The sequence below is a fragment of the Schistocerca gregaria genome, chromosome 2, assembly GCF_023897955.1.
Source record: "Schistocerca gregaria isolate iqSchGreg1 chromosome 2, iqSchGreg1.2, whole genome shotgun sequence".
Lineage (NCBI taxonomy): Eukaryota > Metazoa > Arthropoda > Insecta > Orthoptera > Acrididae > Schistocerca > Schistocerca gregaria.
The window spans coordinates 167,605,497-167,677,585 of NC_064921.1; the positions used below are offsets into that span (position 1 = coordinate 167,605,497).

At 41.0% G+C, this 72,089-nt stretch overlaps 8 non-coding genes across 8 annotated transcripts; all 8 read right to left on the bottom strand.

Annotated features, from left to right (window-relative positions):
• Positions 1-2,014: 2,014 nt before the first annotated feature.
• On the bottom strand, positions 2,015-2,086 carry Trnah-gug (transfer RNA histidin (anticodon GUG)). The gene has a single exon. It is a non-coding gene; the product is annotated as a tRNA-His (tRNA).
• A 5,017-nt stretch (positions 2,087-7,103) lies between these two features.
• On the bottom strand, positions 7,104-7,175 carry Trnah-gug (transfer RNA histidin (anticodon GUG)). Its single transcript has one exon. It is a non-coding gene; the product is annotated as a tRNA-His (tRNA).
• A 13,881-nt stretch (positions 7,176-21,056) lies between these two features.
• On the bottom strand, positions 21,057-21,128 carry Trnah-gug (transfer RNA histidin (anticodon GUG)). Its single transcript has one exon. It is a non-coding gene; the product is annotated as a tRNA-His (tRNA).
• A 14,904-nt stretch (positions 21,129-36,032) lies between these two features.
• Positions 36,033-36,104, bottom strand: Trnah-gug (transfer RNA histidin (anticodon GUG)). Its single transcript has one exon. It is a non-coding gene; the product is annotated as a tRNA-His (tRNA).
• Positions 36,105-39,895: 3,791 nt separating this feature from the next.
• Positions 39,896-39,967, bottom strand: Trnah-gug (transfer RNA histidin (anticodon GUG)). The gene has a single exon. It is a non-coding gene; the product is annotated as a tRNA-His (tRNA).
• An 18,957-nt stretch (positions 39,968-58,924) lies between these two features.
• Trnah-gug (transfer RNA histidin (anticodon GUG)) lies at positions 58,925-58,996 on the bottom strand. The gene has a single exon. It is a non-coding gene; the product is annotated as a tRNA-His (tRNA).
• A 3,790-nt stretch (positions 58,997-62,786) lies between these two features.
• On the bottom strand, positions 62,787-62,858 carry Trnah-gug (transfer RNA histidin (anticodon GUG)). Its single transcript has one exon. It is a non-coding gene; the product is annotated as a tRNA-His (tRNA).
• Positions 62,859-67,460: 4,602 nt separating this feature from the next.
• Trnah-gug (transfer RNA histidin (anticodon GUG)) lies at positions 67,461-67,532 on the bottom strand. Its single transcript has one exon. It is a non-coding gene; the product is annotated as a tRNA-His (tRNA).
• Between the last annotated feature and the right edge of the window lie 4,557 nt (positions 67,533-72,089).

Here is a 72,089-nt window from a genome sequence, read left to right on the forward strand (position 1 = left end):
CTATTCCGATTTACCGAGCGAGGTGGTGCAGTGGTTAGCACACTGGACTCGCATTCGAGAGGACGACGGTTCATACCCAAGTCCGGCCATTCTGATTTAGATTTTCCGTGGTTTTCCTAAATCACTTCCGGCAAATGCCGGGATGGTTCCTTTGACAGGGAACGGCCGACTTTTTTCCGTAACCCAATAAGACCGATGATGTCTCTGTTTGGTCTCTTCGCCCAAATCAATCCAATCCAATACTCTTCTGATTTCTGATACATCGCAATACAGTATGAGGTAGAAATTGACTAGCTACAGCGGTGACTCCAGTTTTCCTTAATAATTTTTTCCTCTCGCATCGGAGGTATTTTCTCGATAGTCCATGTGGCCAATAGCTCTTCTTGATAGTCCTTACTTGTACACTATAAATCGACAACAAGACATGTCAAATGTAGTCCCAGGATCTCAGATCTGTTTGTAATTAACTCCGTTTGCAAATGATAATTTCGCCGTATAAGACTGATCTGCACTTGTTGATGCCTATCTTCTATAGAAATATGGAAATATAGAAAGAAACGTATTGTACGCTCACATGCACTCGCTGCGTTGAAGCCAAAGACGTAAGACACTGGATGCTTTACAACTCTTTATGAATCTTTATTGAATAAAACGCCTGAAAAATTATATTACAATTCTTTACCTATAGCCATAATTAAAAAAATTCTCGAGATTGCTGGGAATGTTAGAAAAATAAAAATGCTTGCATGCCTGCAAAACAAGCCTTATGTGGTAATTTTTCTTTGGCAGTTCCTAAATAAGATGGGCCTGAAAAACGTAGAAAAAGTAAAAAAAGTACTTGTTTGTCATACACAAATTAATTAAAAAGTTTCCTACAAACATTCAAATGTATGGTACTAAAGTGCACAAGTTAATCGGTAAGGCTATTGTGTCCAAGAATCGTGAAATCAAAAACAGTTTGAAGTGTTAAGATTCGCAAACTTTAATTTCTGCTCTGAAGCTGTTCCGGAATCAAGTATTAGATTGCATTCGTGTTATGTGATATAAATTGATTAGTAAAATGAAATAAGATGAGTTCCAGAAAATTCTAAAGGATACTTCTAATCTTTAGTTTATCAGTTGACCTTCTTTTACGGTTACTTCCAAGCTATTGAAAATGTGTATTTCTGAAGTACAGATTCCACAATGAATGATTTGAACTGATAATACAAATTATTGTTGTTCTTGGTAACGATTTAGTGAATTGAGGGGTTGACTTCAAAATAGGGCGGTATTTCTTGCAATATATTTATTTGAAGTATAAATACAATGAGAAACAGCAGTGTTCCATCTAGTTACATGAAAAGAGTACTGCAAGGATTCCACGAATTCGCACCTCAATAATTTTTACACGCTTTTGGACTCAGTAATTTTAGTTTGTTTCTTATCAGTTACCCCATAATATGACACTGTATTAAAATACAGAATTAAACTATGCAAAGTATGCTTTTTTAGTGAACATAAGTGGCCGTGTTTCAGCTGCTTTGTTTGAACCTCTGTGCATTTTTTTTTCTTTCATCAAATATTACTCGCCAGAAATTAACGCTTATACCTCCATATTCTCATATTTTATACATATCTTCAGAGCTCTCTCGAAAAGTATATTATGTTTTCTGTTTATATTTGTATCATCTGTAGCTATTCACAATATCCAAATATTTCCACACCGCAGAATTTTTCTCGAATACAGTTACATCGTTGAGCGTCGACCATTTTCCAGCAGAAGAAAAGGCAAATGATTTGAGCAGTTTCAATTATTCCACTGCTGTCTTCACTATCTGCAAGCTATAGTTGAACATGTGATACTCAAGACTACTCCTTGTTTAGTAGAATTATGTTCATTGTTACTTGGTGACCAAGTTATATCCTATTTAAAATATGTAAAGAATATGAAATTTTTTTCATTATTACAATTAGTAGAAGCCTTTTGAATGCATTTGTAACTCTGTAATAGATGCAAAATAGAGCACTATGTTGCCGTGACCAGGATTCGAACCTGGGTTCTTGCGGCCACAACGCAATGTCCTAACCACTAGACTATCACGGCTACGCTCGCTCCGCTAAAATCACTCCTTCGGTAGGAGAAAACTGTCCTTTCCACTCCAATAGGCACAGTAACATCGCCAACAGATAGGTGGCGTCTCGATAGCAGAGCAACAGACTGCAACAGCAAGACGGAGGACGCAGACTGAGATCTCACATCTTTCTGTGTTGTTTCTTAAAACGTCACCGACAGTTAGCCGACAGCAAGTAATTCACCATAACTCAGTAAATGTAGAAGGGATTCAACAAAATGTGGGTTTTTTCCTGGTATAGGAAAATTTCGAATATTTCTCTGATATTCAGGTGGTTATCGACGTCTAAAAGACGCCTGGACGTCTGAAAATGGAAAGAAGTCGGCTTGCCCAAATATCGAGGCGTTTGCGCGACGCCACTCTGTTGAATTTCAGAGAAATATTCAAGAGACAAATACAAAAAATACATTCTGATCCAAGTGTTTAAAAGTCTACAATTCAGCATTAACATTCTCTCCTTTAAATCAATGCTTATCATCTCGCTTTCAAAGCCTATTATGGAATTCTGGAGCTTCACCGTTCCTCAACCCTAATCATTTCATGAAACGCTGCCAGTTTTCTTTACATCCCGTTCTGTACATTCGTTGAAGAAGCAAGCAGTTTCACATGAAACTTATCACCTACAAATATTTAAACAACCAGGAGCAACAATTAAGGAGCACTGATGATAATATACATAGGTAAAATCTCACTACAAAAGACGCGAAATATTAATGTCGTTAGAACGTAACACCTGTCTTTCCAACTTACTCTGTCATTTTTTTAGCGGTGTACACAATTCAACCCTATCACAAGGAATTTTTCCAACCAATATGCTCTAAAAATCTCTGAGTAAATAAGGTCAGAAAATGTTTTAAATATTATCACACAACTATTGAGTAACGAAGTCGGGATCACAATATTGCTTATTTTAGATGACTGGTTTCAGTCAGTATAAGTCATCTTCAGGTCTAGTTGCAGCAACTGTTTTCGAAACAACTTTAGCACATCTTGGGGAACAGAATCAGCGAAAATGGGTGAATCTTCGAAAATTTTGAGAGCTGAGCTGTCGAAGATATGAACTGGATGGAGCATACCAAGTTTCTTAAACACCTAAGTTCAATAAATTCTGCTCTTCACATAACAGCTTCTTTCCAAATTAAACGAATCAACATATTAATGTATCGGTTTTCCGTCATTTCCCTAAATCGCTGCAGGAAATTTCCGGGTTGATTCCTCTGAAAGGGCACAGCAGACTTCCTTCCCCATCCTTCCGTAACCCGATGGGACCGATGAACTCTGTCTTTGACACCCTCCACCGAGTCAACTATCTAGCCATACGTCAATGGAATTTGTCCCAACTTCATTGTTCATTACTGTAGTTATCAATGGCTCAGAACGGTATTCAGTATGCAGCAATAAAATCATTAGTAATTGTCCAAAAAGATAAATGATTTTGAGAGCAAGCCGATTTCAGTTACAAACAATAAATGTTCTCTATCTAGAGGGGCAGTTGAGTAGCTTGGAGGGTTCTGATGTTGGCCAATGAAGGCATTGCTATTGGTAAAGTGAAGCAGATGGAGGAGAGCCAACCTTTGTACATATCTGTGTAGAAAACACAGAGGTCGCTCCCAGAGAGGGATAGGAGATACTGAACTGAGTAAGTCCATCTACCAGCCGTTATCGTCTAGTGGCCACATCAATCCAAGTTCCAATCATGTTAACATGAAAGACTGACATTTTAATCAGGATATTCCCTTAATCAGTTCCTTTTTTTCACGAGCTTTGTTATTCAATAACTGCTTGTACTGCTTAGTCTCACAGTGCATCACTTAACGGACTCCTACACTCGTTAAAACATTTATGTTGCCGTATTCTTCTTTTCAACATGTTATTACGCTCCCTAGGACACAACTACTATACCATACATCCATACATCCTGCGTTTATAGTCAGTTCTTGTACACAATCGATCATTTTTAGCTCACAAACTTCCCTCCACTGCACTGATGTCTCAGGATTCTTTTTTTCGATCAAGTAATGCCCTAAATTTCTTCCCTTCCTTCCCACACCATGCGATCTGATTCAGTATATCTTAATTAGCATCTGATCCATATTCATTATGAGCACGTTAATAAAGTGTTTACACTATTACTCTTTGAAAATTTTCCGCTTACTTTTCACTTTCGTGCACGGCTACACTCCACACAAATACATTCTGAAAAGATTTCCTCATGCCGAAATTAATAAACTTCTCTTTTCCAGAAATGATATTTTCCTTGTTGCCAGTATGGATTTTTATTCTCTCTTCTTCGGTATTTTTCCTACCAACATAACAATAAAAACTCATCTAGAGCTTTTAGTGCCTCGTTTCCTATTCTAATTCCCTCAGTATCGTCTCATTTGATTCGAGTACATATGAAGATCCTTCCTTTCTTTTACTGATATTACTCACAACCTATTTTCAAGACACTACCTTGCAAGTCCTTTGCAGCTTCTGCCAGAATTACTAAGACATTGGCGAATTCCAGAGTTTTTTCTTTGTTCACCGTTGAATTTAATTTCCTTTACAAATGTCTCATAGGTTTCCTCTTCTGTTTGCTCATTGTACAGAGTGAACCACCTCGGGGATCAGCAACAAATCTATCTCACGTCATTCTCATCTACATCTTCCCTTTCATGTCCAACGGATGCTTTTAACTGCAACGTGGTCTCTGTACGAGCTATAGATATCGATTCGCCTTTTGTCTTTTATCCCTGCTGCCTTTAGAATTTCGAAATACACAGTATTTTCTGCAATGTCAGAAACTTAAAAAAAACTACTAGTGTTTTATATGTAAGTTTGCATTACTTCAGTGTATATTCAAATACACTAAAACTCCAATGAAACTGGTATGGACATGCATACTCAAATACAGAGATATGTAAAAAGACTGAATACGGCGCGGCAGTCAGCCACTCCTATATAAGACAACAAGAATTTGGCGCAGTTGTTAGGTCAGCTACTGCTGCTACAATGCCGTGTTATCAAGATTTAAGTGCTTTTGAACATGCTATTATAGTCGGCCCACGAGTAGTGGTACACAGCATCTCCCAGGTAGATTTTCCCGTACGACCATTTCATGAGAGTACCGTGAATATCAGGAATCCGGTAAAACATCAGATCTCCGTCATCGCTGCGGCCGGAAAAAAGATCCTGCAAGAACGGGACCAATGACGACTGAAGAGAATCGTTCAACGTGACAGAAGTGCAAATTGCTGCACATTTCAATGCTGGGCCATCAACAAGTGTCAGCGTGTGAACCATTCAGCGAAACATCATCGATATGGGCATTCGAAGGCCCACTCGTGGACCCTTGATGACTGCACGACACAAAGCTTTACGCTTCACCTGGGCCCGTCAACAGTTACACTGGACTGATGATGACTGCAAACATGTTGCCTGGTCGGACGAGTCTCGTTTCGAATTGTATCGAGAGGATGAACGTGTACGGGTATGGTGACAACCTCATGAATCCATGGACCCCACATGTCAGCAGAGGACTGTTAAAGGTACTGGGGGCTCTTTAATGGTGTGGGACGGGTGAAGTTAGAGTGATATGGAACACCTGATACGTCGAGGTACGACTCTGAGAGGCGACACGTATGCAAGCGTTCTGTCTCATCACCTGCATCCATTCATGTCCATTGTGCATTCCGAAGGACTAGGGGAATTCCAGCAGGACAACGCCACACACGTCCAAAATTGCTACATATTGGCTCCAGGAACACTCTTCTGAGTTTGAACGCTTCCGATGGCCACCTAACTCCCCAGACATGAACATTATTGAGCATATCTGGGATGCCTTTCAACGTGATGTTCAGAAGAGATCGCCACCCCATCTGACTCTTACAGATGGAGAGCCCTGCAGGATTCGTGGTGTCAGTTTCCTCCAGTACTACTTCAGACATTAGTCGAGTCCATGCCCCGTCGTGTTGCTTCACTTCTGCGTGCTCGCGGGGGCCCTGCACGATATTAGGCAGGTGTAATAGTTTCTTTGGCTCTTCAGTGTATAAGTCATAGGATAAAAATTGCATCCTGTTTTCCTATATTCCTCCGAAAGGTAAACTGATCTCCCTCGAAATCGACTTCTGTCAGTTGATCCATTATTCTGTAAATAATTCGTGTTAGTGTTTTGCATCCGTGATTTACGGAATTGATAGTTCTATAGTACTCACACCTCGCTTTGTAATTTGAATTATCACTCTTCTTGTAGTCTGAGGTAATTTTATCAATCTCATTTATCTGTGACCTGGCTGGTTCTCCCAAGCAACTCAGTAAGTCATAAGGAATGTCGATTGTCCTATATGACATGCTACAATTAAGGGCTTTCACTGGACACATTCATCTTGTTGTATCTTCTCGTCTCCTTTCCATAATATTGTCTTCAAGATTGTTTTGCTCTGTTCAGTCATTTATATATCCTTTCCCCTTTTAGCCTTCCCTTCTCTCCTTAGTACTGATTCGTCACCTCAGATCTTCAACTTGATAAAGTTACTTTTCATTTCTCCAGAGTTCTCTTTACTTTTCCTATAGCGACGTATATATTTTACAAGTCATGTGTGCTTCTACAACTTTGCATTTATTCTCTGGCCTTTCCTGCTTTGCTATAGTACACGTCCTGACGTTTTGAAAGAGCCCTAATTCATTTAAACAGGTCAGGAAAACTAAAAAGACTATCTTTGTTCCTTGTGGAACGGCAGATACAATTTCGGTTCCACTTCCTCCGTTCCCATCGATTAGTATATATCACGACCTTCGTAATAGGAATCTTAGTTCATAATTTAGAAAATATTCCACTTGTCCGTACTTGGATTACAAGTCGCTTGTGCGAAACGGTGTCCTTACCACTTCATAAATCTAGTAGTACAGGATTAATCTGAACAAAAGCAATAACTACTTTCCAACAAGACTAAAGTATCAATGAAGGGTAAGAGCAAGTGCGCCATTCTTCATTAAAATATTAACCTTTGCCGTGACCAGGATTCGAACCTGGGTTCTTGCGGCCACAACGCAATGTCCTAACCACTAGACTATCACGGCTGGTGAACTCAGCGTGAGTGTACTTCGCTCTTCTGTTAGTGGCCGCAGACTTGCTGACGTCACTCGGTACCGCTAGACCGCCGATTTAGCTTTCTCCAACTTTCAGCAGTAAAGAAAACTTGGATCACAATTCCGACAGTGTTTGACTAATTCAGTTAAAAAGGGTTGGGAACTTCTGACAACTTATAGTTGCGACAGTTATAAATCTATAGAAGCACAGCGTGCACTGTGCAACATAACATCGTTTCTGAGCCTATACAGAGCATGGTTTGCTGGAACAATGTACAGATTTGGATCTACAGACTAGCCTTTAGATCTGGGGTACCCAACCCAGGCCAGGATTTAGCGGGGGGGGGGGGGGGGGGGGGCGGAGGCAGGAGGGGGAATGAGGTGTCTGCACCCCGGGCTGCAATTTCAGGGCTCCAAATTCATATTCTCTTGAGGAAAAAACATCCGTGTTTTACAAAGTGCCTAGAATCCAGCATACGTTGATCTATCGATTACTCACATGGTTTTGAAACGCATCCCTGTTGGTTTTTGATCATTTTTGAACACTTGCTAAGTTGATTGCTGAACGAATCGTAGACCGATTTGTGAATGCGTGCATAGTGTATAAGATGTCTCTGCCAGTAGAATCCTCTTCGCATCAAGAGATGAAAAAACTTTCCCGCAGACAAAACGGGACATATCTATACGAGCTGAGCCGAATACACCCGAACGGGTGAATACTAACCGTTGTTTGTTTAAGTGGTTGATTGGGTGTGCCATTGATAAGCATTGTTATAGTTATTAGTGAGATTCAGACTACAGGTGTGGAAATACACGACTAACAGGAATGACAAGTAGGAAAGTTTACATATTATCTACTTGGTATACACAAGAAAATCAAATTTTGACAGAAAACTTTTGGCAGATCGCTGCATTACTAAGGGCCAGTTGTACAGACCTCGGTTAGCAGCCGCTTAAGTTCTATAGTTCTGTTCTCCGAATAGCGTGGAAACAGCGTAGTACGAATAAGCAATAACGCCTAACCGGCGAATAAACGCGGGATAACTAAACCGCTGATTCTGCCAGTATTAGTGAAGTTGACCGGAGAATAAGTTTTGATAATGGCAGGAATAGTTACAGAATTGTTGGTGACAAGAGAAGAAACTGGGTCATCACACAAATTATATGGAAGAATATGACGATTTCAAATTTGTATAATAATTTCGTACTACTACTACTTTTCGATCTGACGCTTGAGAAACTGGAGCATATGAATTCAACGTTAAACTATTTCCTAACATACAACTTTTTGCTTGTAATACTCCCAGTAGGGATTTGATATTGGTACTTCATGAATTATATTCTGTCGTGTTATTTATGTAAATGAGGTGGATAAAAATGACCATTTGTGACAAAACAGTCTCGCTCATTTTGCGTGTGTTACTATTGCTGAGGTATTAGAACGACCTATTTCATTTCATCTAGCAGACAGCGACAAAATAAACGTAATAATATCAAGAAATCACACCACTCTTTGATACTATTTGTATTAATAGCATTTTCAGTATTACTAAACGGTATTTTGACTTTTCATGTACCAAAACCTCGGCAAAACTGATGAGGTAATATATTCTTTCACAGAGCAGAAAGCACGCCGTAAAGGTGTAACTGGATTAGAAAGAAAAAAAAATCTGCGGCCTAAGGATTGAGGAAATATGCATGTGTTGCTTGTCTCTTGTCTTTAGGGTTTTATGTCCCCTATATTTAATTTCATGTCACAGGAAAGAGAAAGTTATTAGCTAATAGGCAATGAAGAGCGCAAACTTCCTGGAGTTCTTATTCTCCCGCTCACAAATAATCCAACCCAGTATTAATTGTGTTTTTCTTTTAAATAAAAAAGGGAGTTAGAATGTTAAATCGGCCAACTGGGAGTAGGAGAGGCTCCACAGGAGATATTGATTTCCGCTGTCTTCAGTATAGATTTGATAGCTTCCATTACAAAATACACACGCGCGAATTCCACAGAGCGAAATACAGTGACGTGCGATAGAATAATGCTGTGTGAAGGGGCGTGTGTCGAACGCTCGAGAGGTACGGGAGGGGTTGGGGGGGGGGGGGGGGGGGGGAGGGGCACACTATCAAGTTTTGCCTCCAGTTAGGAAATAGGAAATATCATAGTTCCGAGGCTGACACCATCGCTTTATACTTCATATTTGCTACATGCAGTTTAGTACATTTAGGGATCTACTGACATAGAAACCTCAAAGCACAACAATATCAAAATTAATCATTTCGACTACACAGAATGCCTAAAAGTTAATTATCTCTCCGCCAAACGTTGTAGACCTACTACTCAATTTTCAGGATATCCCACATATGAAATAATTAAGAAACACGCCATCGTAAATGATGAAAAAAGTTTTGCTTTGCATATCACTGGGAAGTTCATTGTAATCCCGCGAATAATTTGTCACAGCCAAACTTACCAGTCTGAAAGATGAGGATCAGTCACATTATTGCTCCACTTAAATTTCACCAAGTTCATCACTGGAAACACTGCCTCACATGGATAGGTTTATATATAAACAAAATAAAAAACAATGAAACATACTATGCCACTTCTACAACGTTTGGGTACGTTTTTATAGTCGTAATTTCCAAAGATCGTCTTCATTGTATTCTGACGTTAAGGAAATGTCGTTTGGAAATTGAATTGTTTCCTTTTCAGCTTCAGTCTCACTACAAGAAAAAAAGAGTACTCATTTTAATTCACATATCTTCCACACAAACGTTTTGGAAAATCAGAGCCCTGAAAGCTAGAATCGATTGCATTGACTTGAAATCTGAAAATCGGATTTCTAGCCCTGTTATCAGTGCACTCGGGTTGGCCGTACAATGTTTTGCAGCTTCTGATCCAGTGATGTTCGTTGACCCGGCAGTTCTGACTGCATCTGAGGAAAGTGTTTCACATTTAATTTCTATAACTGTGCTAAACAATGAATTACTTTATAGAGGAAATATGAGCTATGACGATTTGGTTTCTTCTTCAAGTATTATATTTAACTCAGCCGATTGAACTGTCATATCAGTTACAAATGTCAGATACAATGACAAGCGCAAATCAAACAGTTCTGCGTGATGTTTTTCTCTTTCCGTCACAAAAACTTATCGCTGGCTGAAATTCTCTACATCTCATATACTTAGACAACATATACTGTGGAGAGCAGCGGCTTGATGCCATACTTAAGTTAAAATACACTCCTGGAAATGGAAAAAAGAACACATTGACAATGGTGTGTCAGACCCACCATACTTGCTCCGGACACTGCGAGAGGGCTGTACAAGCAATGATCACACGCACGGCACAACGGACACACCAGGAACCGCGGTGTTGGCCGTCGAATGGCGCTAGCTGCGCAGCATTTGTGCACCGCCGCCGTCAGGCAGTTTGCCGTGGCATACGGAGCTCCATCGCAGTCTTTAACACTGGTAGCATGCCCCGACAGCGTGGACGTGAACCGTATGTGCAGTTGACGGACTTTGAGCGAGGGCGTATAGTGGGCATGCGGGAGGCCTGGTGGACGTACCGCCGAATTGCTCAACACGTGGGGCGTGAGGTCTCCACAGTACATCGATGTTGTCGCCAGTGGTCGGCGGAAGGTGCACGTGCCCGTCGACCTAGGACCGGACCGCAGCGACGCACGGATGCACGCCAAGACCGTAGGATCCTACGTAGTGCCGTAGGGGACCGCACCGCCACTTCCCAGAAAATTAGGGACACTGTTGCTCCTGGGGTATCGGCGAGGACCATTCGCAACCGTCTCCATGAAGCTGGGCTACGGTCCCGCACACCGTTAGGCCGTCTTCCGCTCACGCCCCAACATCGTGCAGCCCGCCTCCAGTGGTGTCACGACAGGCGTGAATGGAGGGACGAATGGAGACGTGTCGTCTTCAGCGATGAGAGTCGCTTCTGCCTTGGTGCCAATGATGGTCGTATGCGTGTTTGGCGCCGTGCAGGTGAGCGCCACAATCAGGACTGCATACGACCGAGGCACACAGGGCCAACACCCGGCATCATGGTGTGGGGAGCGATCTCCTACACTGGCCGTACACCTCTGGTGATCGTCGAGGGGACACTGAATAGTGCACGGTACATCCAAACCGTCATCGAACCCATCGTTCTACCATTCCTAGACCGGCAAGGGAACTTGCTGTTCCAACAGGACAATGCACGTCCGCATGTATCCCATGCCACCCAACGTGCTCTAGAAGGTATAAGTCAACTACCCTGGCTAGCAAGATCTCCGTATCTGTCCCCCATTGAGCATGTTTGGGACTGGATGAAGCGTCGTCTCACGCGGTCTGCTCGTCCAGCACGAACGCTGGTCCAACTGAGGCGCCAGGTGGAAATGGCATGGCAAGCCGTTCCACAGGACTACATCCAGCATCTATACGATCGTCTCCATGTGAGAATAGCAGCCTGCATTGCTGCGAAAGGTGGATATACACTGTACTAGTGCCGACATTGTGCATGCTCTGTTGCCTGTGTCTATGTGCCTGTGCTTCTGTCAGTGTGATCATGTGATGTACCTGACCCCAGGAATGTGTCAATAAATTTTCCCCTTCCTGGGACAATAAATTCACGGTGTTCTTATTTCCATTTCCAGGAGTGTAAACAGTCCGTATCGCAATAATATTTGTTTATTTACCGGTTGCAGCTTATGTAAAAGCCATCTTCAGAATTTTTGGCCCCCTGTGGCTGGTGCCGGCGACAGTGCACCATCGTGGTATCACGAGAAAACCAAGGAGCCGCAGCACCAGCCAAGAATTTCGGTTTTTATACAAGCCGAAATCGCTTATTAAATAAATATTCTAGCGATCTCGACTGTTCATTGTAACTTCTCTAAATCTGGTCAGGACCATACCTCTGCTCAGCAGTCTAAACTTCCTTGTCTGTAGTGATTGTGGACGAACTGAATTCAGAATTATTCTGACAAAAGTCATAACATGTGCTATTTTCAAAATATGTCCACAAAGTTCTTGCTGATACACGATGAAATGATACTTAAAGAAAGCTGGGAAAGATTCGTCATTCGCACACAAGGTAACAAACGATTTGTGTTTTCTTACCATACGAGGTGCTCCATCAGTAATAATAAAAGCAAGTTCCTAAATTGGCAGATCGTTTTCAGAAACGAAGAATTTGAATGAATTGTAAAAAAACTTGTCATTGTGTACTATGTTACAAGGTCAAAATTGTAAGGAAGTAATCTTTGCACAGAAATTAGAAAATAGTGATCTTAACAAAAATTAAACTCGGTGAATTTACTCCAGCTATTGACTCTTGTAACTGCAATGAGAAACACAAGCAGGACTATGTAAGGTGTCAGGTAAATCCAACACCTTCCATTAAAACCCTGACATGATAAGCAAATCCAGTAGTATGTCACACAGCTCCGAATAAATCGTGACATTAAATTAACCACAGTAATACGAGTAACGAGTGAGCAAATGGAATACCACAGACTAACACAAGAATGCCTAAATGCATGTCATACCTTCCCACCGTGAGACAGACGCAGTTCCGAGGGGAGAAATGAGAACAGAAGCCGAGAGCAGAACGGTGTTAACCTAAATTGTAGTAAGAAGAAGTTAGGAGGGAGTTTCTTCCGAGACGGCAATATGAGCGGAGCTGTGCTGCCCGCCGCCCCTGAGGAACACCGACAAGGTAATGAACGAACGCGATGCCACATAACAGCGCATAAAGCTTCACTCAGAACTGCAGAAGTCTCATCTGTTACACCCCCTTTTTACGTAATACTAGTGTCGATCGTCAATTGAAGCTCATGGTATTCAGATTTGCTACGTAAGTTAAATCTGAAAGCAATGATTTTTCTGTTATATAGTTATTGAGAAGCCACATCAGCCACTGCAATTTACGACAAGTTAGATAAGTAATTAAAGATAATTGAGGGTCACTGTAGACCATTTTGATAGTTTTCTCTTTTGTGAAACTTAATTTAAACCTGGTTTATAGATGTGACATGGCACAGGTCAACCGTCGATCCATTTTAGAACTTGGAAACCCATTCAGGGAATATTCGTTCACATTTTTGTTGGACGCCGTTGGTTTTTACCATCCTGTATTAAAACATTTCCTGTTATCGATAGTGCAATTTATAAACAATGTTTTGTGAGTAGAATAAAATTTCCAATGGTAAACCTAACTTCTTTTTCGACGTTATTTTACCAGCTAATTAAAAATAGGAAATCCTTCAACCCCTTCCACTAAATTTAGTTAGGATTAAGATTCTTTTACGGGTAGTGCAGTGGAGCTGACACTGAAATCATTAAGTATTTGGTTATATCATCGCTAGTCTCACTGAACTCTTCTGAACTCTACATGTCATGTGTAGTCTGACGTCTCCTTACCAGCAACAGGTCCTAGGTTCAAACTAGTGAATTCCCTAAAAAACATGCTCAGAGCGTCGTTGCGCGAAAGTGGTAGGGAGACACGATATAGAACAACAGACACCACGCAGAATGTTAGAACTACAAATCTGTTATCAGGTGACATTTTATATCTTCTGCCATTAATTTCACTTTTTTATTATAGTAAGTCTTGACAAGGTATGTTTCTGATGTCTCGCATTATCTCTGATCAATTTTTGAATGTAGAAAAGAAGGGCTCACCCCTTAACAACAACGCCATCGTCAAATGGTTTACATGTTTCATCAGTACTCCTGACACACTAAATGACGATAAATTTGGTGAGAGACTTTTGTAAAAGCTCTACAATAAATGACTGCTGTGATCCTAATTTATTTTTAAAAATAGAAAGTTTTCTCCTCCTCAACTCACTGCCAACAGCTGCTACCGATTCGAAGCTTTCTCTGGTAAGGCTTAAGTAGCATTGTGTCAAACATATACACCCATCTTTATGGACTGTAAGAAAAACTTTCCCTTCCATGGATGTTTATTTCATGAATGAACTAGTTCAAATAAATTATTCTGGTATAGGAACTGCTCGTAGAGGTATTTCTTTTAGTGAACTATGTTTCTCTTGTTCCACGCTTTCCCTCCCTACTGGAAGTGGAAATGCACATGAAAGAAGTCCCTCTCCCTTGATACTGAGAACCTCCCATTCCCAGGATCTAACCGTCCATATTTCAGAACACCTAACAGTGAACTGTGCGAACCACACCTGATCAGAAGGCCGAAACTTACGTTAGTTCACTTAGTTCAGTTCAGGCTCCAGTTCTGAACTGTGCCAACTGCTTCTTATCTAAAGACCGAAACCGTTCCGTAATTTCAGTTCAGTATTCAGTATCTGTGTCTGAACACTTCTTTCCCACCTTAAGAACTGATTTTTGCGAACCATTAATTAAGAACGAGTTCCTTCTTCCAGGGCTCATAAGATAAGAAGAAGAACGACATGGCATGTAAATGATATTAGTGACATTGGGAATACTTTGACCTTCAGTGCCTCTCACATCCTAGGTTCTCATGTGAGACCTGTGTTAAAACAAAGCGCTCAGCCCATTATGACTAAGAGTTTACATGCTTTTTCTTAAATTTTATTTTTATGTCGTAGGAATTTCAAATTTTTTGTTCCTAAAGGTTATTGAATTTCTTTAGGTACCAAAATTATAAAATTTTGCTTTCAAATTTATGAGTTTAGGAGTTTTTCTAAGTGCTCTTATTTACTGATACTTCGAAATTAAAATAAACTATGCAGTTCGCTTAAACTAGGTCATTGAACTAGTCTGATCTGAAGAACTGTCTCAAAGGGTTTAGTACTGTGAAAAGAACTAGTTTGCCCATCTCTAGTTCTTCCCACTCACTATTAAAGTGGTATGTTTTCCTGTATTTAGCTTCACTCAGTTTTCAAACGATTACGAAGTGAGATCTATAACTAGGCGGGCAAATATTTTAGCTCTGAACGGTGGCACGAGGCAGCCATCGGGAGACTTCACGCAGTAGAGGTTTGAGATGTTCGTTGCCAACTGCGTGGCATACTATTCGCCAGTGTTGACTGCATTGTCGCTGACCTGTGCTGTTATTGTGGTGTGTACTGTTGCGCTATTTTGTTCGCGATTGAGCTGAAAATGAGTGATGAGCCAGTAATTTGACGTTCCAGATCAAACGGCAAGTTCCGATGACAAAAAGTATTCAACTGACCATTACTTCCGTACAGCACATTATAATTTCGTTAAAGCTCGAAAATACAGATTTGTGTTGCCTACTAGAGGCGGGCGGAGCTGCTTGTTCGTTGTTTTCTTCCTTCCCCCCCCCCCCCCCCCCCCCGCCCCCACAGCCAGTCACCTGAGACCAAATCTCATCACGCAGCAAACCCAGAGCGCTCTCGCCGCTCACAACTCACCAATTTACAGTTAGCAAAGTACTAATCTCACCATCCAGAAAGAAAGGCTGTTGCTTGGCACAAGTGAGGCAGTGGAATGCTGATGCAGACGAAAGAGGTGCATACAGTGTTGTCATATTTACCGCCTACAAATACCGTGCGAAACTCTCGTTGTCAACAAACTGGTATTTTACAAACACAGTACGTTTAAACAGACCTTGGGCAAAGGTGTTGGAAGATCGACTGATTAAACCACGCTGACTGAGCTGTCGATTGCCATCGACTAGTTGAGCACCCTGCTTTAGGTGTTATATAAGACCAAAATCGAAAAAGAAGTGGAGTCTCCTAGCACCATACTAACTTTCGTCTACATCTGGGAGATGGTGAGTTGGTTTTTCTAATTCGTACAAGGTGTGTTCCAGGGTGGACTCACAATTCGTACCGAGCGAGGTGGCGCAGTGGTTAGACACTGGACTCGCATTCGGGAGGACGACGGTTCAATCCCGCGTCCGGACATTCCGTGATTTCCCTAAATCGCTCGAGGCAAATGCCGGGATGGTTCGTTTCAAAGGGCACGGCCGACTTCCTTCCCCGTCCTTCCCTAATCCGATGAGACCGATGACCTCGCTGTCTGGTCTCCTTCCCCAAAACAACCAACCAGTCAACAATCACAATTCGTGCTAAGTACTGTGCTTCGACTTTATTAGGAATTAAAAACATTATGGTCAAGTCAGATATTCTCATAGCGGCATTAAGGGTGGAATAGTGATGTGAGAAGTCACATTAAGAAACAGCATTTCCCAGAGAAGCGCAATTAGAGGGAGGATGAGAATGGCCGAGGAAAATGCCTGTGTTTGTGCTTCAAGCCAGTCATATTGCACAATTCTCGAAACGATAAAGTAACAATCCAAACAGACTGATCCATACAATAATTTTCCTGGTCCTTATAATTTAAATTTGTGAACGTCAGGATGCGCTATTTTTATGTGTTACTCTGTAAAGTAACTTAGTGCACTACTGATATACTTTCTGTGAATATTTCAGCTCCGACGTAGGTGTTCAGCAGACTGATACATGGAAACAAAAAAGAAAGACATTTTCAGAGACAATATCTTTGCAAATTATGTTGTGAATACACATACCTTTGAGTTTAAGCCTAAATAGTTCCTACGACGTGGAAATTAGAAACTTCTATAAACTGCGATTCTCATACCACAGCTTCACGAAACTGTAGGCTGCTTACAACAGTACCTGTATTGTGCTACCATACCCACTACATGGACGTTCGCAGACGACTCATATGTGTATAGCCGGATGAAATCATTCGGGAATGTATGGTAAACTGAGAGACACTTTCAGATAATCAGTGGCTGATGCAAAGACTGACAGATGATACTCAGCGTAAATAAATACTATGCAATTCCCGTAAACAGACTGAAAGGATCTAAATCGCTTGACTACGTGATTGGTGATCAGTTACTTGAAATCTGTCTAGTATCTAGAAGCAACCATCAGCGCAATTTGAGCTTGAACGATCGGACAAATGTGGATGTGGAGGAGGTAGACCATAATTTAATGAAGGAACCCAAAAGAAGTCTGATTCACACGCGAAAGAAGTTGCTTACAAGACAATTATCCACCATTTTTTGGATATTTTTCGACGATCTGTGCCGCTTACCATGTTAGATTACCGGGAGCGTGTGTATGTGTGTGTGTGTGTGAGAGAGAGGGAGGCAGGGAGGGAGGGAGAGAGAGAGAGAGAGAGAGAGAGAGAGAGAGAGAGAGAGAGAGAGAGTGGGGCGGGGGGGGAGAGGGGGAGAGGGGGAGAGGGGGAGAGGGGGAGAGGGGGAGAGGGGGAGAGGGGGAGAGGGGGTGAGAGGGTGAGAGGGAGAGAAAGAACAGACAGGCATATTAAAAGAAGAGTGCGGCTTCATGACAGGTCAGTCCAGTCCACTCATCCTCATAGAAACGGACCATAAACTGCAGAATGAGACGCTGTGTGAGATGCATTGTATACTGCGGAGAGCTTTACTGCCATAAGTCTAGGTGGCCAAGTTCTCGAACTAAATCAGGAAGCATATTATTTCCTCACACAGTATAGCACGCTGGCATAATTAAACGAATTCTGGCTTATACAAGATCAGTGATATATTATTCGCGTATTATCCACGATTGTAATAGATAGGAAGAAAATGGCTGTGGTGAGCTACTTCCCCTCCGCCACCTTAAGAACAGAAAAGGGTGTTCCCGTCTGCGTGAAGCGCTGACTGTGCGATCAAAACAAGGAATAACAGGCTTTGTTGATAGGGCAGAAAACAAGACAGAAGTTGACTGATGTAGCAGCTTAAGTTAGGATTAAATTGCGGTGTATAAAATGAGTTTAGTGGCCAATCTAGATACGGCAGTGACAGGTTCGTTTAGTCAAAGCCAAAACGTCTCGAGGACGCTCGTCCGATTCCAGTGGCAGACGGCACAAGCAGTGGTTTATTCTTAAAATTCCGTGTGCGTTCTTTGATAGAAGAGGCGACCAATATATTGCTTCCACCTTTGCGTATCTTGCGAAAAAGTCTTGAAGATAAAATTAATGATATTATAGTCCGGGTGGAGGATTACCTACAATCGTTCTTCCCGCACCATTCGTGACTGGAAGGAGAAATGTAGGAACCCATACAATAGACAGGAATACTTTTCATACTTTCGTCTCTAGCCAACCCTGTAACAAAAGCTTATTATATTTTCTTATTCCATTTTGAACTGATAGCGGACACTTCATATGAGCTGCAGATTTTCTGAAATTAGAAAAATTAATGTGGAAAACTACGGTTTTCCCAGAAGCGAAAAACTGTTCCAAGGAACAACGCGGTCATGTGCCTAGGAACAAATAAGCTATTCAAATTTGAAAGTATTACAACCGAGAAAGCATTTACAACACTGTTTTTAATATTCCATCTCTTAAATTGTTACTCTATGACATAGCAATAATGAATAAGAGGAATCAAATTAAGAAGACGCACTATCAAAAACGAAGTAAAGTTAAAAACATTCTGAAGAAGAACCTATTGTCAACTAACTCAAATTTCCATTTTCAAGATAGTGAAAATCGTTAAGTCGTTAAAGAAAAACTCATTTCGTTCGTAAATTTCACTTGTTTCATGGTAGAAGACCTTCCATTTCAATGTACAAGTTAGTGCACGACTGACGATGTATGGCTTAACTATCCACACGATATGTAACTACTTATACTAATATACAGAACGTATTCACCAAAACAGTGTGTATGTGATCAATAAGCAATTGTCTCCAAATAACCATACCATAATTTACAGCGCTTAAAAAAGTCGAACTTGTAATATTTACAAACTCCGCATATAACACAAATTCATATCTTAGACCAAAAACAGTAGAGAACACAGGTACCTTCTTATAGTGGTGTATGATGTGGATTTCTTCATGTGACTCAAAATCAGTCTCAGGTCGAAACAAAGACAAAGGAACAATACGTGTTCCTAATTCACTACCTTCCACGTACAGCACTCTCCCCTACTGTAACAGACAATTTGCTTTTATATGAAATGAAGGAGGAGACGGTTCTTTTCAGAAGCAAGTCAATAAATTATTAAGCTCAACTTCATGACAAAGAAGTAGAGTGTAATATAACTGAGCGAGTCCATGATTATTCTAGTTAGAACCGTCACATCTCTATGACGAACGAAAGAAGATGTCGTATAGACAAAAATAGAAGATAGAGTTGTTCCAATTTTATTTTCTATGTCGAGTGTCAGAACTCCGACTGTTCCGATTTCTGATACGCAGTAGTACAGTATGAACCATAATACAGACACATGTGAAACTGACTAATCGTACGAATGACTTCCTGTTCTCCTTATTACATGCTTCCTCTACATCGGAAGTATCTTCTGAGTTGTGTACCTTAAATTAACTACAAATGACGACAAAAGTGGCCCCAGTATCCCACATTTGTGTGTAAGCAACTTCTTTTGCAAATAATAATTTTCCCTGTATGAAGTTAATCTGCACCTGCTGGTGCCTGTCTCAACAAGACGGTGATCTATAAAAATATATAAATATAGAAAAAAAGATAGCGTATATAAAAACATACTTACTGCATTGAAATAAAAGATGGAAAATATTGGCTGATTTACAGTTATTTTCGAATCTTCATGAGTGAATCAGTGAAGAGATTCTCGAGATAGCAGAAAACGTCAGAAAATGAAAATGCATTACATGCTTTCAAAAGGAACCTTGTATGGTAATTATACTAAGTCAGAAGGGCCTCAGAGAAAGTAAGCCAAAGTTTTTTCATACACTCATTAATTAGAAAGATTACCAAGAACATTTAAATATATTGTACTAAACTGCATAAGACAACGGTTGTCATCAAAACAAAACCAGTATCCAGTGCTTAGTTACACTTTTTCCATTTGCTACGCTAAAGCTGCTCCGAAATCGTGTTATGTGATTAAACTGTAAGTATTGACACCATTTCGTTTTGCTAAGATAGTGGTCAATCAAGTAGCAGGAGATAGCTGCCAAAAAATTCCGGCTTCTTTTAACCTATACTTTATCAACAGCTGACCTTTTCATGGTTACAACACGCTGTCGAAAATATCTATTCTTCAGTTATGGACACCGCCGTATCTGTTTCAAAATATTAATATACATTATACTTGTTCTTGGTAACGTTTCCGAGAACTGAGGTGTTGACTTCGAAGAGAGACGTATTTCATGTGATACGTTTGATTGAAGAGTAAATGTTCCGAAAAACAGCAGAAGTATATCCAGTTACATGAAGAGACCACTGCAAGGAATTCGTGAATTAGTACAATCAAAAATTCGTTTTGTGCCGGTAATTGTTGCTTGTCTTCACCAGTTACCTCAAAATAAAGCGCCATATGGAAACAAAGTAAGTAAAGTGTGCCATTTTTTGTGATCTATTCCAACGACATTCGCACTGCGAAGTAACATTTGTTTAGATGTATCATAAGCTGTGTATGGTATTCTGTCAAAATGATTTTTCATGTATCAGGTATTACTCGGCAAAAGCTAACACAATCAAAATCTTACGTCTGCACGTCCACATATTTTATACATGTGATCAACAGATCTTCATAGCAGCATATTAGGTTTGCTGTTTATGTTCGTGTTGTCTATAACTATTCACAATAGTCAAACAATGTCCACATGAACAATTTTCCTTGAGTATAGCTCTAACGCTCAACATCGCTCCTTTTGTATCTGAGAAGGGAAACAAAGCGTTTGGTCGGTTCCTGTTACTCTACTACTGCCTTTACCATGCAGGCTGCAGTTCAGCATCTGGCACTCCAAGCTAATATTTATTTAACAGAATTGTGCTGATTATAACTCAATGATCCACTTGTATCATATATGAAATACGCAGAGTGTGAATCACAGTTATTTAATGTTGGTAACCTGAATGAGCAATTTTCAAGAGACCTTTTGACTACATTAGTAACTCTGTAAAAAAGAAATACAAAAAAGAGCACTTTATTGCCGTGACCAGGATTCGAACCTGGGTTCTTGCGGCCACAACGCAATGTCCTAACCACTAGACTATCACGGCTACCGTTGCTCTTCTGGAAACACTCCTCTGGAGGAAGAAAACGGTCCTTTCCGCTCCAGTTGGCAAACTAAATCAGCCAGCAGGTAGGTGGCGTCTCGATCGCAGAGCAACAGACGAGCAGCAAGACGGAGGACACAGACTGAGATCTCGTGTCTCTATTAGTGATTCTCTAAACGTTAGCGGTAGTTAGTCGACAGTAAGAAATTCATCTTAATCTGAATAAATGTGGAATGGAGTCAGCTATAAATACGTAGCTCCCAGCCTATGTCATCCATACCCCACAATACAGCATTAACTTCTTCTCCTTCAGTCCCCTGCTGACCGTCCCATTTTCAACACCTAGCATAATTTTCTGGAATTTCCCCATATCCTGAGCCATAATCATATCATGAGTATCTGCCAATTTTGTGTACATCCCATTCTGTGCGTTCCTTAAAGAAGAAAGAAGATAGACAGGTAATGTTGACTCATAGATATTTAAACAACCAACGGCAACACTGAAGCAGCAGAGAAACTATTATATCTATGTAAGATTATTTAAAAAATGCAACATAATACCAGTCATTCTAACATACAAAGTCATCTCCTTAGTAGTGTATACTATTCATCATTAGCATTAGGAATTTTTGCTGACATAACAATACGCTTTGTTAAATCCCTCAATGGGGAAGGACGTACAAAATATTTTAATAATTGTATACAAATTGTGTAAAACTGTGTACATCACAATACATGAATAATATTGTGATATTGATTGTGTTAATACATATCAATGTGGTGTCTCCTAGAGAGCAGAATCCCATATTTTAGTAAATTATCATTCAATTTACCTGCTAGTATCTTTTCTTTCTAAATAGTCGTTAAACAAATACAACTTTAGTATGGTGTTACATGTAAGTTGAAACTATGTACTTAATTTTTCTTATCTTAGTGAATCCACTGTGCTCTACCATGTTAATTATACATTATCCTTTTGTTGAAAACTGACGAGTTTTTTACACCATAGCTGTGTACAAAATACAATTTGATTGTTGCGAAGGAGACAACAGCAACCAGCCACTGTAAATAACACTATTTATTCTTACAAACTGAGGCGGTACCGGTTTCAAACCGACAGTTTCATCTTTACACTGCTGTTCACATTTACATTTCATAAGTTTAAGTTTACATTAGTTGACGACTGTTTTCCCTCTTGTGGTCAAAGTTCCTTGAGCCGACGGTTTACATTTGTTGTTGGCTGTTTTCCCCCATCTGGCGGAAGTTCCTTGGACCGGCGATTTAATACTATTTAGTGAATTACAATTTGCGTTCCAGACGTCTTGCTCGGCAGAGAATGCCATTTACACATTTACTCACCAAAACGTGATTACATAAAAAGTACCACCATCTGGTAATTCTGCAACATATATCTAAAACATTTTTCTTTGTGATACTCTTGTGAAAAAACTTAAACTATATGGAATTGAACTCGTTATACTGAACTGGATTGAATCGTATTTAACGAAAGGAATACAATCTCTGATAAACCAAATAGTTTGAGAAGGAGAGAAAATCATACCGACTAGGTAAAAATATAATACCATGGGCTTTTATTCTCGGTCCTTTACCACTCCTTATACATTTAAACGAACTCCTATGTATAAAACGGACCTGACACTCTTTCATACAACAGGTATTATAATTAACTCTGTTAGAGAGAAAGCAAGAGAAAACGATGTTGTTAATAACATTTTTCAAAGGATTATTAAATCACTATCGAAAAATGGACAGTTAGTTCCGATAAAACTATTTTAACACACTACAAGAAACGGAAATAGCGAAAGTGGGAGAATTTTTGGGTGTAAGAATTAATGAAAATATAAACTTGAAGCATACTATGCTACTCAGACATGTAAGTTCAATAAATTTTGGTCTTCACATAAATGAAATCAATCAACACATTAACATATTTCATAGAGTTATACTCTTTAATGTCTTTAGGGTTACTTTCTGGTGTAATATATCGCTTCGAAAGCACGTATTTTTCATGTGAAACCGGAAAGTGAGAATACCATGTATTCCATGTAACGGAATTTGTCACAATGTTAAAAACTTAATAGTGGTGTCCCTAGTTATAACTTCGTTGTTCATCGATATAGCTGCAGGTGGCTCAGATGGTATTCAATGTAAAGCCACAAGATCAATGAAAACTGCGAAAAAAGATAAAGATTTTGAGAGCAATCAGTTCTAAACTGACGGGGTTTCTCTATATAGAGGAGCCGTTCAGTAGCTTGGAGGGTTTGGATGGAAGGCAATGAAGGTAGTATTATCGATATACTGCATCAAATGGACAAGAAGTGCCTACTGCGCAGTTTAGATCAGATAGAGAGCACTCTTACAGGTTCTAATCTTGGTTACGGAAAAAGATGGATATTTTAACGAGAAATTTGCGTCAATCAGTTCTTTTTAAATTAACTTGGACATAGATTAGTCGTTGGAATTACTTGTTCCCACACAGCATCACTAACTAGACACCTTCTGGTATAAGAAACATTTATCTCGCCGACGCTGAAACTTCATTCTTTTCAGTTCATCTTGAATGCACAATTACGTTACCCTAGATACACTTGAACACGTATTCTATAGTCAATTTTTGTCTAACTTGGACAGTTTTCATCCCACACACTTATCTCCTTACACTGATGCTTCAGAATCTCCCCTTTCGGTAAAGGAAGGCCCACATTTTCTCCCCCTTCCGATTTCATTCAATACCTGTCATCAGCCTCTGCTCTATCTTCTGTAGAAACATATTCAAAAAGTCCGTATCATCTTACATTCTGAATTGTTTATCACCAACGTATCACTTCCGTGCAAGGCTACACTCCAGACAAATATCTTCTGAAGAGGCTTCCTCACATTTAAATTAACAAACTTTTCCTTCTCAGAACCGCTATTCTTGCTATTGCCAGTCTGCACTTTATCCTAGTCTCTATTCTTTCGCTGTTCAATTTTCCTACCAGTATATCAGAATTAATCTATAACGTTTAGTCTCTCATTAAATGACCATTCTTTAATTTTTCTGACTTGCACTCATAATCTCTTTTCAAGACACTGCCACACAACTCTTTTGCTGCCTTTCCTAGAATTACTACGTCATCGGCAAACCCCAAATTTTTATTTCTTCCCCCTGAAGTTTAATTCCCTCTCCATACGTCCCTTGGCTTCCTTTACTCTTTGCTCAAAGTACAAACTGAATACAGAACAACGGTGGGGGATAGGCAACAATGCTGTCTCACTCCTTTCTCAACAACTGCTTCCCTTGCATGTCCAAATCTTTTAACTACAGTCTGGTTTCTGCACAAGTTGCTGATAACCGATCGCTTCCTGTATTTTACTCCTGCTACATTCATAATTTCGAAGAGTGTGATGCAGATACCACTTTCAAAAACTTTCTTTAAATCTACAAATACGTTCAATGTAGGTTTGCATTTCTTCAGTTTGTATTCGAACGTAGCTCCTAGGGTCAATAGTACCTCTCGTATTAGTACATTTCTCCGAAAACCAAACTAATGTCATCCGAAATAGGCTTCTATCAGTTGATACATTATTCTGTAAACCATTCGTGTTAGTAAGTATGACATAGTAAACTGATAGTTCGGTATTATCGACACCTATCAGCGCATGCTTTCACAATAATGTGAAATATTATATTCATCTTGCAGTCTGAGGCAATTTCGCCAGTCTTATGTCTTTTTATCGTGGCTAGCTCTCCCAAGGAGCTCAAAATTTCAAAGGGATATCGTCTGACCCAGATACCTTGTTTCGTCTAAGCTCTTGCAATGGACTGTCGCAATCTTCTCACAGTATCATCTCTCCCATACTCTTTCCATTGTATCGTTTACAAATTTATTTTCTTTGCGTAGCCGTTATTATATTCTCTTCATCTTTCAGTCTACTCCTGCTTTGCTTAGTTCTGGCTTGCCGTCTAAGCTCTTAATATTGATATAGTTGCTTCCCTATTCTGCAGAGGTCTCAATTTTCCTACAGGCGGCATCTATCTTCCACGTGCTCATATGTTCTTCCATAATTTTGCATTTCCTGTATAGCCATAACCATCGGCCTTGCAGCAGTGGTTACCACAGTTGCCGTAAGATCACTGAATTTAAGCCCTGTCGATCTTGGTTAGGACTTAGACGGATCACGGCCCGGCTCTTACGACCGCAGTAACGCTTGTCGGCTTAGGATGACGTGGTAGTCGGTCGTACTCCTGGGCTTTCCGAAGCCTTTTCGGACGAAAGTTTCTCTAGCCATTGTTACTTTTCTATTCTGCACACTCTGTTTATATAGATCAGGAACAGTAAAGGGCCCCTCAGTACATGCTGCGATCTTCCTGACAGAAAGCCATGAATCGTGGAGCATAATTTAGACGATATTCCAGTTGCTCGCATTTTCATTAGCAGTCGCTTGTGAGAAACGGTGTCAAAATTATTTTCGAAGTCTAGTACCACGAAATCGATTTGAACAAAATCAATAATTAATTGCTAACAAACGTAATGTATATATGAAGTAGTTAAGTGCAGCTGCCCCAGTCTTCATTAAAATATTAACCTTATGCCGTGACCAGGATTCGAACCTGGGTTCTTGCGGCCACAAAGAAATGTCCTAACCACTAGACTATCACGGCCGGTGGATTCGGCGTGGGTGTACTTCGCTCTTCTATTAGCGGCCGCAGAGTTGCTGACGTCACTCGGTTCCGCTAGAACGCCGAACAGCTTTTTCCGTCCTACTGTCGTAAGGGAAACGTGGTTTGAAGTTAAGACAGTGTATAACTAACATTTCTAAAACTATTAGGAACTTTTTGACATCTAATAGCTGCAACAGTGATGTGCCTACACTAGTACAGTGAGTACAGCCTGATCATTTGTGAGCCTGTGGAGACACTGATTCGCAACAATAATATTATGATTTGAATTGCTCATAAGCGAACTGGCCTTTGGATGCTATAACATCAAAATGGAAGAAGGATGCTGGTTTCGGAATATCATACTCGCTTTCATCTATATCCTAGAGCTGACGAGTTAGTTTCTTTAATTTGATCATGGTGTGCTTCTCTGTGGCACTCATAATACGTGCTGAATACTGTGCTCAGACTCTACTAGGCTTGCTTAGGAATTAGTGACATTCTGGCAAAATGAGGTATTGTTCTGACAGCATTTAGGGAAGAGTAGCAATGTGCGAAGTCATAGTAAGAGGCCGCAGCTATCATAGAAGCGGTTTTAGAGGGCTGAAAGGGAATGACGCAGGACAAGATGGGCGTCTGTGTCGTATGCAAATGATGTTGCCTGAATGTATTATCAGGTGTAAGAGTTGCTGGGAGCTTTTCGAAATCTCACTGAACTCTCCTGTGTGGGCCTTAACTCTGGGGTAGAGGTGAAATTTAGAAGTGTTTCATAATTATGAAGTCGGTGTTCGTGATCTGCAGTGATCGATAAGATAAGATTGTAGAGTTTTGTGCCTTAAGGGAGTAAGGGAGGGGATGTTGTTATTGGTGGCCAGTATCCTCTTTTCACAACACAAATGCACATGTGGATTAATATGGTTCTTTATTTACATGACCTGGATACTTATTTTCAACAGAGTCCATGTGTTGTGGTACAAGCTCATCCGCAATAGTCCTCTTGCAGAGAATATCGGTAACCTTGCTATTCCAAACTTTAGTCTCTCTGCTAGTCTCGCTATGCACTGTCGTAGCCACAGTCAGTCAGTAAACAAGCCCACACTACATCTAACTGGCAAGACGCCAAAGTGTACTGTAAGTCGAGTGAGATCCTCCAGTCAGCGGCTGTGACCTAAACACATGCTGTCAAGAGGGCACTGGCAGCGTGTTGCTTGTTGGTATATCTCTGGTCTCTCTTGTGCTAAGGCGAGCTTGATCCAGCTCCTACTATCGATCTTCGGGCTACATCGTTGCGACCGGTGTGCTGGTGACAGCTTAAGCCAGCACAAAGATAGTATTATATTTGATATATTTTGGATTCTAAAGATCCATAATGAGGTAATCTTTAAGAATGTGGAACATGTCGTAAAAGGTAAGCTGAAGTCTCTAATTAGATAGTGCAACTGGGCTATTAACGCAAGAAAGGTTTGATTAAAGGTAATAATTTACATTGATTTCCATGGAATATGATTTTTCCTTGTTTTGGTATACTCTCGACTTTTTTCTTGGGTGATGGTTCTTCTTCCTGGTTTTCGCGATCCGCTACACTTTTTGAAATATCTTTTTTCCTCCACCCTGGCCCTCTCTCCCACTACAGCCGCACATGACACTCACCAGCTTCACCTTTCGTGCCACTAAGTACTCGGAAAGACTGCCGAGTTATCTCTGGTGAAAGAAAAAGGAAGAAACAACCTTTGAACTATTTCATTTATGTCCCTTAGAATGTATACGACTGAAATGAAATAGTAAGTCAAGGTAAAACAGATAACTGTTTGACATTTCCTCTGGCGAGTCTTCATTCGCTCACCAAAAAGTGGAAAATACTTTAAATTTAGGAAATATTTTTACATGAATGTTTGTTCAAAAGTTTTATTCATGTCCTTTTCAACTTTTGAACAAACATTCATTTAAAAATATTTCCTAAATTTAAAGTATTTTCCACTTAATGTTGTGTATGTCCCGTATCCAACCGTCTTGTCTTTCATCATATTAAAGGAAATTCATCTCTTTAGTAATCCTTTGTTCCTTTCTAAAGTCGTTTACGACGTATTACCAACTTAACAGAACTATATGAAAAAACAGTGGAAGATAAATAATAATAAAGGGCCTTACCTTATATGATAACTCACATAACGCAGGGCAGAGAAACTTTTGAAACCCAATCTTACATTGATATTGTTTCTGTTACTTAAAACGCTCTTCTGTAACGTAAGAGATTTATCACTGTAAATTAGCTGTTTTGTTTGCTGTCATATGAAACACAAAGTGCCCATAAACCATGAATAACTCTTCTCGGCACAAGCGTGTAAGTTAGAGTCGTATTCTAATGCTTGACTTGTTGGTGTGTCACTTCCTGTGGTTCTGTACGAGAGTGATAACGTCTTCCCAGTCCAATTCCAAATTCTGATATTATTTTCGCGTATCATGTGTGCTGCGTTTTCCACAAGTTGACATTAGTCACAGTATGGAGACTGTCTCAGTTTAGCTTTGTATGATCTTTCTGGTGCGGCTATGGTTTCGTTCCACTATACAGGGCTGACTCTAGTTAATAGGACGATACTGCTTGCGTCTTTCCAAATATTCGACTAGTTGCTCTCAGGATTCTTTTTCTCTACTGGGTTCCGCGGCTGGTTTCTGGTAATCATAAAGGATTCTGGTATTGACTGGTGCCTCAGTAGTTCTTATATAGCCGCAGTCTTTTTATTACTTTTACGCATAGTCCAGACTCATGTTTGTATGCGCTACAATAATCGTTAATTATCAATTTTTAGGATTAGGTAACTCAGTCGATAACAAACGCAACCGTCTGATCACTTCGTTGCCTGTCTGTCCGAATAATCAGACCCTTTTTTTTTCAGGAACGGGTATGAATATCAGGTTGAAGTTTGTGTCCGATACTGAAGTCTACGATCCCTTGGAAGTGTAGGAAACGTACATTCTACGACAGTGAAAATCAAAATATGCGACCATCTAAAAAAGACCTCTTTTTCTCAGAAACTGTTACAGATATTGAGTTGAAATTTATGTGAAATACAATGTCTAAGTTCTCCTGGCGGTGTAAATAAACTGCCGGAAAAAATCACAACACGGGGCAATAATTAGTGTTGCCCAATGAAATTTAGGAAATACATTTGCTGGGTATCATATGTAACCGATTAATATTGTTACATCACAAGTTCATGTAAACGCGAGGTACGCCATTGCAAATGTGAAATGGTGCTACAGTAATGAACGTCCTAAGCACCAGAATGTTGAATGTAAGCATGCAGACGTGCAAGCATTGCGTTGCACAGGTGCCGATGTCAGTTTTTGAGATGGAGTTCCATGCCTGTTCCATTTGGATGGTCAATACAGGGACATTAACGCTGTTGGTGAATGACGTTGGAGTTGTCATCGGATGATGCCTAATATGTGCTCGATTGGAGACATATCTGGTGATAGAGCAGGCCAAGGCAACGTGTCGACACACTGTGGAGCCTGCTGAGTTAAAAAAAGCGGTATGTGGGGGAGCATTATCCTGTTGGAAAACACCCTCTGCAATACCCTTAATGAATGGCAGCACAACAGGTCGAATCGACAGACTGACGTACATGTTTGAGGTCAGGGTGCGTGGATAATCACGAGAGAGCTCCTCTTGTCGTACGAAATCGCACCCCAGACTATAACTCCAGGCGTAGGTTCAGTTTGTCTAGCGCGCAGAAAAAATAGTTTCAGGCCCTCAACTGGCGTCCTTGCAACCAACACATGGCCATCACTGGCACCGAGGCAGAACCAACGTTCATCAGAACACCACAGACCTCTATCCTGCCCTCCAATGAGCTCTCGCTACACATCACTAAAGTCCAAAATGGCGGCGGTTTGGGATCAGTGGAATGCACGCTATAGGGCATCTACCTCGGAGCTGTGCGCCGAACACGGTGGCCAACACGAGCCGTGTGTTTCTTCGACCGTACATTCTCATGATCACCGCTGCCAACAATCATGAATAATGGCTACATTCCTGCCAAGTCTTTCTCCAATATCGCAAAAGGAAAATCCACCCTCTCTTAGCCCTATTACAAGACCTCTTTCGAACTCAGTGAGGTGTTGATACCGGCGTCTTGACTAACAACTCAGGATGTCCAATGTCAAAGGTAACTAAAGCTCAAGGCCGTTACAGCGTGCATTTAAAGCAAACTTAATTTGCATCATCAGAGTGACGCCATTAGCGCCACTCCTATGCTACTGGTGACTAATTTGAATAGACATCATCTTACAGATATAGGGCAACTGCCTTGCCGCAATGGATACACTGGTTCCCCTCAGATCGCCCAAGTTACGCGCTGTCGGGTGTGGCCGGCACTTGGATGGGTAACCATCCGGGCCGCCTTGCACTGTTGGCATTTTTCGGGTTGCACTCAGCCTCTTGATGTTAACTGAGGAGCTACTCGACCGAATAGTAGCGGCTTCGGTCAAAGAAAAACATCATAACGACCAGGAGAGCGGTGTGCTGACCACATGCCCCTTCTATCCGAATGCTCAGATGAGGATGACATGGCGGCCGGATAGTCCCAATGGGCCACATGTGGCCTGAAGACGGAGTGCTTTTCAGATATAGAAATATGCCTAGCAGCTTCCCTCCTTTACGTTGCACAACTGCTCGTTGGTGTTTGCTTTACTGCTTGCTCAATATACAGATTGAATAACATCGGGGAGGCACTACATCCCTGTCTCACTCCCTTCCCAACCACTGCTTCCCTTTCATGTCCCTCGACTCTTATAACTGCCATCTGGTTTCTGTACAAATTGTAAATAGCCTTTCGCTCCCTATATTTTACCCCTGTCACCTTCAGAATTTGAAAGAGACTATTCCAGTCAACATTGTCAAAAGCTTTCTCTAAGTCTACAAATGCTAGAAACTTAGGTTTGCCCTTCCTTAATCTAGCTTCTAAGATAAGTCGTAGGGTCAGTATTGCCTCACGTGTTCCAGTGTTTCTACGGAATCCAAAGTGATCTTCCCCGAGGTCGGCTTCTACTAGTTTTTCCATTCGTCTGTAAAGAATTCGTGTTAGTATTTTGCAGCTGTGACTTATTAAACTGATAGTTCGGTAATTTTCACATCTGTCAACACCTGCTTTCTTTGGGATTGGAATTATTATGTTCTTCTTGAAGTCTGAGGGTATTTCGCCTGTCTCATACATCTTGCTCACCAGATGGTAGAGTTTTGTCAGGACTGGCTCTCCCAAGGCCGTCAGTAGTTCCAATGCAATGTTGCCTACTCCGGGGGCCTTGTTTCGACTCAGGTCTTTCAGTGCTCTGTCAAACTCTACACGCAGTATCGTACCTCCCATTTCGTCTTCATCTACATCCTCTTCCATTTCCATAATATTGTCCTCAAATACATCGCCCTTGTATAGACCCTCTATATACTCCTTCCACCTTTCTGCTTTCCCTTCTTTGCTTAGAACTGGGTTTCCATCTGAGCTCTTGATTTTCATACAAGTGGTTCTCTTATCTCCAAAGGTCTCTTTAATTTTCCTGTAGGCAGTCTCTATCTTACCCCTAGTGAGATAAGCCTCTACATCCCTACATTTGTCCTCTAGCCATCCCTGCTTAGCCATTTTGCACTTCCTGTCGATCTCATTTTTGAGACGTTTGTATTCCTTTTTGCCTGCTTCATTTACTGCATTTTTATATTTCTCCTTTCATCAATTAAATTCAATATTTCTTCAGTTACCCAAGGATTTCTACTAGCCCTCGTCTTTGTACCTACTTGATCCTGTGCTGCCTTTACTACTTCATCCCTCAAAGCTACCCATTCTTCTTCTACTGTATTTCTTTCCCCCATTCCTGTCAATTGCTTCCTTATGCTCTCCCAGAAACTCTGTACAACCTCTGGTTCTTTTAGTTTATCCATGTCCCATCTCCTTAAATTCCCAACTTTTTGCAGTTTCTTCAGTTTTAATCTACAGGTCATAACCAATAGATTGTGGTCAGAGTCCACATCTGCCCCTGGAAATGTCTTACAATTTAAAACCTGGTTCCTAAATCTCTGTCTTAGGATTATATAATCTATCTGATACATTTTAGTATCTCCAGGCTTCTTACATTTATACAGCCTTCTTTTATGATTCTTGAACCAAGTGTTATCTATGATTAAGTTGTGTTCTGTGCAAAATTCTACCAAGCGGCTTAATCTTTCATTTCTTTGCCCCAGTCCATATTCACCTACTACGTTTCCTTCTCTCCCTTTTCCTACTACCGGATTCCAGTCACCTTTGCCTATTAAATTTTCATCTCCCTTCACTATCTGAATAATTTCTTTTATTTGATCATACATTTCTTCAATTTCTTCGTCATCTGCAGAGCTAGTTGGCATATAAACTTGTATTACTGTAGTAGGTGTGGGCTTCGTATCTATCTTGGCCACAATAATGCGTTCACTATGCTGTTTGTAGTAGCTTACCCGCATTCCTATTTTCCTATTCATTATTAAACCTACTCCTGCATTACCCCTATTTGATTTTGTCTTTATAACCCTGTAGTCACCTGACCAGAAGTCTTGTTCCTCCTGCCACCGAACTTCACTAATTCCCACTCTATCTAACTTTAACCTATCCATTTCCCTTTTTAAATTTTCTAACCTACCTGCCCGATTAAGGGATCTGACATTCCACGCTCCGATCCGTAGAACGCCAGTTTTCTTTCTCCTGATAACGGCATCCTCTTGAGTAGTCCCCGCCCGGAGATCCGAATGGGGGACTATTTTACCTCCGGAATATTTTACCCAGGAGGACGCCATCATCATTTAATCATACAGTAAAGCTGCATGCCCTCGGGAAAAATTACGGCTGTAGTTTCCCCTTGCTTTCAGCCGTTCGCAGTACCAGCACAGCAAGGCCGTTTTGGTTATTGTTACAAGGCCAAATCAGTCAATCATCCAGACTGTTGCCCCTGCAACTACTGAAAAGGCTGCTGCCCCTCTTCAGGAACCACACGTTTGTGTGGCCTCTCAACAGATACCCCTCCATTGTGGTTGCACCTACGGTACGGCTATCTGTATCGCTGAGGCACGCAAGCATCCCCACCAACGGCAAGGTCCACGTTTCATGGGGGGGGAGGAAGCGTAAGTTTAAGTTAGATTAATTAGTGTGTAAGCCTAGGAACCGATGATCTCAGCAGTTTGATCCCCTTTGGAACTGACCACTAATTCCAAAAATCTCCCCCCCCCCCCCTCCTTATCAGGTTGGTTATCTGGAGCAGGTGAGAACATGCAAGTCACCGAAGTGGCATCCAATAGAAAAATTCGCACCAGGCCATTGAACCACGGGAAACTATGATTATTATCTTCATACATAAGAACACGAGTCCTTTTAGCCCTTTCCGGCTTTTTCTATTACATCATTTACTCTTGTTGCAGTATATGCTACAAGACCTTCGCTAGTTCAAATGGCTCTAATAACTATGGGACTTTACATCTGAGGTCATGAATCCCCTAGACTTAGAACTACTTAAACCTAACTAATCTAAGGACATCACACACATCCATGCCCGAGGCAGGATTCGAACCTGCGACCGTAGCAGTAGCGCGGTTCCGGACTGGGCGCCTAGAACCGCGAGACCACCGCGGCCGGCCGGCCACTTGGGGGCATCGTCTCCAGCGGAGGTGCGTGCGTGACGTCGCCGACTGCGGAAATAGAACAGGCATCAGCAACATCGGCGTCTGTACGTGCACGTGAATACCAAGAAGTAAAGTGGTAATAGACGAACTTCAGGATATAATAAAATACAGCGTGCATCAAAAAGAATCATCCGATTTGGCACATCTTTATCTCTGAAACTAATAAACATATACAATAAATTTTATATTTTAGTGAATGGGAAACTCGAAAAGTTTTTCTTTTCATACCTTTTCAAAGGTATTCAATAGGCCCCCCTTGAATGTACGGCATATGTCAGCGCAGTATTCAAATTGTTCTCACACTACAACAAGCATGTCTTGAGTTACAGCTTCCACAGCTGCCGTTATGTGATGTCTTAGTTCACTCATTGTTGCTGGTACCGGAGGCACAAAAACAGAGTCTTTTTATAAACCGCCAAAAGAAATAATCACACACATCCAGGTCCAGTGAGCCTGTAGACCAGTAAACTAAGGTTGAATCATCTGGTCCAATGCGATTGATCCATCGTTCAGTAATCCTTTGATTCAAAAATTCTCGCACTTCCAGATGCCATTGTGGCGGTGCCCAATCCTGTGTGTAAATAAAGTCATTCGAATCAGTCTCCAGCTGTGGGAAAAGGAAGTCCTCAAGAATATCGAGATATGTGCTTCCTGTAACAGTGTCTCGGTTAAGGAAAATTTATCATATGCCTTTTCCCGTGAAACTGCACAAAACGCATTAAATTTTGGAGAGGCCCTCTCATGTTGATCCATACCCCGTATTTTTACGTTATGGTGGTTCACCTTTCCATTTAAATGGAATGTTACCTCGTCATTAAACACTAAGCGTGAAGCTGAATTGTCATCTTCCATTTTACCATCTTCACAAAGAGCTCGCAATATCTGAATTTTGTATGGTTTCATGTGTGAACGTCGATGCAACACACGCCAGGCGAACATGGGGAGCAAGTAGAGCTGTCGAGCTTGACGGCGAACGGATTTCTGCTGACTGCTTGTGAAACTGTGGTGTATACGTTAGATATCTGAGTCAGAGACTTGGGGACGGTCCGGCGATTTTCCTTTACGCAATCAACCTGTTTGTCGCAATTGCTAATTACATCGTCTAATGCTCTGTTCTGTAGGAGGATCCACACCATACCTAACATGAAAGTCACACTGAACAGTTATTACTGACCCGTACTGCGCAAAACGTAGATCACAAAACACTCTCTGTTGTCCCGACACCATTTTTACTAGAACTGAAGTGGGTGCATACTGCTGATACCTAGAGCGTACCATAGAAAACTCAGGAATTTGCTCTTATCAACAGTTTGTTGTTCACGCACATATCTCAGATAATAATTATGACATTTTAATAACTGGATTTTTTTTATACGCCCTGTACACTGCGTAATTACGTAAAACCTCGAAAGCTATGGCAGCAAAAATACTAAATTAAAATAAAATTCACTCATTAGGCCACATCACACAAAAAACTGATGCGGCGACTAGAACAATAAGAAAATAAAATGGCACACTTAGTTAGACTTTTCCATTTGCTCCACTGAAGCTGTTCCGAAATCGGTTGTTACACTACATTCATGTTATGTGATTTAACTTTAAGTATTGACACCATTTCGTTTTGCTAAGAAACTCGTCACTGATGTAGAAGGAAATGGCTGCCAAAATATTCCTTAGGATTCTTATAATTTGCACTTTATCAATAACTGACGTTTATATGGTTACTGGCACGCTGTCGGAAATATCTATTCCTGAATTATGTACACCACTGTATGTAATTCCAAATTTTAATATAGATTCCTCTTGTTCTTGGTATTGTATCCGAGAACTGAGGCGTTGATTTCAAAGAAAGACATAGTTCATGTGATATATTTAATTGAAGAATAAATTACTGAGAAGCAGCACTAGTATATTCAGTTATCTGAAGAGACTACTACAAGGAATTCATTAAATGGTACCACGAATAATTTGTTTGGACACGGTAATTCTTGCATGTCTTTACCAAATCCGTCAAAGTAAGGCACCGTATGGAAGAAACATATGATATTTTTTATGTCTTCTATATCCAATGACATTCGCACTGCGAAGAAACATTTTTCTAGATGTGTCGTAAGTTTTGTACGGTGTCACGTCCAAATGATTTTTCATGTGTCAGGTATTATTCGATAAAAACAAACACATTCAAAATCTTATACATGTACGTCCGCAGTTTTTATACATTTGGTGAACAGGTCTTTCTAGCAGTTTACTAGATTTCTTTTTATGTTTGTGTTATCTATAACTATTCACAATACTCCAATAATATCCATAATATGCCATTTTTGTTGAATATAGTTCTATTGCTAATCATCGCTCCTTCTGTATCGGAAAAGGGAAACAATGCATTTGGGTGGTTCCTCCTATTCAATTACTGCCTTTACCAAGCAACTGTGAATCGCAACTGTTTAATGTTGGTAGCCCTGAAAATTTCCAGTTGTTACAGTTAGAAGAGACCTTTTGACTACATTAGTAACTCTGTAAAAAAGAAAAACAAAATTGAGCACTATATTGCCGTGACCAGGATTCGAACCTGGGTTCTTGCGGCCACAACGCAATGTCCTAACCACTAGACTATCACGGCTACCGTCGCTCGTCTGGGAAAGCTCCTCTGGAAGCATAAAACGGTCTTTTCCGCTCCAGTTGGCAAAACTAACGCCGCCAGCAGGTAGGTGGCGGCTCGATCGCAGATCAACAGGAGGGAGCAATAAGACGGAGAACGCACACTGAGATCTCACGTTTTTGTGTTGGTGCTAGTGTTGAATTGTAAACACCACTAAGGAGATGACTTAGTAAGTTAGAATGACTTGAATTATCCTCGTAGCTACATTAATACTTCGTGGCTTTTTTTGTTTGTTTGCGTATTCTTACATAGATATTATAATTTCATTGCTGCTTCAGTGTTGCTTTTGGTTCTTTCAATATCTGTGGATAAACAATATCAGTGTATCTTCTTCCTTCTTCAAGGAGCAAGAAATTCATCTTAATGTCAATAAATGTGGAATGGAGTCAGCTACAAATAAATAGCTCCCAGACTATGTTATTCACATTCTGCAATACAACATTAATTTCTCTCCTTCAGACCCAGGCTTACCATCCCGCTTTCAACACCTATTATAAACTGAAGGAGTTTCTTCTGATCCTCAACACATTTCATGAATATCTGTCAATTCTGTGCACATCCCATTTTGTGCATTCCTTGAAGAAGGAAGAAGGTACACTGAAAATGTAGATTCACAAATATTTAAAGATCCAAAAGCAACACTAAAGCAACAGAGAAACTATTATACCTATGTAAGAATATGTAAAAAAAAAAAGGCCACGAAGTATTAATGTAGATACGATGATAATACCAGTCATTCTAACTTAGTAAGTCATCTTCTTAGTGGTGTATATAATTCAACATTAGCACAAGGAATTGTTCCTGACATAACAATACGCTATGTTAAACCCCTCAATGGGGAAGGACGCACAAAAGATTTAAATAGTCTTATGCAAATTGCGTAACAATATATGTCAGAGTTTGTTTATTTTATATAGTCGGTTCCAGACAGTATACGTCATCTTCAGGCCTAGTTATCTGAAAACTCATCGCAGCTACTGTTGCGCGGCGTCAACGAAAATCAATAATATTGTGACCTTCATTATGTTACCCAGACAATTTGAAAACACAAATCACTGTGGTGTGTCCCAGACAGTACTATTCCGTCTTTTAGTAAATTATCATGCAATTACCTTCCTATTATCTTTTTTTTCCAAAATATTCGTCAAACAAATACAATGTAAGTCTAGTGTTACATGTAAGTGGGAACGAAGTAGTACTTAATTTTTTTATCTTACTGAATCCACAGCCACGGTGCTCCACCATGTTAATCACACTGAGTTTGTAGAATGTAGCTGTATTCAAAATACAAGTTGATTCTTGCTAAGAAGGAAACATCAACCACACACTGTAAATAACGCAGATTATTCTCAAAAATATACCCGTCACCAGTTTCAAACCGTCAGTTTCATCTTTAGACTGCTGTTCACATTTAGATTACATACGTTTTAGTTTACATTAGTCGTTGGCTGTTTTTCCCCTCTTGTGGCGAAAGTTCCTTGGGTCGGCGGTTTACTACGTTTTAGTGAATTACAAGTTGCGTTGCAGACGATTTGCTCGACAGAGAATGCCATTTACACGTTTACTCACCAAAAATTACGAGGATTACATTAAAAGAACCACCAGCTGGTAATTTTTCAATATATCTAAAGCATTTTTCTGTGTAATTCCACATAGTTAAAGTTTTTTTCACAAACGTATCAAGCATATTATACGCAACTGGTTTGAATCTCATGTAACGAAAGGAATACAATCTGCGATAAATAGTTTAGAAGGAGAGAAAATTATACCGACTCAGGGAAAAAATAATGCCAAGGGCTTTCATTTTCGGTCCATGCCTACTTCTTATAAGTACAAACGACCTCCTATGTGTAAAACGGACCTGACACTCTTTCATATGACAGATGTTGTAATTAACTCTTTTAGAGAAAAAGCAAGAGGAAACGATATTGTTAATAACATTTTTAAACAATTATTAACTGATTGTCGGTAAATGGACACTTAGTTTCGAAAAATCAACTTTAACACACCACAAGAAACGGAATTACGGAAAGTGGAAGAATATTTGGAGTTCTTGGATGTAAGAATTGATGAAAATATGAACTTGATGGAACATACTAATCTCTTCAGATATCAAAGTTTAATAAACTTTGCTCTTCACATAACTGCCGATTTCAAAAGCAATCAACATATATTTTATAAACTTCTACTCTTTGATGTCATTTGGGTTATTTTCCGGTGTAATCACCACTCAGAAAGTACATATTTAACGCATGGACCTGCTGGTGCCTGTCTCAACAAGACGGTGATCTATAAAAACATGTAAATATAGAAAAAAAAGATAGCGTATACAAAAACACACTTACTGCATTGAATAAAAAGATGGAAAATATTGGCTGATTTACAGTAATTTTCGAATCTTCATGAGTGAATCAGTGAAAAGATTCTCGAGATTGCAGGAAATGACAGAAAATGAAAATGTATTACATGCTTGCAAAAGGAACCTTCTATGCTAATTTTACTAAGCCAGAAGGGCCTCAGAGAAAGTAAGCCAAAGCTTTTTCATACGCTCATTAATTAAAAAGAGTACCAATAACATTTAAATATATTGCACTAAACTGCATAAGAGAACTGTCGTCATCAAAACAAAACCAGTATCCAGTGCTTAGTTACAATTTTTCATTTGCTACGCTGAAGCTCCTCCGAAATCATGTTATGTGATTAAACTGTAAGTATTGACACCATTTCGTTTTACTAAGATAGTCGTCAATCAAGTAGCAGGAGATGGCTGCCAAAAAATTCCGGCTTCTTCTAATCTGTACTTTATCAAAAGCTGACCTTTTCATGGTTACAACACGCTGTCAAAAATATCTATTCTTCAATTATGGACACCGCCATATCTGTTTCCAAATATTAATATACATTATACTTGTTCTTGGTAATGTTTCCGAGAACTGAGGTGTTGACTTCGAAGAGAGACGTATTTCATGTGATACATTTGATTGAAGAATAAATGCTCCGAAAAACATCAGAAGTATATCCAGTTATATGAAGAGACCACTGCAAGGAATTCGTGAATTAGTACAATCAAAAATTCGTTTTGTGCCGGTAATTCTTGCTTGTCTTCACCAGTTACCTCAAAATAAAGCGCCGTATGGAAGCAAAGTAAGTAAAGTGTGCCATTTTTTTTGTCATCCATTCCAACGACATTCGCAGTGCGAAGGAACATTTGTTTAGATGTATCATAAGCTGTGTATGGTATTCTGTCAAAACGATTTTTCATGTATCAGGTATTACTGGAAAAAAGCTAAAACAATTAAAATCTTACATCTGTACGTCTACATATTTTAATCATGTGATCAACAGACCTTCATAGCAGCATATTAGGTTTGCTGTTTATGTTCGTGTTGTCTATAAATATTCACAATAATGAAACAATGTCCACATGAACCATTTTCCTTGAGTATAGCTCTAATGCTCAACATCGCTCCTTTTGTATCTGAGAAGGCAAACAAAGCGTTTGGTCAGTTCCTGTTACTCTACTTCTGCCTTTACCTTTCAGGCTGCAGTTCAGCATCTGGCACTCCAAGCTAATATTTATTTAACAGAATTGTGCTGATTATAACTCAATGATCCACTTGTATCATATTTGAAATACGCAGAGTGTGAATCACAGTTATTTAATGTTGGTAACCTGAATGAGCAATTTTCAAGAGACCTTTTGACTACATTAGTAACTCTGTAAAAAAGAAATACAAAAAAGAGCACTTTATTGCCGTGACCAGGATTCGAACCTGGGTTCTTGCGGCCACAACGCAATGTCCTAACCACTAGACTATCACGGCTACCGTTGCTCTTCTGGAAACACTCCTCTGGAGGAAGAAAACGGTCCTTTCCGCTCCATTTGGCAAACTAACTCAGCCAGCAGGTAGGTGGCGTCTCGATCGCAGAGCAACAGACGAGCAGCAAGACGGAGGACACAGACTGAGATCTCGTGTCGCTATTAGTGATTCTCTAAACGTTAGCGGTAGTTAGTCGACAGTAAGAAATTCATCTTAATCTGAATAAATGTGGAATGGAGTCAGCTATAAATACGTAGCTCCCAGCCTATGTCATCCATACCCCACAATACAGCATTAACTTCTTCTCCTTCAGTCCCCTGCTGACCGTCCCATTTTCAACACCTAGCATAATTTTCTGGAATTTCCCCATATCCTGAGCCATAATCATATCATGAGTATCTGCCAATTTTGTGTACATCCCATTCTGTGCGTTCCTTAAAGAAGAAAGAAGATAGACAGGTAATGTTGACTCATAGATATTTAAACAACCAACGGCAACACTGAAGCAGCAGAGAAACTATTATATCTATGTAAGATTATTTAAAAAATGCAACATAATACCAGTCATTCTAACATACAAAGTCATCTCCTTAGTAGTGTATACTATTCATCATTAGCATTAGGAATTTTTGCTGACATAACAATACGCTTTATTAAATCCCTCAATGGAGAAGGACATACAAAATATTTAAATCATTGTATACAAATTGTGTAAAACTGTGTACATCACAATACATGAATAATATTGTGATATTGATTGTGTTAATACATATCAATGTGGTGTCTCCTAGAGAGCAGAATCCCATTTTTTAGTAAATTATCATTCAATTTACCTGCTAGTATCTTTTCTTTCTAAATATTCGTTAAACAAATACAATTTTAGTATGGTGTTACATGTAAGTGGAGACTATGTACTTAATTTTTCTTATCTTAGTGAATCCACGGTGCTCTACCATGTTAATTATACATTATCCTTTTGTCGAAAACTGACAAGTTTTTTACACCATAGCTGTGTACAAAATACAATTTGATTGTTGCGAAGGAGACAACAGCAACCAGCCACTGTAAATAACTCTATTTATTCTTACAAACTGAGGCGGTACCGGTTTCAAACCGACAGTTTCATCTTTACACTGCTGTTCACATTTACATTTCATAAGTTTAAGTTTACATTAGTTGACGACTGTTTTCCCTCTTGTGGTCAAAGTTCCTTGAGCCGACGGTTTACACTAGTTGTTGGCTGTTTTCCCCCACCTGGCGGAAGTTCCTTGGACCGGCGATTTAATACTATTTAGTGAATTACAATTTGCGTTCTACACGTCTTGTTCGACAGAGAATGCCATTTACACATTTACTCACCAAAACGTTTGATGATTACATAAAAAGTACCACCATCTGGTAATTCTGCAACATATGTCTAAAACATTTTTTTTGTGATACTCTTGTGAAAAAACTTAAACTATATGGAATTGAACTTATTATGCAGAACTGGATTGAATCATATTTAACAAAAGGAATACAATCTATGATAAACCAAATAGTGTGAGAAGGAGAGAAAATCATACCGACTAGGTAAAAATATAATTCCGTTGTCTTTTATTCTCGGTCCTTTACCACTCCTTATACATTTAAACGACCTCCTATGTATAAAACGGACCTGACACTCTTTCATACAACAGGTATTATAATTAACTCTGTTAGAGAGAAAGCAAGAGAAAACGATGTTGTTAATAACATTTTTCAAAGGATTATTAAGTCATTATCGAAAAATGGACAGTTAGTTCCGATAAAACTATTTTAACACACTACAAGAAACGGAATTAGCGAAAGTGGGAGAATTTTTGGGTGTAAGAATTAATGAAAATATAAACTTGATGAAGCATACTATGCTTCTCAGACATGTAAGTTCAATAAATTTTGGTCTTCACATAAATGAAATCAATCAACGCATTAAAATATTTCACAGAGTTCTACTCCTCAATGTCTTTTGGGTTACTTTCTGGTGTAATTTATCGCTTCGAAAGCACGTATTTTTTGTGTGAAACGGGAAAGTGAGAATACCATGTATGCCATGTAACGGAATTTGTCACAATGTTAAAAACTTAATAGTGGTGTCCCTAGTTCGTTGTTCATCGATATAGCTGCAGGTGGCTCAAATGGTATTCAATGAAAAGCCACAAGATCAATGAAAACTGTTCTATATAGAGGGGCCGTTCAGTAGCTTGGAAGGTTTGGATGGAAGGCAATGAAGGTAGTATTATCGATATACTGCCTAAAATGGACGGGAAGTGCCTACTGTGCAGTTTAGATCAGATAGATGGCAGTCTTACAGATGGATGGAAGATACTGGATTTGGCAATCCCACTTACCAGCCGTTATCTGCATCAGGTTCTAATCTTGGTTACGGAAAAAGATGGATATTTTAACGAGAAATTTGCGTCAATCAGTTCTTTTTAAATTAATTTGGACATAGATTAGTCGTTGGAATTACTTGTTCCCACACAGCATCACTAACTAGGCACCTTCTGGTATAAGAAACATTTATCTCGCCGACGCTGAAACTTCATTCTTTTCAGTTCATCTTGAATTCACAATTACGTTACCCTAGATACACTTGAACCCGTATTCTATAGTCAATCTTTGTCTAACTTTTACAGTTTTTATCTCACACACTTATCTACTTACACTGATGCTTCAGAATCTCTCCTTCCGGTAAAGGAAGGCCCAAATTTTCTCCCCTCTCCCCCTTCCGATTTGATCAATACCTTTCATCGCCTCTGCTCTATCTTCTGTAGAAACATATTCAAAAAGCCCGTATCATCTTACATTCTGAATTGTTTATCACCAACGTATCACTTCCGTGCAAGGCTACACTCCAGACAAATATCTTCAGAGGAGGCTTCCTCACATTTAAATTAACAAACTTTTCCTTCTCAGAACCGCTATTCTTGCTATTTCCAGTCTGCACTTTATCCTATTCTCTATTCTTTCGCTGTTCAATTTTGCTACCAGTATATCAGAATTAATGTACAACGTTTAGTGTCTCATTCAATGACCATTCTTTAATTTTTCTGACTTTCACTCATAATCTCTTTTCAAGACACTGCCATGCAACTCTTTTGCTGCCTTTCCTAGAATTATTACGTCATCGGCAAACCCCAAATTTTTATTTCTTCCCCCTGAAGTTTAATTCCCTCTCCATACGTCCCTTGGTTTCCTTTACTCTTTGCTCAAAGCACAAACTGAATACAGAACAACGGTGGGGGATAGGCAACAATGCTGTCTCACTCCTTTCTCAAAAACTGCTTCCCTTGCATGTCCTATTCTTTTAACTACAGTCTGGTTTCTGCACAAGTTGCTGATAACCGATCGCTTCTTGTATTTTACTCCTGCTACATTCATAATTTCGAAGAGTGTGATGCAGATAAAACTTTCAAAAACTTTCTTTAAATCTACAAATAAATGTAGGTTTGCATTTCTTCAGTTTGTATTCGAACGTAGCTCCTAGGGTCAGTAGTACCTCTCGTATTAGTACATTTCTCCGGAATCAAACTAATGTCATCCGAAATAGGCTTCTATCAGTTGATACATTATTCTGTAAACCATTCGTGTTAGTAAGTATGACATAGTAAACTGATAGTTCGGTATTATCGACACCTATCAGCGCATGCTTTCACAATAATGTGAAATATTATATTCATCTTGCAGTCTGAGGCAATTTCGCCAGTCTAATGTATCTTTATAGTGGCTAGCTCTCCCAAGGAGCTCAAAATTTCAAAGGGATATCGTCCTACCCAGATACCTTGTTTCGTCTAAGCTCTTGCAATGGACTGTCGCAATCTTCTCACAGTATCATCTCTCCCATACTCTTTCTATTGTATCGTTTTCAAATTTATTTTCTTTGCTTAGCCGTTATTGTATTCTCTTCATCTTTCAGTCTACTCCTGCTTTGCTTAGTTCTAGCTTGCCGTCTAAGCTCTTAATATTGATATAGTTGCTTCCCTATTCTGCAGAGGTCTCAATTTTCCTACAGGCGGCATCTATCTTCCACGTGCTCATACGTTCTTCCATAATTTTGCATTTCCTGTGTAGCCATAACCATCGGCCTTGCAGCAGTGGTTACCACAGTTGCCGTAAGATCACTGAATTTAAGCCCTGTCGATCTTGGTTAGGACTTAGACGGATCACGGCCCGGCTCTTACGACCGCAGTAACGCTTGTCGGCTTAGGATGACGTGGTAGTCGGTCGTACTCCTGGGCTTTCCGAAGCCTTTTCGGACGAAAGTTTCTCTAGCCATTGCTACTTTTCTATTCTGCACACTCTGTTTATATAGATCAGGAACAGTAAAGGGCCCCTCAGTACACGCTGCGATCTTCCTGACAGAAAGCCATGAATCGTGGAGCATAATTTAGACGATATTCCAGTTGCTCGCATTTTCATTAGCAGTCTCTTGTGAGAAACGGTGTCAAAATCATTTTCGAAGTCTAGTAACATGAAATCGATTTGAACAAAATCAATAATTAATTGCTAACAAACGTAATGTATAAATGAAGTAGATACGTGCAGCTGCCCCAGTCTTCAATAAAATATTAACCTTATGCCGTGACCAGGATTCGAACCTGGGTTCTTGCGGCCACAACGAAATGTCCTTACCACTTTTTTTTTTTGTCGATGCATGGGAACGTGAATAAGGGTGTTGCATCATGTGACAGGTATGCATGGTACACCCCTGCTTTGTGGGGGGTCAAGGAAGACGCTGCGGAGATAACCGGCAAAAGTTTGTCGGTAAGATGGTTTGCGGGTGAGGGTGCTATACGAGGTCACAAATTTGTACCAGAAGTCAAGGACTGTATGCGGACCATTTTGAAAGAGGTATTCTAAAGCCAGTCCTCAAAACCAGATGAGAGTATGGTGCTTAGCAAGAGGGTAGTGAAATGTCTGGGGCAACAACAGGAAATCCGGGGTTACCGTCGGTGGCGGGGCACGGAGGTAAAAGCCCACGATTCGTTGGATGAGGAGCCATACGTTTTGTTTCAGGGGGCACGTAAGACGGTGCTCGTCGGTGTCTTCGAGCTGACAGTCAGGGCAGAGTGGGGAGGTGGCCAGTCCTATGCGATAAAGTCGACTGTTAGTCGGGAACTTTCCATAAACTAAAACATACCAGAGTGCAGACACAGACGACGGTAAAAAGGGTGCATGCACACACCCCCAAACTGTGCGCCAGTTAATGTCAGGATGCCGTAGCACCATGGGGTCGCAAGGGTTGGACAGCATAAACAAACGATAGTAATCTTTTGTACGGGGAGGACGGGCGACTGGAAGATCGGCCCGAACGTAGCTGAGTTCTATGAAACAATTGGCGACGTGGTACAATAATGGAGAAATAGGTGCCACATTGATCGGTGGATCGAGAGAAGCTGGTCGGAGGATATCTAAGAGACTACGTGTTAAGGACGGAACCGTCCCCTGCCGGTGCCGCAACAGAGTGTGGACAAAGAGTGCAGAAGATCGTGCCCGCACGTTGACGAGTCCGAGGCCACCTTTTGCAGGAGGCAATGTTAAAGTGCTGTAGCGGACTTTGAAAAGTGCCCCTGCTGACACGAAATATCCAAAGGCTGATTGGATGCGGCGGCCAAGGAGTAACGGCATTGGGAGGATCTGGGCGACGTGTACCAGTTTAGGGGCTACATACATGTTGACATAGGACACACGTTGGAGTAGGTTTAAGTTACGGTGCACTTGACCGCGGACATGGTGCCGAATCGACTGCAAAAGCCGCCGGTATGCCAGGGCCACTGTGCGGTGTGTGGAGCTCGTAAATTCGATACCCAAGTAACGAAGGGTGGTACTGACTGGGAGTGGGTTCGGCACCATAGCCGGGAGGCCGCGCCCAATGTGCATCATAGTCGATTTACGGACATTAAGAATGCTACCAGAAAGATGTCCATACTGGTGGATCCATTGGATGGCGTCATTGAGTTCCGTGGAGGAGCAGGTGAGAAAGAAAAGATCGTCCGTATAAGCCCTACAGTGAAAAGTGTAGTCACGCAAAGTGAGGCCCTGCAGTCTAGAGGTAAGTCCAGTGATGAGGGGCTCAAGTGCAATGGCATATAGTAAAGTAGACATAGGGCATCCTTGACGTACAGAGCGGCGTATAGGAATCGGTCCTACAAGCCTCCCATTGACTTGTACCATCGAGACTGCGGGAAGTAGTAACCGGCGAATGGCATCGACAAAAAGTAATGGGAACCCCATACGTGTCGCCACCATGAGGAGGAATGGGTGTCGAACGCGATCAAAGGCACTCGTGAAATCAACGGATACCAGTGCTGCACGAAGGCGACAAACCGACGCCAGTGCAATGAGGTCACGGCATTCTCCTAGGGCTGTTTGTAAGGTGGCCCCACAACCACGTGCAGTCTGCTCAGGTGAAAGGACCGTAGGTAAGACGGTGCGCATGCGCGCTGCTAAGAGGCGTACATAGATTTTATAGTCTGCATTCAGGAGTGTAAGGGGGCGATATGCAGAGACATGAGACCCTCCCTTCGGTTTAGGCACAGGTAGAAGAATGCCAGTGACGAATTCAGGTGGAATTGGGAAGGATGGAGTAAAGAGTTCCTGAATCATTTCCGTCCAGCGAGGAAGCATCAACGTGGTGAACGTCCGGTAAAACTCCACTGGGAGACCATCTGGTCCTGGTGATTTGTTCTTGGCCCCTCTGTTGATCGCATCTACTACCTCTTCTGCGGTGATTGCAGACATCATGGACGTTGACTCCGCTACGGTGAGTGTCCGGTCAGGGGAAGGACGGAGATCATCAGGAATGGGCGTCGCCATCTGCTCATCATCATAAAATTGGCGATAATGTTCAGCAAAGGCAGACAGCACCGCCGCCTGTGTTGTGTGGTGAACACCATCGGAGGTCCTGATGTGGCAGACGAAGAGTCGACGTCGACGACTGTGGTCGGATGCGGCATGGATTGTGGATGGGGTTTCGTCGTGGAGGAGGTCTTGTCGTCGGGAACGCACCACGACACCATGCAGTCGTGCACGTTGAAGAGAGAGGAGACGAGCTTTGGTACGTTGTCGTTCCCTATGGGTGTCAGGTGATGGAGGGAGTGCATCGAGCTCACGGAGGACGGCGTAGTAAAAATTTGTGGTGTCTCGATGCCATGCTGCTGCTTCCTTGCCACATTGTATGAAGGCCTTTCGGATCGCAGGTTTGGCACATTTGAGCCACCAATGGAACGTGGATGTGTACTGCGGAAGGCGTCTTTCGCAAGACGCCCACGTAGTGGCAATACATTGTCGGCAGTGTGGATCATTAAGGAGGGAGGTATTAAGCTTCCAGTAACCTCTGCTGCGCCACACTGACTGAGGTGGCAGAGCCAGGGAGCAAATGACGGCGCAGTGGTCCGAGAATACAAGGGGCCACCGTTCAGCTTGGGCGACGTCGTTGCCAAGGTGGGCAGAGATATATAACCGGTCCAGTCTGCTCGCAGAATGTGCTGTATAATGGGTGAAACCGGGGGTATTGCCATGAATTTTCTCCCAAACGTCCACTAGGTGAAAATCTTCGATTAAGGTGAGAAGCGCCGGGCATGGCGAATAACTAGGCATTTGGTCCTGCGGATGGAGGACACAGTTGAAATCGCCTCCCATGATAAGGCGATCATAGCTTCCAGAAAACGGGGGCGCCACGTCATGTCCGAATAAAGTGGACCGCTGCCGACGGTTCGTGGAGCCAGACGGAGCGTAGATATTGATGACGCGCGTGTCGAAGATGGTAACAGCCATGCCTCTTCCACAGGGAAGGATTGTCGTGTCCTTGAGTGGGATTCCTTTGCGTATGTAGAAAGCCACTCCACGCCCTGATTGATCACATGTGGACGTGTATGAGTCGTAGCCGTAGACTGGTGGTAGTGTGGCAACGCGTACTTCCTGAAGAAGGGCGACGTCGACGTCAGAGGCCCGAAGCATGTCACATAGGAGTTGCAGCTTGGGTACAGTGCCGATCATGTTGATGTTCAGCGTGGCAAACCGATACGTTTGTTTCAGTGGTGGTGGACGCGCATCTACCATCACCAAGGCAAGTAAGAGGAGGGCACCGACAGGAAGTCCCGTCCCATCAGGTGCAGGGCCTCGCTTTTGATGTTAACAGGCAGCCTTGTCCGTCGGAGGCAACTCATCCGGAGGAGGGGGCGTATCTTCCTCAATCTCGTCGGCCCATGCTCCTATGCCATGGGTCCGTCCAATGTCCATGGGAATTGCGTCGTGGTGAGAGAGATCTGGAGTTGTCGGCGGGGAGACAGGCGTCTCAACCGGCGCACCGATCGTTACATTGTGCGTGGCGACCTCCGTAGAGGTCCCGTCCTGCAAAATGTCTTGATCATCGTGAAAGTTGTCCGCCGACCTCTGCATGGAAATGTCGATTGGTTGGGTGTCGTCTTCGTCGTCGCGGGTGGCGACGCTTTGAGAGCCCGTGGGTGAACGGCGACGGCGTTTGCGCCTACGTGGCGAGCGTTGTTTGCGCACGTGTTCCTCAGTGTCGGACGACGGCAAGGAAGAGCGTCGACCTGGTTCGAATGCGTCGGTGGGTACAATGAAATTGTCAAACAGGTGTTGTGAAGAAGTACGGTTCTCCTCAGCGTCCGGTGCGGGAGCCTGTTCGGCGGCAAGGTTGTCAGGTGGGACGTCCGCACCGTCCATAGGTGACTGGGACGGTGGGACGTGCCGATCGGAAGGAACGGGCGACGGACTGGACGAAACTGTAGACGTGGCGAGTGCCGCTGCGTAAGTGACCGGTAGGGCGGTCATAGTGGGTGTGACGGACGCTTCCGACAACGGGAGCTGCGCGACACGTCGTTGAATGCATTCAGACCGTAGGTGACCTTCTTTCCCGCAACCGGAACAGGTTCGAGGTTGGCCGTCGTACATTATAATGGCACGGCAGCCTCCGATACGTAGATAAGAAGGCACGTGTTTCTGCAACTCGATGCGGACCTGTCTAACACCGTTTAAAACGGGATAGGTCTGAAATTGTACCCATCGTTCGGCAACATGTTCCAGAACGTTGCCATAGGGACGGAGCGCCTCGATGACGACGTCTGCAGGTAGTTCGAACGGCAGTTCGAAGATCCTTATCTTCCGTGTGCCGAGACCTGCGTAATCGACGGTAACGGGTCCGACGTTGCCGTCGGAATGGCAGAAGCGCAGTCCACGTTTTGCCTCTTGAAGCACCTTGTCGCACGCCGCATCGTTGATCATTTTGACGTAGACGGTACTGCTAACTATCGACAAGTGGATACCAATTAGATCCGTTGGTGCTATCTTAACTTCATCGCGAAAAAATGTTCTACCTCCAGGGCCTTGGGTCGGGCGAAGTCGGAACAAAAGTTGAAACGTAATGTCTTCTTCCGATAGTTGTGCGCCATGGTGGTCTAGAATGGAATACGGCACGGCGGCAGACTGGACCACTAGACTATCACGGCCGGTGGATTCGGCGTGGGTGTACTTCGCTCTTCTATTAGCGGCCGCAGAGTTGCTGACGTCACTCGGTGCCGCTAGAACGCCGACTCAGCTTTTTCCGTCCTACTGTCGTAAGGGAAACGTGGTTCGAAGTTAAGACAGTGTATAACTAACATTTCTAAAACTATTAGGAACTTTTTGACATCTAATAGCTGCAACAGTGATGTGTCTATACTAGTACAGTGAGTACAGCCTAATCATTTGTGAGCCTGTGGAGATACTGATTCGCAACAATAACATTATGATTTGAATTGCTCATAAGCGAACTAGCCTTTGGATGCTATAACATCAAAATGGAAGAAGGATGCTGGTTTCGGAATATCATACTCGCTTTCATCTATATCCTAGAGCTGACGAGTTACTTTCTTTATTTGATCATGGTGTGCTTCTCTGTGGCACTCATAATACATACTGAATACTGTGCTCAGACTCTACTAGGCTTGCTTAGGGATTAGTGACATTCTGGCGAAGTGAGGTATTGTACTGGCAGCATTTAGGGAAGAGTAGCAATGTGCGAAGTCATACTAAGAGGCCGCAGCTATCATAGAAGCGGTTTTAGAGGGCTGAAAGGGAATGACGCAGGACAAGATGGGCGTCTGTGTCGTATGCAAATGATGTTGCACCTCAGGCAGAATGTATTATCAGGTGTAAGAGTTGCTGGGAGCTTTTCGAAATCTCACTGCACTCTCATGTGTGGGCCTTAACTCTGGGGTAGAGGTGAAATTTAGAAGTGTTTCATAATTATGAAGTCGGTGTTCGTGATCTGCAGTGATCGATAAGATAAGATTGTAGAGTTTTGTGCCTTAAGGGAGTAAGGGAGGGGATGTTGTTATTGGTGGCCAGTATTCTCTTTTTACAACACAAATGCACATGTGGATTAATATGGTTCTTTATTTACATGACCTGGATACTTATCTTCAACAGAGTCCATGTGTTGTTCAAGCTCATCCGCAATAGTCCTCTTGCAGAGAATATCGGTAACCTTGCTATTCCAAACTTTAGTCTCTCTGCTAGTCCCGCTGTGCACTGTCGTAGCCACAGTCAGTCAGTAAACAAGCCCACACTACATTTAACTGGCAAGACGCCAAAGTGTACTGTGAGTCGAGTGAGATCCTCCAGTCAGCGGCTGTGACCTAAACACATGCTGTCAAGAGGGCACTGGCAGCGTGTTGCTTGTTGGTATATCTCTGGTCTCTCTCGTGCTAAGGCGAGCTTGATCCAGCTCCTACTATCGATCTTCGGGCTACATCGTTGCGACCGGTGTGCTGGCGACAGCTTAAGCCAGCACAAAGATAGTATTATATTTGATATATTTTGGATTCTAAAGATCCATAATGAGGTAATCTTTAAGAATGTGGAACATGTCGTAAAAGGTAAGCTGAAGTCTCTAATTAGATAGTGCAACTGGGCTATTAACGCAAGAAAGGTTTGATTAAAGGTAATAATTTACATTGATTTCCATGGAATATGATTTTTCCTTGTTTTGGTATACTCTCGACTTTTTTCTTGGGTGATGGTTCTTCTTCCTGGTTTTCGCGATCCGCTACACTTTTTGAAATATCTTTTTTCCTCCATCCTGGCCCTCTCTCCCACTACAGCCGCACATGACACTCACCAGCTTCACCTTTCGTGCCAGTAAGTACTCGGAAAGACTGCCGAGTTATCTCTGGTGAAAGTAAAAGGAAGAAACAACCTTTGAACTATTTCATTTATGTCCCTTAGAATGTATACGACTGAAATGAAATAGTAAGTCAAGGTAAAACAGATAACTGTTTGACATTTCCTCTGGCGAGTCTTCATCCGCTCACCAAAAAGTGGAAAATACTTTAAATTTAGGAAATATTTTTACATGAATGTTTGTTCAAAAGTTTTATTCATTTCCTTTTCAACTTTTGAACAAACATTCATTTAAAAATATTTCCTAAATTTAAAGTATTTTCCACTTAATGTTGTGTATGTCCAGTATCCAACCGTTTTGTCTTTCATCATATTAAACGAAATTCATCTCCTTAGTAATCCTTTGTTCTTTTCTAAAGACTTTTACGACTTATTAGCAACTTAACAGAACTATATGAAAAAACAATGGAAGATAAATAATAATAAAGGGCCTTACCTTATATGATAACTCACATAACGCAGGGCAGAGAAACTTTTGGAACCCAATCTTATATTGATATTGTTTCTGTCACTTAAAATGCTCTTCTGTAACGTAAGAGATTTATCGCTGTAAATTAGCTGTTTTGTATGCTGTCATATGAAACACAAAGTGCCCATAAACCATGAATAACTCTTCTCGGCACAAGCGTGTAAGTTAGAGTCGTATTCTAATGCTTGACTTGTTGGTGTGTCACTTCCTGTGGTTCTGTACGAGAGTGATAACGTCTTCCCAGTCCAGTTACAAATTCTGATATTATTTTCGCGTATCATGTGTGCTGCGTTTTCCACAAGTTGACATTAGTCACAGTATGGAGACTGTCTCAGTTTAGCTTTGTATGATCTTTCTGGTGCGGCTATGGTTTCGTTCCACTATACACGGCTGACTCTAGTTAGTAGGACGATATTGCTTGCGTCTTTCCAAATATTCGTCTAGTTACTCTCAGGATTTTTTATCTCTACTGGGTTCCGCGGCTGGTTTCTGGTAATCATAAAGGATTCTGGTATTGACTGGTGCCTCAGTAGTCCTTATATAGCCGCAGTCTGCTTATTACTTTTAGGCATAGTCCAGGCTCATGTTTGTATGCGCTACAATAATCGTTAATTATCAATTTTTAGGATTATGTAACTCAGTCGATAACAAACGCAACCGTCTGATCACTTCGTTGCCTGTCTGTCCGAATGTTCAGACCCTTTTTTTTTTTTTCAGGAATATCAAGTTGAAGTTTGTGTCCGGTACTGAAGTCTACGATCCCTTGGAAGTGTAGGAAACGTACATTCTACGACAATGAAAATCAAAACATACGACCATCTAAAAAAGACCTTTCTTTCTCAGAAACTGTTACAGATATTGAGTTGAAATTTATGTGAAATACAATGTCTAAGTTCTCCAGGCGGTGTAAATAAACTGACGGAAAAAACCACAACACGGGGCAATAATTAGTGTTGCCCAATGAAATTTCGGAAATACATTTGCTGGGTATCATATGTAACCGATTAATATTGCTACATCACAAGTTCATGTAAACGCGAGGTACGCCATTGCAAATGTGAAATGGTGCTACAGTAATGAACGTCCTAAGCACCAGAATGTTGAATGTAAGCATGCAGACGTGCATGCATTGCGTTGCACAGGTGCCGATGTCAGTTTTTGAGATGGAGTTCCATCCCTGTTCCATTTCGATTTACAATACAGGGACATTAACGCTGTTGGTGAATGACGTTGGAGTTGTCATCGGATGATGCCTAATATGTGCTCGATTGGAGACATGTCTGGTGATAGAGCAGGCCAAGGCAACGTGTCGACACACTGTGGAGCCTGCTGAGTTAAAAAAAGCGGTATGTGGGCGAGCATTATCCTGTTGGAAAACACCCTCTGCAATACCCTTAATGAATGGCAGCAAAACAGGTCGAATCGACAGACTGACGTACATGTTTTGAGGTCAGGGTGCGTGGATAATCACGAGAGAGCTCCTCTTGTCGTACGAAATCGCATCCCAGACTATAACTCCAGGCGTAGGTTCAGTATGTCTAGCGAGCAGAAAAGACAGTTTCAGGCCCTCAACTGGCGTCCTTGCAACCAACACATGGCCATCACTGGCACCGAGGCAGAACCAACGTTCATCAGAACACCACAGATCTCTATCCTGCCCTCCAATGAGCTCTCGCTACACATCACTAAAGTCCAAAATGGCGGCGGTTTGGGGTCAGTGGAATGCACGCTATAGGGCATCTGCCTCGGAGCTGTGCGCCGAACACGGTTGTCTTCCCTCTGGTAGTGCCATGTGGCCAACACGAGCCGTGTGTTTCTTTGACCGTACATTCTCATGATCACCGCTGCCAACAATCATGAATAGTGGCTACATTCCTGCCAAGTCTTTCTGCAATATCGCAAAAGGAAAATCCAACTTCTCTTAGCCCCATTACAAGACCTCTTTCGAACTCAGTGAGGTGTTGATACCGGCGTCTTGACTAACAACTCAGGATGTCCAATGTCAAAGGTAACTAAAGCTCAAGGCCGTTACAGCGTGCATTTAAAGCAAACTTAATTTGCATCATCATAGTGACGCCATTAGCGCCACTCCTATGCTACTTGTGACTAATTTGAATAGACATCATCTTTATGATATAGGGCAACTGCCTTGCCGCAATGGATACACCGGTTCCCCTCAGATCGCCCAAGTTAAGCACTGTCGGGCATAGCCGGCATTTGGATGGGTAACCATCCGGTCCGCCATGCAATGTCTCCATTTTTCGGGGTGCACTCAGCCTCGTGATGCCAATTGAGGAGCTACTCGACCGAATAGTAGCGCCTTCGGTCAAAGAAAACCATCATAACGACCAGGAGAGCGGTGTACTGACCACATGCCCCTCCTATCCGAATCGTCAGATGAGGATGACATGGCGGTCGGATGGTCCCAATGGGCCACTTGTGGCCTGAATACGGAGTGCTTTTCAGATATAGAAATATGCCTACCAGCTTTCCTCCTTTACATTGCACAACTCCTTGGCGTAGCAATTTATTTCCGTCAGTGTAATTTAAGCTTCTAGTAAATGCAAACAAGATATAGGGCCATACATGTCACTGATTTTGATACTCGCAAACTAAAAACTGTATCAGGCCTGGTGGTCTATCTGTAAAATACGACGTAGGAATCAGTCTGCATTTTTACCTAGTCTTCACTACTCAACGATGTACGGAGTCGGATTCCACGTTAAACTGTATCTACCCTGCGCAGGGTAGCTGGGCGTTCTGAGGCGCCTTTGCCTCGGTTTGTGTGGCTCCCCCCGTCCTCCCTCGGATATGGGTGTGTGTGTGTGTGTGTGTGTGTGTGTGTGTGTGTTTGTGTGTGTGTGTGTGTGTTGTCCTTAGCGTACGTCAGTTAAGTTAGATTAATTAGTGTGTATGCCTAGAGACCGATGATCTCAGCAGTTTGGTTCCATAGGAACTTACCACAAATTCCAAAAATTCCCCCCCCCTCCCCCTCCTTATCAGGTTGGTTATCTGGAGCAGGTGAGAACATGCAAGTCATCGAAGTGGCGTCTAATAGAAAAACTCGCACCAGGCCATTGAGCCACAGGAAACTATGATTATTATCTTCATACATAAGATCCAGCCTGTTGTTCTATATGGCTGTGAGACATGGAGTATCCGGAAACAGGACTTCCATAAGCTCCTTGTTTCTGAGAGAAAAGTGCTTCGGAAGATCTTCGGTCCGGTTCTGGATGCAGATACAAGGGAATGGAGGATCAGATACAACCAAGAGTTTGAGGAACTATACCAGCAGCCCAACATAGCAGGAACTGTCAAAGCCAAACGAATGCAGTGGACCTGTCATGTGGCCGGGATGTAGGATCACAGATGGCCTCGGAAGCTACTGGATTTCACACCTACAGGAAAGAGACCGCCAGGGAGACCCAAGAAGCGTTGGAGGGACGGACTCCATGAAGATTTAAATCAAGTGTCAATAGATGTGGACGAATGGCGGATAGCAGCAATGGACAGAATACAGTGGAGGAGGAAACTTGTAGATGAGTGCGCTCCAATGGGCCTGATCACATAGTAGTAGTAGTAGTAGTATTCTATTACATCATTGCTGTATATACTACAAGACCTTCGCTAGTTCAAATGGCTCTAATAACTATGGGACTTTACATCTGAGGTCATGAATCCCCTAGACTTAGAACTAATTAAACCTAACAAATCTAAGAACATCACACACATCCATGTCCTAGGCAGGATGCGAACCTGCGACCGCAGCAGCAGCTCGATTCCGGACTGAAGCGCCTAGAACCGCTCGACCACAACGGCCGGCCCTTCGCTAGTCATTCTACTATTTCTCTTCCGGCGTCACAGTGTTTTATTGCTGTCTGTGTGCTGTTTTATTCCCCTTGGCCCTTTCTCAGCACAGTTTTTTATTTCTTTTTTTTCCCTCTGCATGTCTCCCTCATCACATGGTAATGACGTATGTTCCGAGTAATTTTGTCCTTCCTTCGGACTTTTCTTCGTCCACCGTCCACGCGGACTAAGGCCGTTATTTTCGATTTAAAAGGCTTTATTTTGATGATGTTGGCCGGGAGTTTATCTTATTTTTATACAGGTCTGCCAAGTAAGAAAAATTAAATTCTGTTATTTGTTTTCGCCAACTTTGGTCTTTCGAATACTGTATAATACATTAGCGAATTAAAGGTTGTGCCTCTTTGGTCCTAAGGACTATTCACCCCTTATACTTAGCTTGTGAGTGTAGTCTTTCAAAGATGTTTTTAAAATATCAGCTTTCAAACTTATTCATTCTTCGATGAGTTCTGAGTCGCAAACATACTGCATTTGCATCTTCGTTTGACAAAATTACCACCGTGTCAGTAGTGGGCTAATGTAAGCTTCGGCCATGTTATGTATCGGTGGGGGAAAACGGAGTCCACCAACGCTCCAGTTTGGTTAGCGTGAGCATGTAGTGGCAGCGGTAGTGCTGTGAATTAGTGTCATCCGTGCGGATGTCGATGTGATAGTGACACACGTATAAATACTCTTGGTGTATCCGTCTGCGTGCAACAGTCGCTCTCCGGTGCCCGGGCTGTATAGCACCCGTCGGATTGCGAAGCGTCAGCGTTAAGGCCGAGTGGAGCGCAGCCTACATCACCAGCAGCACCGGCATCAGCTCTGATACCACCGGCCACTTTGGACATCGTCTCCAGCGGAGGTGCGTGCGTGACGTCGCCGACTGCGGAAACAGAACAGGCATCAGCAACATCGGCGTCTGTACGTGTACGTGAATACCAAGAAGTAAAGTGGTAATAGACGAACTTCAGGATATAATAATATACAGCGTGCATAAAAAAGAATCATCCGATTTGGCACATCTATATCTCTGAAACTAATAAACAGATACAATAAATTTTATATTTTAGTGAATGGGAAACTCGAAGAGTTTTTCTTTTCATACATTTTAATAGGTCTTCGGTATGCCCCCCTTGAATGCACGACGTATGTCAGTGCTGTATTCAAATTATTCTCACAGTGCAACAAACATGTCTTGAGTTTTATCTTCCACAGGCGTTGTCTTTCAATCTCTCAGTTCATTCATTGTTGCTGGTAACAGAGGCACAGAAACAGAGTCTTTTATAAACCGCCAAAAGAAATAACATCCAGGTCCAGTAAGCCTGCAGACCAGTAAACTGAGGCTGAATCATCTGGTCCAATGCGATCGATCCATCGTTCAGTAATCCTTTGATTCAAAAATTCTCGCACTTCCAGATGCCATTGTGGCGGTACCCCATCCTGTGTGTAAATAAAGTCGTTCGAATCAGTCTCCAGCTGTGGGAAAAGGACGTTCTCAAGAATATCGAGATATGTGCTTCCTGTAACAGTGTTCTCGGTTAAGAAAAATTTGTCATATACCTTTTCCCGTGAAACTGCACAAATTTTGGAGAGGCCCCCTCATGTTGTTCCATACTCCGTACTTTTACGTTATGGTGGTTCACCATTCCATTTAAATGGAATGTTACCTCGTCATTAAACATTAAGCGTGAAACTGAATTGTCATCCTCCATTTTGACAAGGACGAAATTCAAAAACTCCACACGCTGTTGTTTGCCATCTTCACAAAGAGCTCGCAGTATATGAATTTTGTATGGTTTCATGTGTGAACGTCGATGCAACACACGCCAGGCGAACATGGGGGGCATGTAGAACTGTCGAGCTTGACGGCGAACGGATTTCTGCTGACTGCTTGTGAATCTGTGGTGTATGCGTTAGATATCTGAGTCAGAGACTTGGGGAAGGTCCGGCGATTTGCCTTTACGCAATCAACCTGTTTGTCGCAATTGTTAATTACATCGTCTAATGCTCTGTTCTGTAGGAGGATCCACACCATACCTAACATGAAAGTCACACTGAACAGTTATTACTGACCCGTACTGCGCAAAACGTAGATCACAAAACACTCTCTGTTGTCCCGACACCATTTTTACTAGAACTGAAGTGGGTGCATGCTGCTGATACCTAGAGAGTACCATAGAATACTCGAGAATTTGCTCTTTTCAACAGTTTGTTGTTCACGCACATATCTCAGATAACATAATAATTTTGACATTTTAGTAACTGGATTTTTTTATACGCCCTGTACACTGCGTAATTACGCAAAACCTCGAAAGCTATGGCAGCAAAAATACTAAAGTTAAAATAAAATTCACTCATTAGGCCACATCATACACAAAACTGATGCGGCGACTAGAACAATAAGAAAATAAAATGGCACGCTTAGTTAGACTTTTCCATTTGCTCCACTGAAGCTGTTTCGAAATGGGTTGTTACACTACATTCATGTTATGTGATTTAACTTTAAGTATTGACACCATTTCGTTTTGCTAAGAAATTCGTCACTGATGTAGAAGGAAATGGCTGCCAAAATATTCCTTAGGATTCTTATAATTTGCACTTTATCAATAACTGACGTTTATATGGTTACTGGCACGCTGTCTGAAATATCTATTCCTGAATTATGTACACCACTGTATGTGATTCCAAATTTTAATATAGATTCCTCTTGTTCTTGGTATTGTATCCGAGAACTGAGGCGTTGATTTCAAAGAAAGACATAGTTCATGTGATATATTTAATTGAAGAATAAATTACTGAGAAGCAGCACTAGTATATTCAGTTATCTGAAGAGACTACTACAAGGAATTCATTAAATGGTACCACGAATAATTTGTTTGGACACGGTAATTCTTGCATGTCTTTACCAAATCCGTCAAAGTAAGGCACCGTATGGAAGAAACATATGATATTTTTTATGTCTTCTATATCCAATGACATTCGCACTGCGAAGAAACATTTTTCTAGATGTGTCGTAAGTTTTGTACGGTGTCACGTCCAAATGATATTTCATGTGTCAGGTATTATTCGATAAAAACAAACACATTCAAAATCTTATACATGTACGTCCGCAGTTTTTATACATTTGGTGAACAGGTCTTTCTAGCAGTTTACTAGATTTCTTTTTATGTTTGTGTTATCTATAACTATTCACAATACTCCAATAATATCCATAATATGCCATTTTTGTTGAATATAGTTCTATTGCTGTATCGGAAAAGGGAAACAATGCATTTGGGTGGTTCCTCCTATTCAATTACTGCCTTTAGCAAGCAACTGTGAATCGCAACTGTTTAATGTTGGTAGCCCTGATGAGCAATTTCCAGTTGTTACAGTTAGAAGAGACCTTTGTACTACATTAGTAACTCTGTAAAAAAGAAATACAAAATTGAGCACTATATTGCCGTGACCAGGATTCGAACCTGGGTTCTTGCGGCCACAACGCAATGTCCTAACCACTAGACTATCACGGCTACCGTCGCTCGTCTGGGAAAGCTCCTCTGGAAGCATAAAACGGTCTTTTCCGCTCCAGTTGGCAAAACTAACGCCGCCAGCAGGTAGGTGGCGGCTCGATCGCAGATCAACAGGAGGGAGCAATAAGACGGAGAACGCACACTGAGATCTCACGTTTTTGTGTTGGTGCTAGTGTTGAATTGTATACACCACTAAGGAGATGACTTAGTAAGTTAGAATGACTTGAATTATCCTCGTAGCTACATTAATACTTCGTGGCTTTTTTTGTTTGTTTGCGTATTCTTACATAGATATTATAATTTCATTGCTGCTTCAGTGTTGCTTTTGGTTCTTTCAATATCTGTGGATAAACAATATCAGTGTATCTTCTTCCTTCTTCAAGGAGCAAGAAATTCATCTTAATGTCAATAAATGTGGAATGGAGTCAGCTACAAATAAATAGCTCCCAGACTATGTTATTCACATTCTGCAATACAACATTAATTTCTCTCCTTCAGACCCAGGCTTACCATCCCGCTTTCAACACCTATTATAAACTGAAGGAGTTTCTTCTGATCCTCAACACATTTCATGAATATCTGTTAATTCTGTGCACATCCCATTTTGTGCATTCCTTGAAGAAGGAAGAAGGTACACTGAAAATGTAGATTCACAAATATTTAAAGATCCAAAAGCAACACTGAAGCAACAGAGAAACTATTATACCTATGTAAGAATATGTAAAAAAAAAAGGCCACGAAGTATTAATGTAGATACGATGATAATACCAGTCATTCTAACTTAGTAAGTCATCTTCTTAGTGGTGTATATAATTCAACATTAGCACAAGGAGTTGTTCCTGACGTAACAATACGCTATGTTAAACCCCTCAATGGGGAAGGACGCACAAAAGATTTAAATAGTCTTATGCAAATTGCGTAACAATATATGTCAGAGTTTGTTTATTTTATATAGTCGGTTCCAGACAGTATACGTCATCTTCAGGCCTAGTTATCTGAAAACTCATCGCAGCTACTGTTGCGCGGCGTCAACGAAAATCAATAATATTGTGACCTTCATTATGTTACCCAGACAATTTGAAAACACAAATCACTGTGGTGTGTCCCAGACAGTACTATTCCGTCTTTTAGTAAATTATCATGCAATTACCTTCCTATTATCTTTTTTTTCCAAAATATTCGTCAAACAAATACAATGTAAGTCTAGTGTTACATGTAAGTGGGAACGAAGTAGTACTTAATTTTTTTATCTTACTGAATCCACAGCCACGGTGCTCCACCATGTTAATCACACTGAGTTTGTAGAATGTAGCTGTATTCAAAATACAAGTTGATTCTTGCTAAGAAGGAAACATCAACCACACACTGTAAATAACGCAGATTATTCTCAAAAATATACCCGTCACCAGTTTCAAACCGTCAGTTTCATCTTTAGACTGCTGTTCACATTTAGATTACATACGTTTTAGTTTACATTAGTCGTTGGCTGTTTTTCCCCTCTTGTGGCGAAAGTTCCTTGGGTCGGCGGTTTACTACGTTTTAGTGAATCACAAGTTGCGTTGCAGACGATTTGCTCGACAGAGAATGCCATTTACACGTTTACTCACCAAAAATTACGAGGATTACATTAAAAGAACCACCAGCTGGTAATTTTTCAATATATCTAAAGCATTTTTCTGTGTAATTCCACATAGTTAAAGTTTTTTTCACAAACGTATCAAGCATATTATACGCAGCTGGTTTGAATCTCATGTAACGAAAGGAATACAATCTGCGATAAATAGTTTAGAAGGAGAGAAAATTATACCGACTCAGGGAAAAAATAATGCCAAGGGCTTTCATTTTCGGTCCATGCCTACTTCTTATAAGTGCAAACGACCTCCTATGTGTAAAACGGACCTGACACTCTTTCATATGACAGATGTTGTAATTAACTCTTTTAGAGAAAAAGCAAGAGGAAACGATATTGTGAATAACATTTTTAAACAATTATTAACTGATTGTCGGTAAATGGACACTTAGTTTCGAAAAATCAACTTTAACACACCACAAGAAACGGAATTACGGAAAGTGGAAGAATATTTGGAGTTCTTGGATGTAAGAATTGATGAAAATATGAACTTGATGGAACATACTAATCTCTTCAGATATCAAAGTTTAATAAACTTTGCTCTTCACATAACTGCCGATTTCAAAAGCAATCAACATATATTTTATAAACTTCTACTCTTTGATGTCATTTGGGTTATTTTCCGGTGTAATCACCACTCAGAAAGTACATATTTTACGCATGGACCTGCTGGTGCCTGTCTCAACAAGACGGTGATCTATAAAAACATGTAAATATAGAAAAAAAAGATAGCGTATACAAAAACACACTTACTGCATTGAATAAAAAGATGGAAAATATTCGCTGATTTACAGTAGTTTTCGAATCTTCATGAGTGAATCAGTGAAAAGATTCTCGAGATTGCAGGAAATGACAGAAAATGAAAATGTATTACATGCTTGCAAAAGGAACCTTCTATGCTAATTTTACTAAGCCAGAAGGGCCTCAGAGAAAGTAAGCCAAAGCTTTTTCATACGCTCATTAATTAAAAAGAGTACCAATAACATTTAAATATATTGCACTAAACTGCATAAGAGAACTGTCGTCATCAAAACAAAACCAGTATCCAGTGCTTAGTTACAATTTTTCATTTGCTACGCTGAAGCTCCTCCGAAATCATGTTATGTGATTAAACTGTAAGTATTGACACCATTTCGTTTTACTAAGATAGTCGTCAATCAAGTAGCAGGAGATGGCTGCCAAAAAATTCCGGCTTCTTCTAATCTGTACTTTATCAAAAGCTGACCTTTTCATGGTTACAACACGCTGTCAAAAATATCTATTCTTCAATTATGGACACCGCCATATCTGTTTCCAAATATTAATATACATTATACTTGTTCTTGGTAATGTTTCCGAGAACTGAGGTGTTGACTTCGAAGAGAGACGTATTTCATGTGATACATTTGATTGAAGAATAAATGCTCCGAAAAACATCAGAAGTATATCCAGTTATATGAAGAGACCACTGCAAGGAATTCGTGAATTAGTACAATCAAAAATTCGTTTTGTGCCGGTAATTCTTGCTTGTCTTCACCAGTTACCTCAAAATAAAGCGCCGTATGGAAGCAAAGTAAGTAAAGTGTGCCATTTTTTTTGTCATCCATTCCAACGACATTCGCAGTGCGAAGGAACATTTGTTTAGATGTATCATAAGCTGTGTATGGTATTCTGTCAAAATGATTTTTCATGTATCAGGTATTACTCGAAAAAAGCTAAAACAATTAAAATCTTACATCTGTACGTCTACATATTTTAATCATGTGATCAACAGACCTTCATAGCAGCATATTAGGTTTGCTGTTTATGTTCGTGTTGTCTATAAATATTCACAATAGTGAAACAATGTCCACATGAACCATTTTCCTTGAGTATAGCTCTAATGCTCAACATCGCTCCTTTAGTATCTGAGAAGGCAAACAAAGCGTTTGGTCAGTTCCTGTTACTCTACTACTGCCTTTACCTTGCAGGCTGCAGTTCAGCATCTGGCACTCCAAGCTAATATTTATTTAACAGAATTGTGCTGATTATAACTCAATGATCCACTTGTATCATATTTGAAATACGCAGAGTGTGAATCACAGTTATTTAATGTTGGTAACCTGAATGAGCAATTTTCAAGAGACCTTTTGACTACATTAGTAACTCTGTAAAAAAGAAATACAAAAAAGAGCACTTTATTGCCGTGACCAGGATTCGAACCTGGGTTCTTGCGGCCACAACGCAATGTCCTAACCACTAGACTATCACGGCTACCGTTGCTCTTCTGGAAACACTCCTCTGGAGGAAGAAAACGGTCCTTTCCGCTCCATTTGGCAAACTAAGTCAGCCAGCAGGTAGGTGGCGTCTCGATCGCAGAGCAACAGACGAGCAGCAAGACGGAGGACACAGACTGAGATCTCGTGTCGCTATTAGTGATTCTCTAAACGTTAGCGGTAGTTAGTCGACAGTAAGAAATTCATCTTAATCTGAATAAATGTGGAATGGAGTCAGCTATAAATACGTAGCTCCCAGCCTATGTCATCCACACCCCACAATACAACATTAACTTCTTCTCCTTCAGTCCCCTGCTGACCGTCCCATTTTCAACACCTAGCATAATTTTCTGGAATTTCCCCATATTCTGAGCCCTAATCATATCATGAGTATCTGCCAATTTTGTGTACATCCCATTCTGTGCGTTCCTTAAAGAAGAAAGAAGATAGACAGGTGATGTTGACTCATAGATATTTAAACAACCAAACGGCAACACTGAAGCAGCAGAGAAACTATTATATCTATGTAAGATTATTTAAAAAATGCAACATAATACCAGTCATTGTAACATAGAAAGTCATCTCCTTAGTAGTGTATACTATTCATCATTAGCATTAGGAATTTTTGCTGACATAACAATACGCTTTATTAAATCCCTCAATGGAGAAGGACATACAAAATATTTAAATCATTGTATACAAATTGTGTAAAACTGTGTACATCAGAATACATGAATAATATTGTGATATTGATTGTGTTAATACATATCAATGTGGTGTCTCCTAGAGAGCAGAATCCCATTTTTTAGTAAATTATCATTCAATTTACCTGCTAGTATCTTTTCTTTCTAAATATTCGTTAAACAAATACAATTTTAGTATGGTGTTACATGTAAGTGGAAACTATGTACTTAATTTTTCTTATCTTAGTGAATCCACGGTGCTCTACCATGTTAATTATACATTATCCTTTTGTCGAAAACTGACAAGTTTTTTACACCATAGCTGTGTACAAAATACAATTTGATTGTTGCGAAGGAGACAACAGCAACCAGCCACTGTAAATAACGCTATTTATTCTTACAAACTGAGGCGGTACCGGTTTCAAACCGACAGTTTCATCTTTACACTGCTGTTCACATTTACATTTCATACGTTTCAGTTTACATTAGTTGACGACTGTTTTCCCTCTTGTGGTCAAAGTTCCTTGAGCCGACGGTTTACACTACTTGTTGGCTGTTTTCCCCCACCTGGCAAAAGTTCCTTGGACCGGAGATTTAATACTATTTAGTGAATTACAATTTGCGTTCTACACGTCTTGTTCGACAGAGAATGCCATTTACACATTTACTCACCAAAACGTTTGATGATTACATAAAAAGTACCACCATCTGGTAATTCTGCAACATATGTCTAAAACATTTTTTTTGTGATACTCTTGTGAAAAAACTTAAACTATATGGAATTGAACTTATTATGCAGAACTGGATTGAATCATATTTAACAAAAGGAATACAATCTCTGATAAACCAAATAGTGTGAGAAGGAGAGAAAATCATACCGACTAGGTAAAAATAAAATTCCGTTGTCTTTTATTCTCGGTCCTTTACCACTCCTTATACATTTAAACGACCTCCTATGTATAAGACGGACCTGACACTCTTTCATACAACAGGTATTATAATTAACTCTGTTAGAGAGAAAGCAAGAGAAAACGATGTTGTTAATAACATTTTTCAAAGGATTATTAAGTCATTATCGAAAAATGGACAGTTAGTTCCGATAAAACTATTTTAACACACTACAAGAAACGGAATTAGCGAAAGTGGGAGAATTTTTGGGTGTAAGAATTAATGAAAATATAAACTTGATGAAGCATACTATGCTTCTCAGACATGTAAGTTCAATAAATTTTGGTCTTCACATAAATGAAATCAATCAACACATTAAAATATTTCACAGAGTTCTACTCCTCAATGTCTTTTGGGTTACTTTCTGGTGTAATTTATCGCTTCGAAAGCACGTATTTTTTGTGTGAAACGGGAAAGTGAGAATACCATGTATGCCATGTAACGGAATTTGTCACAATGTTAAAAACTTAATAGTGGTGTCCCTAGTTATAACTTCGTTGTTCATCGATATAGCTGCAGGTGGCTCAAATGGTATTCAATGAAAAGCCACAAGATCAATGAAAACTGTTCTATATAGAGGGGCCGTTCAGTAGCTTGGAAGGTTTGGATGGAAGGCAATGAAGGTAGTATTATCGATATACTGCCTAAAATGGACGGGAAGTGCCTACTGTGCAGTTTAGATCAGATAGATGGCAGTCTTACAGATGGATGGAAGATACTGGATTTGGCAATCCCACTTACCAGCCGTTATCTGCATCAGGTTCTAATCTTGGTTACGGAAGAAGATGGATATTTTAACGAGAAATTTGCGTCAATCAGTTCTTTTTAAATTAACTTGGACATAGATTAGTCGTTGGAATTACTTGTTCCCACACAGCATCACTAACTAGGCACCTTCTGGTATAAGAAACATTTATCTCGCCGACGCTGAAACTTCATTCTTTTCAGTTCATCTTGAGTTCACAATTACGTTACCCTAGATACACTTGAACCCGTATTCTATAGTCAATCTTTGTCTAACTTTGACAGTTTTTATCTCACACACTTATCTCCTTACACTGATGCTTCAGAATCTCTCCTTCCGGTAAAGGAAGGCCCAAATTTTCTCCCCTCTCCCCCTTCCGATTTGATCAATACCTTTCATCGCCTCTGCTCTATCTTCTGTAGAAACATATTCAAAAAGCCCGTATCATCTTACATTCTGAATTGTTTATCACCAACGTATCATTTCCGTGCAAGGCTACACTCCAGACAAATATCTTCAGAGGAGGCTTCCTCACATTTAAATTAACAAACTTTTCCTTCTCAGAACCGCTATTCTTGCTATTGCCAGTCTGCACTTTATCCTATTCTCTATTCTTTCGCTGTTCAATTTTGCTACCAGTATATCAGAATTAATGTACAACGTTTAGTGTCTCATTCAATGACCATTCTTTAATTTTTCTGACTTTCACTCATAATCTCTTTTCAAGACACTGCCATGCAACTCTTTTGCTGCCTTTCCTAGAATTATTACGTCATCGGCAAACCCCAAATTTTTATTTCTTCCCCCTGAAGTTTAATTCCCTCTCCATACGTCCCTTGGTTTCCTTTACTCTTTGCTCAAAGCACAAACTGAATACAGAACAACGGTGGGGGATAGGCAACAATGCTGTCTCACTCCTTTCTCAAAAACTGCTTCCCTTGCATGTCCTATTCTTTTAACTACAGTCTGGTTTCTGCACAAGTTGCTGATAACCGATCGCTTCTTGTATTTTACTCCTGCTACATTCATAATTTCGAAGAGTGTGATGCAGATAAAACTTTCAAAAACTTTCTTTAAATCTACAAATAAATGTAGGTTTGCATTTCTTCAGTTTGTATTCGAACGTAGCTCCTAGGGTCAGTAGTACCTCTCGTATTAGTACATTTCTCCGGAATCAAACTAATGTCATCCGAAATAGGCTTATATCAGTTGATACATTATTCTGTAAACCATTCGTGTTAGTAAGTATGACATAATAAACTGATAGTTCGGTATTATCGACACCTATCAGCGCATGCTTTCACAATAATGTGAAATATTATATTCATCTTGCAGTCTGAGGCAATTTCGCCAGTCTAATGTATCTTTATAGTGGCTAGCTCTCCCAAGGAGCTCACAATTTCAAAGGGATATCGTCCTACCCAGATACCTTGTTTCGTCTAAGCTCTTGCAATGGACTGTCGCAATCTTCTCACAGTATCATCTCTCCCATACTCTTTCTATTGTATCGTTTTCAAATTTATTTTCTTTGCTTAGCCGTTATTGTATTCTCTTCATCTTTCAGTCTACTCCTGCTTTGCTTAGTTCTAGCTTGCCGTCTAAGCTCTTAATATTGATATAGTTGCTTCCCTATTCTGCAGAGGTCTCAATTTTCCCACAGGCGGCATCTATCTTCCACGTGCTCATACGTTCTTCCATAATTTTGCATTTCCTGTGTAGCCATAACCATCGGCCTTGCAGCAGTGGTTACCACAGTTGCCGTAAGATCACTGAATTTAAGCCCTGTCGATCTTGGTTAGGACTTAGACGGATCACGGCCCGGCTCTTACGACCGCAGTAACGCTTGTCGGCTTAGGATGACGTGGTAGTCGGTCGTACTCCTGGGCTTTCCGAAGCCTTTTCGGACGAAAGTTTCTCTAGCCATTGCTACTTTTCTATTCTGCACACTCTGTTTATATAGATCAGGAACAGTAAAGGGCCCCTCAGTACACGCTGCGATCTTCCTGACAGAAAGCCATGAATCGTGGAGCATAATTTAGACGATATTCCAGTTGCTCGCATTTTCATTAGCAGTCTCTTGTGAGAAACGGTGTCAAAATCATTTTCGAAGTCTAGTAACATGAAATCGATTTGAACAAAATCAATAATTAATTGTAACAAACGTAATGTATAAATGAAGTAGATAAGTGCAGCTGCCCCAGTCTTCATTAAAATATTAACCTTATGCCGTGACCAGGATTCGAACCTGGGTTCTTGCGGCCACAACGCAATGTCCTAACCACTAGACTATCACGGCCGGTGGATTCGGCGTGGGTATACTTTGCTCTTCTATTAGCGGCCGCAGAGTTGCTGACGTCACTCGGTTCCGCTAGAACGCCGACTCAGCTTTTTCCGTCCCACTGTCGTAAGGGAAACGTGGTTCGAAGTTAAGACAGTGTATAACTAACATTTCTAAAACTATTAGGAACTTTTTGACATCTAATAGCTGCAACAGTGATGTGTCTATACTAGTACAGTGAGTACAGCCTAATCATTTGTGAGCCTGTGGAGACACTGATTCGCAACAATAACATTATGATTTGAATTGCTCATAAGCGAACTAGTCTTTGGATGCTATAACATCAAAATGGAAGAAGGATGCTGGTTTCGGAATATCATACTCGCTTTCATCTATATCCTAGAGCTGACGAGTTACTTTCTTTATTTGATCATGGTGTGCTTCTCTGTGGCACTCATAATACATACTGAATACTGTGCTCAGACTCTACTAGGCTTGCTTAGGGATTAGTGACATTCTGGCGAAGTGAGGTATTGTACTGGCAGCATTTAGGGAAGAGTAGCAATGTGCGGAGTCATACTAAGAGGCCGCAGCTATCATAGAAGCGGTTTTAGAGGGCTGAAAGGGAATGACGCAGGACAAGATGGGCGTCTGTGTCGTATGCAAATGATGTTGCACCTCAGGCAGAATGTATTATCAGGTGTAAGAGTTGCTGGGAGCTTTTCGAAATCTCACTGCACTCTCGTGTGTGGGCCTTAACTCTGGGGTAGAGGTGAAATTTAGAAGTGTTTCATAATTATGAAGTCGGTGTTCGTGATCTGCAGTGATCGATAAGATAAGATTGTAGAGTTTTGTGCCTTAAGGGAGTAAGGGAGGGGATGCTGTTATTGGTGGCCAGTATTCTCTTTTTACAACACAAATGCACATGTGGATTAATATGGTTCTTTATTTACATGACCTGGATACTTATCTTCAACAGAGTCCATGTGTTGTTCAAGCTCATCCGCAATAGTCCTCTTGCAGAGAATATCGGTAACCTTGCTATTCCAAACTTTAGTCTCTCTGCTAGTCCCGCTGTGCACTGTCGTAGCCACAGTCACTCAGTAAACAAGCCCACACTACATTTAACTGGCAAGACGCCAAAGTGTACTGTGAGTCGAATGAGATCCTCCAGTCAGCGGCTGTGACCTAAACACATGCTGTCAAGAGGGCACTGGCAGCGTGTTGCTTGTTGGTATATCTCTGGTCTCTCTCGTGCTAAGGCGAGCTTGATCCAGCTCCTACTATCGATCTTCGGGCTACATCGTTGCGACCGGTGTGCTGGCGACAGCTTAAGCCAGCACAAAGATAGTATTATATTTTATATGTTTTGGATTCTAAAGATCCATAATGAGGTGATCTTTAAGAATGTAGAACATGTCGTAAAAGGTAAGCTGAAGTCTTTAATTAGATAGTGCATCTGGGCTACTAATGCAAAAAAGGTTTGATTAAAGGTAATAATTTACATTGATTTCCATGGAATATGATTTTTCCTTGTTTTGGTATACTCTCGAATTTTTTCTTGGGTGATGGGTTTTCTTCCTGGTTTTCGCGATCCGCTACACTTTTTGAAATATCTTTTTTCCGCCACCCTGGCCCTCTCTCCCACTACAGCCGCACATGACACTCACCAGCTTCACCTTTCGTGCCACTAAGTACTCGGAAAGACTGCCGAGTTATCTCTGGTGAAAGTAAAAGGAAGAAACAACCTTTGAACTATTTCATTTATGTACCTTAGAATGTATACGACTGAAATGAAATAGTAAGTCAAGGTAAAACAGATAACTGTTTGACATTTCCTCTGGCGAGTCTTCATCCACTCACCAAAAAGTGGAAAATACTTTAAATTTAGGAAATATTTTTACATGAATGTTTGTTCAAAAGTTTTATTCATTTCCTTTTCAACTTTTGAACAAACATTCATTTAAAAATATTTCCTAAATTTAAAGTATTTTCCACTTAATGTTGTGTATGTCCAGTATCCAACCGTTTTGTCTTTCATCATATTAAACGAAATTCATCTCTTTAGTAATCCTTTGTTCCTTTCTAAAGTCGTTTACGACGTATTACCAACTTAACAGAACTATATGAAAAAACAGTGGAAGATAAATAATAATAAAGGGCCTTACATTATATGATAACTCACATAACGCAGGGCAGAGAAACTTTTGAAACCCAATCTTATATTGATATTGTTTCTGTTACTTAAAACGCTCTTCTGTAACGTAAGAGATTTATCACTGTAAATTAGTTGTTTTGTTTGCTGTCATATGAAACACAAAGTGCCCATAAACCATGAATAACTCTTCTCGGCACAAGCGTGTAAGTTAGAGTCGTATTCTAATGCTTGACTTGTTGGTGTGTCACTTCCTGTGGTTCTGTACGAAAGTGATAACGTCTTCCAAGTCCAGTTACAAATTCTGATATTATTTTCGCGTATCATGTGTGCTGCGTTTTCCACAAGTTGACATTAGTCACAGTATGGAGACTGTCTCAGTTTAGCTTTGTATGATCTTTCTGGTGCGGCTATGGTTTCGTTCCACTATACACGGCTGACTCTAGTTAGTAGGACGATACTGCTAGCGTCTTTCCAAATATTCATCTAGTTACTCTCAGGATTTTTTATCCCTACTGGGTTCCGCGGCTGGTTTCTGGTAATCATAAAGGATTCTGGTATTGACTGGTGCCTCAGTAGTTCTTATATAGCCGCAGTCTTTTTATTACTTTTAGGCATAGTCCAGGCTCATGTTTGTATGCGCTACAATAATCGTTAATTATCAAGTTTTAGGATTATGTAACTCAGTCGATAACAAACGCAACCGTCTGATCACTTCGTTGCCTGTCTGTCCGAATGTTCAGACCCTTTTTTTTTCAGGAACGGGTATGAATATCAAGTTGAAGTTTGTGTCCGATACTGAAGTCTACGATCCCTTGGAAGTGTAGGAAACGTACATTCTACGACAATGAAAATCAAAAGATGCGACCATCTGAAAAAGACCTCTTTTTCTCAGAAACTGTTACAGATATTGAGTTCAAATTTATGTGAAATACAATGTCTAAGTTCTCCTGGCGGTGTAAATAAACTGACGGAAAAAATCACAACACGGGGCAATAATTAGTGTTGCCCAATGAAATTTCGGAAATGCATTTGCTGGGTATCATATGTAACCGATTAATATTGTTACATCACAAGTTCATGTAAACGCGAGGTACGCCATTGCAAATGTGAAATGGTGCTACAGTAATGAACGTCCTAAGCACCAGAATGTTGAATGTAAGCATGCAGACGTGCAAGCATTGCGTTGCACAGGTGCCGATGTCAGTTTTTGAGATGGAGTTCCATCCCTGTTCCATTTCGATGTACAATACAGGGACATTAACGCTGTTGGTGAATGACGTTGGAGTTGTCATCGGATGATGCCTAAAATGTGCTCGATTGGAGACATATCTGGTGATAGAGCAGGCCAAGGCAACGTGTCGACACACTGTGGAGCCTGCTGAGTTAAAAAAAGCAGTATGTGGGCGAGCATTATCCTGTTGGAAAACACCCTCTGCAATACCCTTAATGAATGGCAGCAAAACAGGTCGAATCGACAGACTGACGTACATGTTTTGAGGTCAGGGTGCGTGGATAATCACGAGAGAGCTCCTCTTGTCGTACGAAATCGCATCCCAGACTATAACTCCAGGCGTAGGTTCAGTATGTCTAGCGAGCAGAAAAGACAGTTTCAGGCCCTCAACTGGCGTCCCTGCAACCAACACATGGCCATCACTGGCACCGAGGCAGAACCAACGTTCATCAGAACACCACAGATCTCTATCCTGCCCTCCAATGAGCTCTCGCTACACATCACTAAAGTCCAAAATGGCGGCGGTTTGGGGTCAGTGGAATGCACGCTATAGGGCATCTGCCTCGGAGCTGTGCGCCGAACACGGTTGTCTTCCCTCTGGTAGTGCCATGTGGCCAACACGAGCCGTGTGTTTCTTCGACCGTACATTCTCATGATCACCGCTGCCAACAATCATGAATAATGGCTACATTCCTGCCAAGTCTTTCTGCAATATCGCAAAAGGAAAATCCAGCTTCTCTTAGCCCTATTACAAGACCTCTTTCGAACTCAGTGAGGTGTTGATACCGGCGTCTTGACTAACAACTCAGGATGTCCAATGTCAAAGGTAACTAAAGCTCAAGGCCGTTACAGCGTGCATTTAAAGCAAACTTAATTTGCATCATCAGAGTGACGCCATTAGCGCCACTCCTATGCTACTTGTGACTAATTTGAATAGACATCATCTTTATGATATAGGGCAACTGCCTTGCCGCAATGGATACACTGGTTCCCCTCAGATCGCCCAAGTTACGCGCTGTCGTGTGTGGCCGGCACTTGGATGGGTAACCATCCGGGCCGCCATGCGCTGTTGGCATTTTTCGGGGTGCACTCAGCCTCTTGATGTTAACTGAGGAGCTACTCGACCGAATATTAGCGGCTTCAGTCAAAGAAAAACATCATAACGACCAGGAGAGCGGTGTGCTGA